At 34.8% G+C, this 60948-nt stretch overlaps 2 protein-coding genes across 2 annotated transcripts; one reads left to right on the top strand and one right to left on the bottom strand.

Moving 5' to 3' along the window:
- Window positions 1–2536: 2536 nt before the first annotated feature.
- On the top strand, window positions 2537–2953 carry LOC127138096 (uncharacterized). The gene has a single exon (XM_051064498.1). It carries the CDS (start codon window positions 2537–2539, stop codon window positions 2951–2953), a length of 417 nt encoding a protein of 138 aa, XP_050920455.1.
- A 14610-nt stretch (window positions 2954–17563) lies between these two features.
- Window positions 17564–22695, bottom strand: LOC127138094 (uncharacterized). The gene is made up of 4 exons (XM_051064497.1): window positions 22569–22695; window positions 18041–18805; window positions 17784–17956; window positions 17564–17668 (listed from the first exon to the last, which is right to left on the bottom strand). Exons 1-4 carry the CDS (start codon window positions 22693–22695, stop codon window positions 17564–17566), a joined length of 1170 nt encoding a protein of 389 aa, XP_050920454.1.
- Window positions 22696–60948: the final 38253 nt, after the last annotated feature.

The following is a 60948-nucleotide window of genomic DNA, read 5'->3' as shown; positions in this document are numbered from 1 at the left end:
ACCTCAGCGGTATCTTCGACATCAGCGTCTCCTCCCCGTTGGGTTCCCGTTGATAGTAGTATAGAGAGTGAAGGGCAGCCCGGGTAATCGGCATCACCACGTACCACCGGCTTTTGAAATGGCGAACAGAGTCCTCGTACGTCTTGAACAGACGCACGGGCTGCTTGAAAGAAACCCAACTGTGGCGACCATGGGAACCGGACCTCTGGAGATGGAAAACGTGGAAGAAGAGAGCCGGGTGCAACCAATGCCGAGGAACTGGCAAACTAACTCGAATGCCCGCATAAATGCGAGGGCATTAGGATGTAGTTGGGACGGCGCCAGCCGGAGCCACTTGAAGATCGACATCTGGAAGGAGTTGAAGGGCAGTCTAATCCCCGCCTCGCGAAAAGCAAATTCATACATGGTGAACTGCTTCCCCGGGAAATGGTGACAAATGCGGTCTTCTTCCTTGGGGGCGCAGCAATACCAGTTTGGTGGATCCTCCCGGCTTATGGTCTCGACCATAGCGTGAGCAGTGATGGCCTCGTCACAGAAGTCGGATTCCTCCTCCAAGGGCTCGTCCGCAACCCAGGAGAAGTCGACCTGCCCGGAAGAGGAGGCGTGTTCGGTACCATCTCGGACACTCCCATCCCCGACAGGGAGACGAGCGATTGTCGCGTCTTCGGTGGAGGACCCAGAATCTCCTTCCTCGGTCGTAAGCGCCCGGTAGCACCTGAAACGCAGACAGAAAGAGTGAATTCGACGTCATATCAAATCCACCCTTCCACCGCAGGTCAAGTGAAAGGGCGTAGCGGCGACGGACACTAACCGCGCTCAACTCGGTGGCGCGCGCATTCTATGGAGACCGGGCACAAACTTCATACAGCCTATGCAAGTATTGCCCGGCATATGAAGTTTGTGCCCGGTACAGTAGGATCCCAACCCTATTTTCTACCATCTAATATACACCTACAATCCACTACACTGTTCCCAAGTTAAACCTAACCACATTTCTACAACATTATCATGCGTTTGACAGAAAACAACAAGGAAAAAGAATGGGTCACAGTGGAAAATCATACCTGACATAGTTAAGTTGAAAAGGTACGGTGGTGTCCGAACAGAAGACGGTGGTTCAGATAGGAAGACGGGCGGAGACGGCGGTCCAGACGGTCGAGCAAGCAAACGAGAGAGAAGGTGGAGATCTCCGGTGAACGTATGAGCGAGAAAAAGGTAGAAATGAAGTTACTCAACCCCTTTTTATAGGGCTTGGCACGTGGACCAACACGCTAGGTCATCATTGCCTAGCCTGCCTACGCCGTCTTTGCGCGCGAAACGAAGCGACGCCACTAATCGTGAGACACGTCTATCAAAGACAAGAAGCTGAAACGACCCGAGCACATGTCCGTCTCCTCGACTCACCAAGACGCCTCCTCCCCGCGCCATACCCGCGTTTACTACAAGGAAGGTGCAGATCAACCGATCACCTCCATCCCCGACATTCCCGGAGAAATGTCAGTCATGAATAGGCTGTTACGACCTCACCTGTCTAACGATCAAGCTTCCCCATCGTCTCGGGGAACCCTTAGTTGAAACATAAGTCATCTCTCTGGCTCAGAGACTCGACTTGGGGGCTCCTGTTCTGGACTGGGCCACGACACTTAGCACGGCACGGCCCAATGCTCGCCAAGCCCACGTCCAAACGACCGTATCCAAGCGACCACGAGGACACGTCAGGTGAACGACCGTCCGCCCGGAGAATGTCTCCCCGGCCCCTTAAATACGTGTCGGACAACGAGCGGGTCCTCCTCATATGATCTCCATCCACTCATCGTCAACCCACGCCGCGGGCACCTAAGTTGTGTCGGGCAGAGCCATAACGGCATCCCACTCACCACGTCACCCAACTCCCCTATATTGTCTCCTTAGGGATAGGGGCAGTTGGACCAGGGGGCAGACCTTGGTCTAGGTCTTAACGCTTCTTACGCGTCCCCTGGCAGCTCCTCCTTGGGCCTAGCTAATCCAGCCCATTAGGAGCCTTGGCCCAGCGCTGGGGGCTCAATATAAATACCCCTTTCATGGCAAAGGGGCAGGTATTCTAACTCACACTCTGATAATCTCATTCTGTACCTTTTCTGACTTAAGCGTTGGAGCACCTTGCAGGTACACCCCCCTCTCATTTCATTCTCCGGCCCATTCACCAAGACCTTGGAAGGCCCTCCTGATCAGGTGAGATCAGGAAATATTTTAGACTTGCTTCCGCGTCATAAATTTTTCTAAATCAAATTTTTGAATAAAATTTTAATTTGGGATTTATTCACCCCCTTTAGATCTAGGCCTATCGTCTAACAAGTGGTATCACGAGCTCCGATTGTTTCCGGTCTTAAGATTTGCTTATTAGATAATGTCTACCGAACCTAAAGGAGCGTATAATAGAGTACATATTTTCACCGGCGAAAATTATGGCTATTGGAAAGCTTGTATGCATATTCATACCAACTCCGTTGATAAGGGTGTATGGGACGTCATCACCAATGGTCCTAATCAAATTACAATGACCAATGGTGAAGGCGTAATCATACCAAAATCGGAAAATCAATGGAATGATAATGATAAGAAGTTGTGGTCTCATGGTTGGAAAGCACAAAATATTCTCAGATCTGCATTAGGTGTTGATGAGTATTATTGTGTCTCTCATTGTGAAACCGCCAAGGCTATGTATGACCTATTAGAAGTTGCCCATAAGGGAACTAATGAAGTCAAACAAGCTAGGATCAATACTTTGAACCAAGAGTTTGAACTTTTTTGTATGAAGCATGATGAAACCCTTGCCGACATGCAAAAGAGATTCACATATCTTATTAATAGAGTGAATGCTATAGGTAATTCTATCTCCAATGTTATTGCTACTAATAAGGTTTTAAGATGTCTTAACAGGGAGTGGCAACCCAAGGTCCCTGCTATCAAATAGGCGAATGATCTTAAAGCACTTGATCTTACTACTTTGTTTGGTAAATTGGAAGAACATGAGCAAGAACTCACTTGCTTGAAAAGCATGAAAAAGAATATGAATAGATGATGAAGAAAGAGAAAGGTAAAGACAAGATGGAAGAGAAGAAGTTTATTGCTCTAAACACTTCTAGTTTTAAGTCCTCAAAGAATGAGTCTAGTAAGTGTAAAGAAAGGGATGACAAGAACTCTGATGATGATGATGTTGGACTATTTGTCAAGAGATACCAAAGGTATATTCGAAAGAATAAAGTCAAGTACTCTGAAGGGTCTTTGAATCTATAAATTGTATGATTGATTCAATATAATATAGAATTGCATGTTTGTGATTATTTTATTAAAAAGTATCAATCCCTGAATGTTTGACCAAATTGGGTTTTCCCAAAACCCTTTTGGTCAATTCTATATGATAATATCCCACAAGTGTTTATAGGGATAATGATATGAATATAAGTTTTTTTTAGTGTCGAAGGTTGAACCGATTGGTTGTTTTATGATATGTGTTCAAATGGAATAATCCAATTTGATCACTTTTGGGTGAATCGATAATAGTAACGATATATGTATTTGAATCGATAAAATAATTTTTGGGAAAATGTTTTTAAATTACTTTAACAACTATTAATTTTTTTAATAAAATATAAACTTTTATGATTGGATGATAAGTTTTATGAACTGAATAATTTTTCCAGAAAAATAAAATTATAATTTGGTCGATTAGTGATTCGACCTATGTTCAAATGGGATAATCCCATTTGGTGAATCTTTGTCCTTTTTGATCGTTCTGTTAACCGTAATCCCTTTTTTATTAAAAAATAACTTAATCGATAACTTTTTCCATAAAAACTCTAAAATTAATCTTTTGGAGAAAATCATAACTTTTGTGAATTTGTCATTGGGAACTATATGCTGTAAGAATTCGACTTTGGTAGGTGGAAACTTGGAAATTTTGAGGTAGGAGAGTTGGTTGCACGTATCGAAGGAGAAATCACACTTCAGAACGGTTCAGCATAATTTTGCACAAGTTTGGTGTCCGATGTCAGAATAAATCATATTATATCTTTTCAGAAAGGGAATCGTCCCAGAAAACAGCATTTTCTTATTTTCTGAAATTTTAGAAATTTATGTTTTATTTGTTTTTTTTATATTTATTTATTTTATTTAGGATTAAAAGCCCACAAGACTCATTAGAGTTTCTTTGTTTTATGTATTTAAAGATCTTTGGCAATGCCATGAGGATTAACCTTTTAATTATAATAAAATTTAGAGTTTTGTATACTCATTATGGTGAATAACAATAATTTTTATAAATAAAGCTAAAACTAACAAAAGCTTTGTTCTTAGTTGAAATAAGTTTTTTTGTTGGAAAACTAATGATGTTAGTTTTGATAACCTTAATTTTTTCATAATAAAAATAAATTAAGTATAAACCTTATATTTAATTTAATTAAATCATTTTGAAGAATTAACGATGTTACGATGTTATTCTGGAGGACTATGACTGACACTTGAGTTCATACTTGGAACTTGTTATGGTGATAATGATGTCAATTTTTGGTGAATATACAACCTTTGATGATGTCTAGGTGATTTTCTATGGATGTCGGTTTGAATCCTTATAACATGTCATGCATTCATACTATTTCGGAGTTAGGTGGGACTTCGGTCTATTTTTGGGTGACCTCAGACCATATGATGGGGATCGTTAGTCTATTTAAGGGATAAGATGTATGTCTCAGATCCTATGGTGGGGATCATCGGTTCAGTTGAGGGGTCAGAGACTTTTTACGATGGTGGACGATATCGGTAAAATACCTATGATGTTCACAAAACTTTGGTACCACATGCATTTAGGTGATGAAGTTGGTGAACATTAGTCTTACATACATTGATGTGTCTTGTGATGAATGGTTATTTCAATGTTGTGTTTTGTGTTTGTTATTGCGTGATTATCATTCATGTTTTGAGTGAATTATCGTTTCTCCATTATCATACTAGTTGCCGAAACTTTCACCATTACTATATGCAAGTATATTCTCACCCCTTTATTGTTTGCTTGGTTTTGTGGTATGCTTTGCACATGTGATTAGCAGGACTGAGGTTCGTTGTTGCAGTGAGATGGTTGTTGCCTCTCAGCAGACTTTTATCTTCTATATATTCTAGTTTTCGAATAAGAATGCTCTGATATGTAACACTGGGATAAGGGCGTTCGTTTACATTACTTTGATTTATTTGTAATAAACTATTATGAGATTTTGATTATGATGTATTGTTTCAGTTCTATTCAGACTTATTTTATTGTGTTTCTATATAAATTTCCATTGTGCAACATCTGTTGTTTTATGATTTATGAAGTATTTATGATAGAGTAAGATCCTTTTCCTATTATTTTTATTTAAAATCTATTATCCGGGGTTTAGGGTGTTACATAGTGGTATCAGAGCATAGTCGATCTAATCGACTAGTATTTCGTTAATTATTTACTTCCTTTTGTGTGACGAGTTTAGTTAAACTCTGTCAACATATTATTTCTTCTAACAATTACTTGCTTGAATATAGAGATATGGCTAGAAGGAACGACCGTGCTATCGTTGATACATTGGAAGCTTTGGCCCATGCAATGGGGCAACATAATCAACAAGCTGATGGAGGTGATCGTGGTTTGGACAGGTTTCTGAGAAAAAAAAACCTCAAACTTTTAAGGGAAAACATGATCTAGAGGGTTCTCAAGCATGGTTGCAAGATTCTGCTAATCAATTGGAGGAATTAATGAAGAATGAAGCACAAGTTTTCGTGATGTTTGCATCCATGAAGGCTGAAAGTAAAGCAAAGATAGATGAACTTCCAGTGATGTATCATTTTCCAAAGGTGTTTCTAGATGATATTAATGATCTGCCACCAAAAAAAGAAGTGGAATTCAACATTGATTTGATACCAGGAACTTGATTGGTATCTGTGGCTCCATATAGAATATCTCTAGCAGAGTTAGCTGAATTGGAGAAGCAATTGGAAGATTTACTTGATAAGAAGTTCATCAGGCCGAGTGTATCACTTTGGGGAGCTCCAGTCTTGTTAGTAAAAAAAAAGGATGGCAGTATGAGATTGTGTATAGATTACCGTCGAATCAACAAGGTTACTGTAAAGAATAAATATCCTTTTCCCAGAATTGATGATCTTATGGACCAACTGGTTGGAGCATGTGTATTCAGCAAGATAGACTTGAGATCAGGGTACCATCAGATTAGAGTGAAGAACAAAGATATTGCCAAGACTGCTTTTAGAACTCGGTATGGTCACTATGAGTACTCGGTAATGCTGTTCAGAGTTTCTAATGCACCTGGTGTATTCCTGGAGTATATGAACAGGACATTTCAACCGTATTTGAATAAGTTCGTTGTAGTTTTCATTAATGACATACTTATCTATTCTAAATCAGATGAAGAGAATGTAGAACACCTCCATATTGTGCTTCAAGTTTTAAAAGAGAGGAAATTATATACCAAACTATCTAAATATAAGTTTTGGTTGCATGAAGTCAGTTTTCTGGGGCATGTAATTTCTAGTGGTGGTATAGTAGCGGATCCTTCGAAGGTAGATGCAGTGTTACAGTGAGAATCCCCCGAAGACAGTTACTGAGATCTGGAGTTTCCTTGGACTAGTTGGTTACTATTAGAGGCTTATTGAGGGTTTCTCAAAATTGGCCATACCTTTAAGTCGGTTGACTCGAAAGAGTCAAGCTTTTGTATGGGATCTACAATGTGAAAAGAGCTTCCAACCATTGAAAAGTAAGTTGACAATTGCACCAGTTTTGATTCTACCAAATTCGAATGAACCTTTTGTTGTGTATTATGATGCATCTAAGATGAGTTTTGATTCTACCAAATCTGAATGAACCTTTTGTTGTGTATTCACAAAATCAATTAAATCATGAAGAATATTAATAATGATCCAAAAAATAATTACCAACGCGCAACACAAATGGTAATAAGTTTCAACGCGCGAGATTAGATCATTTCAAATGGATCAAGTGGCTCAGATGAATGCCAACTCACCACCGGAGCCAAAGCTTCGGTCTCCTTCTCCGGTGAGCTTCACCAGACTGGTTCATCCACAACCATCACCAAAATTAAAAATAAGGACATGAATTTAAAGTAAAAATGCCCCTGAGCTCGAATCTGGCCTTAATCTATCCTAACTCCAAGTATATTGAGAGATACAAGGAGTTGAAATTTGAGGTGCACGATCTGAGTTGCTTCGATTTGACCTTAAAGCAACTCAATCTTGTTGCCTATATTGGTAGGACTTCATACAACCAAGGATCCAAGAGGATTATGGAGAATTGAGTGAGAATCGAAGAGATGAAAATTTCTGGAAAATACCTTCAATGCAGGTCTGTGCTTGATTGATCTTGCTCTTGCTTGCTCTTGATCTTGTTCAGGACACTTGAAGGAGTATAATTGAATGGATGAAAAGCTCAGGACTCTTGGAGTTTCGAATATTAAAACAGTGAGATTCAAACTCAATTTCCAAAGGAAATTATCAAGGTTATCCTTTGAAATGAGAGGGTTTGAAGGTATGGATTCAAAGCTGGCGCGCAGGGTCCTTGTTTCTGAGCATAAAGGGAAATGAAATCAAAAATAACAATGTACATTGCATGAGCGCATGGGTGTGTACAAGCCCATGAAATCACTTCTTCTGATCCATAATTGAGTACAAGCAATGCTGAGATCATGTTGGAATGTTAGGCAATGATATATGGAAGTTTCAAGTTCAATCTTGCCAAATGATGATCCAATGTTCAAGCCATGTGCAACCCATTCAAATCTTGTCCAAAATGGATGAAACTGGACTTGTTGGAAAGTTTAGGCCAAGAGGAACAACTTTCGTGTTGGACACTTTTTGATTTGAAGCTTGGATCATGACGAATTTTGAGGTGGAAGTTGGGAAAATCAAACATATCAAAAAAAATTCTAAGTGTCAAGCCATATGTTCACTTATTCCACCTTGGCTAACTTTTTATGCGAGCTTCAAATGAGAAAGGTTCCTTCATAAAAGTTGTAAATATCTAGAAGTAATTCAAAATGCTCACTAATTTGACCTAATTTGGATTTAATATGAAGAAGTTATGCATTTTTGAAGTTGAGGAAAATCACTTGTTCAATGGCATTGGTCCAAAATGACCTATAATGTATCCTCATATCACATGCACATAAAAGTTGAATTAGCTCTTCCTCCAAACATCAAAGTGGAAGTAGACAATAGATGTAACACCCTTCTACCCGAACGACATATTTAATTATATTATCAGAGTACAACATGTAGAAGAGTTTACATTCCTTACAACATAACACTTATTTCATTTCAACATAACATATATTATTTAATACTTAAAACTTCGCAGCGGACAACAGCACAATATCATCATTCATCACATAACAATTCATAAAATATTTCATCATTATCTCAACAAAACATCTCAACATGTTAGTCATCATAAACAACATAAATGATAACCAATTATCTATCGAATCCCATAACCCCGGTGTCACATGACCAGAGCATTTGACTCGACTCTGTAGAATAACGCTACACTTATTCTTCAAACCTCAACAATAGCTACTCCTCTTTATCTGCACATTGCTCATCATAGATGAACATAAACACATGCAGAAGGGGTGAGAATTACATTATTAAATAATAATATAACGACAGAATTATAAACATAAATATATTTCACATATGCCAACACAGCTCATCATATTCATCATAATCACATACTCATGAACATCAACAAAACAACATATCAAATGCAATGCACACACCCATGCATGACTCAACACGACTCGGTATACCCATTTTGTGACCTACTACAGGATCACCACTCCCAGATTCATCACCATAGAATCCGAGTTCCCCACAAGGAACCAAGCCTCTCAAAAGCCCGGAGTCAACAACATCATTGGAACTCAGTCCGTTCATCACTAGGCATCGGCCTTTCATGAATGCATGCACACCAAACATGCATCATAATCAACATAGCAACAACAGCATCATATGGTCATGTTATCATCATCATTAATAGCATGACATACAACTCAACAACATTACTCATCATAATTAACTACAGTAGGCCACTCACCAATTGTGCTCACAACATAAAAATTAACAATTTTTCCACACTGCAACAGTGTTAACCGGTTAACGCCCTGGGTTAACCGGTTAACGCAGGAAAAATACATTTTCTGGCAAAACGCAACAGTGTTAACCGGTTAACACCCTGGGTTAACCGGTTAACGCAGGCAAAACAGCACATTTTCACAAAATAAACAGTGTTAACCGGTTAACGCCCTGGGTTAACCGGTTAACGCAGACAAAACAGCAGTCCCTGCGCTAACACAAGGCAGAATGCAGAGTTCTCCGCATTTTCCGCCGTTGGAGGACTTCCGGACCTCCGATTCAACTCCCGTAAAAAGCTATACGTTCGGAAATTCACAACTAACCCAAACACATATTCAATTACAGCCTAAACACAGTTTCATCCAACGTGATTTTCCATCAAAACCCCAAACTTTCCCAATCTCCCTAAAATCCCCAAAATCCATCAACAATCCAACATATATCATGAATTTGCTCGCATATTATCGTTTAAAATGGTTCAGACCCCTTACCTCTTTGGATTGAAGGAAGCTCTGAGCAATCTTTGGCCTTTTCCTCTTCCTTCTCTTTCTCTTCAGCGTTTCTCCCCCTTTCTCTGGTTCTGAGGCAAAAACACGTGAAAACAACCTGAGTTCTCACTTTGGCCTCTTTTATCCAATTTCCACTTTTACCCTTCCACTCTTCATATTCCAATTATTTTATTTATTTAATTATTATTAAAATAAATAACATTTATAATAATAATAATAATCCAATAATTCAACTTTATTTAATTAAATTAATAAAATAATATTAACTCAATTAAATAATTCTCTTATTTTAATCGGGGTGTTACAACTCTCCCCCACTTTAGAAGTTTTCGTCCTCGAAAACATACCTCAAGCAAATAGAGCCGGATACGACTCCTTCATCTGATCTTCACGCTCCCAAGTCAAGCTCTCACCAGCTGGACCTCCCCAAACAACTTTCACTAGAGCAATCTTCTTACCTCTTAGGGTCTTCTCTTCTCGGTCATCTATCCGAATTGGCAACACCTCAACGGTCAAATTATCCTTCACCTGGATATCATCCAACTGAACAACATGCGAAGGATCCGCAATATATTTTCTCAACTGAGACACATGAAACACATCATGCAGATTAGAAAGCGGCGGCGGTAAAGCTATCCGATACGCCACTTCCCCAACCCTCTTCAAAATCTGATACGGACCCACAAACCTCGGAGTAAGCTTTTTAGACTTTAAAGCTCTACCCACACCTGTCGTCGGAGTAACTCTCAAGAACACGTGATCTCCCTCTTGGAACTCAAGTGCCTTTCTCCTGTTATCATGATAACTCTTCTGACGACTCTGAGCAATTCTCATCTTCTCCTGAATTATCTTAACCCTTTCAGTCGTCTGCTGCACAATCTCAGGTCCGAGTACAACACTCTCACCTGATTCATACCAACACAATGGAGTTCTACACCTCCTACCATACAATGCTTCATATGGAGCCATACCGATACTAGCATGAAAACTATTATTATAAGTAAACTCCACCAACGGCAAATAACTATCCCAAGAACCACTCTGCTCCAACACACAAGCTCTCAACAAATCCTCCAAGGATTGGATAGTTCTTTCGGTCTGACCATCAGTCTGAGGATGATAAGCTGAACTCAACCTCAACTTAGTTCCCAATGCTTTCTGTAAACTGTCCCAAAATCTAGAAGTAAATCTGGGATCTCTATCAGACACAATACTGGATGGAATACCATGCAGTCTCACTATCTCCTCAATATACAACTCTGCCAACTTCTCTAAAGAGTGATTAATCTTCATCGGCAAGAAATGCGCCGACTTAGTCAATCGATCCACAATCACCCAAATAGAATCATTACCTTTCACTGTCCTCGGCAATCCCGTCACAAAATCCATGGAAATGCTATCCCACTTCCATTCAGGAATCTTCAAAGGTTGCATCATACCTGCCGGTCTCTGATGTTCAATCTTTGACTTCTGACAAGTTAAACAGGCATACACAAACTTAGCAACATCTCTTTTCATACCAGCCCACCAAAACAATTTCTTCAAGTCTTGATACATTTTAGTTGCACCTGGATGGATGCTCAATCCACTCCTATGGCCCTCTTCAAGAATACTCTTTTTCAATTCAGACACCTCAGGAACACAAACTCTACCTTTAAATCGCAGGATGCCATTCTCATCAATCTCAAAATTACCACCATTACCCTGGTTAACCATGGTAATATGATCAACTAGAGCGACATCAACTTGCTGGCCATTCCGAATATCTTCCAGAATTCCACTAGTCAACTTCAGCATACCCAACTTTACACTGTCAGCGGAAACTTCACAACCCAAACTCATATCACGGAACTGTTCAATTAACTCAAGCTCCCGAACCATCATCATAGACATATGTAGAGACTTCCTACTTAGCGCATCTGCAACTACATTAGCCTTACCGGGGTGATAACTCAATTCAAAGTCAAAATCTTTCAGTAATTCTAACCACCTTCTCTGCCTCATATTTAACTCTTTCTGATCAAACAGATACTTCAGACTCTTGTGATCACTGAACACTTCGAATCTGGAACCATACAGATAATGCCTCCACATTTTCAACACAAATACAACAGCTGCAAGTTCTAGATCATGCGTAGGATAATTCCTCTCATGAACTTTCAACTGTCTAGAAGCATAAGCTACAACTTTACCGTTCTGCATCAAAACACCACCAAGACCCATCAAAGAAGCATCACAATAAACAACGAAGGACTCACCAGGATTAGGCAAGATCAACACTGGAGCACTGGTCAACCGCCTCTTCAACTCAACAAAACTCGCTTCACAAGCTGCATCCCACACATATACTTGACCCTTCTTAGTCAACTGCGTCAACGGCAATGCCAACTTAGAGAAGCCCTCAATAAATCTGCGATAATAACCAGCTAACCCCAGAAAACTGCGTATCTCAGTAGCAGACTTCGGAGTCTCCCACTGTAATACAGCGACAACTTTAGCAGGATCAACAGAAATCCCACCACTCGAAATCACATGGCCAAGGAAACTCACTTCTTTCAACCAGAACTCACATTTAGATAACTTTGCATATAATTTCTTCTCTCTTAACACCTGCAAAACAATCCTCAGATGTCCTGCATGCTCTTCTTCCGTCTTAGAATATATCAATATATCATCTATGAACACCACAACAAAATTATCAAGGTACGGATGAAATATACGATTCATATATTCCATAAACACACCTGGAGCATTAGACACACCGAACGGCATCACAGTGTATTCATAATGACCATACCTCGTACGGAAAGCAGTCTTCGCAATATCATCTGACTTCACTCGGATCTGATGATAACCCGACCGCAAATCAATCTTACTGAAAACATGAGCTCCAACCAACTGGTCCATCAAATCATCAATCCTCGGCAATGGATACCGATTCTTGATAGTCACCTTATTCAACTGCCGATAATCGACACACAACCTCATCGTACCTTCTTTCTTCTTCACTAACAATACTGGTGCACCCCAAGGAGAAACACTTGGACGCACAAACTTCTTCTCAAGCAATTCTTCAAGTTGCTTCTTCAATTCAACTAATTCAGTTGCCGACATTCTATAAGGAGACATCGACACTGGACTCGTACCTGGTACTAAGTCAATGGCAAATTCGACTTCACGTTCTGGAGGTAATTCACTTACATCCTCCGGAAACACATCCTGAAATTCACAGACAACAGGAAAATCTACACTCACCACTTTCCTATCCGCTTGCAGAGACGCAAATAAAGCGAATATCTGAGCTTCATCTTTCACAGATTCCCCACCTGCCTAGCAGATAGAAATCTTGCCTCATCATTCTCACCAACTTCAGAAAACCGCACCGTCTTACTATAGCAGTTGATAAACACGCCATAGAATTCTAGCCAATTCATTCCCAGAATAATATCAATTTGGTGCAAGGGTAAGCACACCAAATCAACCACGAACTCTCTCTCAAAGATCGTCAAATGACAACCTCGACAGACAACAGAAGTCTCCACAGAACCATTAGCAGGAGTATCTATCACCATACTCCCGCCTAGGGACGACATAATCACACCAATCCTAGTCGCACACTCATACGAAATAAACGAATGAGTAGCACCAGTGTCAACAATAGCAATCAATTCAACATTATTAATCAAGCAAGTACCTTTAATCAGATTATCTTCTTTAGGAGCTTCAGCCCCACTCAGAGCAAACACCCTACCAGTAGTATGGGCTGCAGTAGCCGCCTTCTTCGGTTTCGAGCACTGCGAACTGATATGGCCTTTCTCGCCACAATTAAAACATGTCGGACCAGCATCCTTACATTCAGTAACTCTATGTCCAGCCTGACCGCATCGGAAACATCTCAACACTTTCTTGGTACAACTATCAGCACGGTGGCCTGGCTCGCCACACTTGAAACATTTACCAGCTATGGGAGATCCTCCCCCACTTGGCTTCTTCTCATCTGCCACTTTCTGCTTACCTTTACCATTTGGAGATGCATAAGGACTACCACGATCCTTATTTTCTTCTCACTAAGACTCTTGTAATGAGCAGTTCTAGCCTTGCTATCTTCATCAAATATCCTGCACTTATTAACCAGTGTAGGAAATCTACGAATCTCCTGATAACCAATGCCTTGTTTGATCTCGGGACGTAACCCGTTCTCAAACTTGACACACTTGGATTCCTCAGCATCAGCATTATTATAATGAGGACAATACTGCACCAGCTCCTCAAACTTCGAAGCGTAATCAGCAACAGACATGTTACCCTGCTTCAGTTCTAGAAATTCCATCTCCTTCTTACATCGCACATCAGCAGGAAAATATTTCTCCAGAAAGGCCGTCTTGAACCTTTCCCAAGTCATCTCAGCACCTGGTACTGCAATTCTCTGGCGAGTGTTATCCCACCAGTTTTCAGCCTCTTCAGATAACATATGCGTACCAAACTGCACCTTCTGTGCTTCAGTACACGTCATCACCCGGAAAATCTTCTCAATTTCCTTCAGCCAAATCTGAGCACCATCTGGATCATAGCGCCCTTTGAATGTAGGAGGGTTATTCTTCAGAAACCTTCCCAAATTCCTAAACTCGTCGACCGACGGATTCTGCTGCGCCTGCATAGCCTGCGCCATAGCAGCCAAAGCCTCAGCAATCGCACGGTCATTTTCTCCAGCCATACTCTGCACAACACCACTACAACCGTTAAATATCGACAGTGTCATTTACACTAATCGACCAACAGGGAAAACATCACATTATGACTCGACTGGACTGACAATGCTCTGATACCACTAATGTAACACCCTTCTACCCGAACGACATATTTAATTATATTATCAGAGTACAACATGTAGAAGAGTTTACATTCCTTACAACATAACACTTATTTCATTTCAACATAACATATATTATTTAATACTTAAAACTTCGCAGCGGACAACAGCACAATATCATCATTCATCACATAACAATTCATAAAATATTTCATCATTATCTCAACAAAACATCTCAACATGTTAGTCATCATAAACAACGTAAATGATAACCAATTATCTATCGAATCCCATAACCCCGGTGTCACATGACCAGAGCATTTGACTCGACTCTGTAGAATAACGCTACACTTATTCTTCAAACCTCAACAATAGCTACTCCTCTTTATCTGCACATTGCTCATCATAGATGAACATAAACACATGCAGAAGGGGTGAGAATTACATTATTAAATAATAATATAACGACAGAATTATAAACATAAATATATTTCACATATGCCAACACAGCTCATCATATTCATCATAATCACATACTCATGAACATCAACAAAACAACATATCAAATGCAATGCACACACCCATGCATGACTCAACACGACTCGGTATACCCATTTTGTGACCAACTACAGGATCACCACTCCCAGATTCATCACCATAGAATCCGAGTTCCCCACAAGGAACCAAGCCTCTCAAAAGCCCGGAGTCAACAACATCATTGGAACTCAGTCCGTTCATCACTAGGCATCGGCCTTTCATGAATGCATGCACACCAAACATGCATCATAATCAACATAGCAACAACAGCATCATATGGTCATGTTATCATCATCATTAATAGCATGACATACAACTCAACAACATTACTCATCATAATTAACTACAGTAGGCCACTCACCAATTGTGTTCACAACATAAAAATTAACAATTTTTCCACACTGCAACAGTGTTAACCGGTTAACGCCCTGGGTTAACCGGTTAACGCAGGAAAAATACATTTTCTGGCAAAACGCAACAGTGTTAACCGGTTAACACCCTGGGTTAACCGGTTAACGCAGGCAAAACAGCACATTTTCACAAAATATAACAGTGTTAACCGGTTAACGCCCTGGGTTAACCGGTTAACGCAGACAAAACAGCAGTCCCTGCGCTAACACAAGGCAGAATGCAGAGTTCTCCGCATTTTCCGCCGTTGGAGGACTTCCGGACCTCCGATTCAACTCCCGTAAAAAGCTATACGTTCGGAAATTCACAACTAACCCAAACACATATTCAATTACAGCCTAAACACAGTTTCATCCAACGTGATTTTCCATCAAAACCCCAAACTTTCCCAATCTCCCTAAAATCCCCAAAATCCATCAACAATCCAACATATATCATGAATTTGCTCGCATATTATCGTTTAAAATGGTTCAGACCCCTTACCTCTTTGGATTGAAGGAAGCTCTGAGCAATCTTTGGCCTTTTCCTCTTCCTTCTCTTTCTCTTCAGCGTTTCTCCCCCTTTCTCTGGTTCTGAGGCAAAAACACGTGAAAACAACCTGAGTTCTCACTTTGGCCTCTTTTATCCAATTTCCACTTTTACCCTTCCACTCTTCATATTCCAATTATTTTATTTATTTAATTATTATTAAAATAAATAACATTTATAATAATAATAATAATAATCCAATAATTCAACTTTATTTAATTAAATTAATAAAATAATATTAACTCAATTAAATAATTCTCTTATTTTAATCGGGGTGTTACAATAGACATCTTTAATTTTATTGTGCAACTTGTAAATCTTTCATCTCATAAAAATTGAGCAAGTTATGGTCTTGAGAAGTTGACCTCCAAATTAGGGTTTAGACAAATTGACCTATAATCTTTCACCATCAAAAATGACTTTCCAAGCAAAACTAGCTCTAGAACTCAACATTAAAGTTCTTTGGAATGTCATTTAGAGTAACATTTCTCTTGGAATCATTTTAATATGACAAAAAATGTAGGAGATAGGGTCTAGGGAACCCAGTTTTGATCAATGAATTCTTTTGGTCAACCACCATCAACCAACTTGCTAACTTGCAATTATCTTAACCTTTGGAACTAACGGGAGATCATATATGCATAATATGATGAATTTTGAAGTATATTTTAAATTATTTGATCAATTGTTGAAGAAGCTTGTTGAAGAAGTTACATAAGATACCCAGATGAACTAGGGTTTCCAAAGCAAACCAATTCCAAACTCTTGATGAATTCTTGATCAAAATAATATGTGAAGATCATAGGGATCCGTATATGATATCTAGAGCCATAGTAGACCACTTCTTGATTTATCTCTTTGCATTGAGAGTCTTAAACCCTAGATACGAGCTCGATGAATCAAAGGTGAGCATGTACACTACCTACAAAAGAGTTAGACAAAGTGCAAAGACATATTTTTGGTATTTTGGTTAGTAAAAATTGATAAAATATTAAGTATGATAGAATCACATGATGCTTGGTGATCTCTCCCAATGTAAACCCAATGAATAAGGGGTAAGGAGGATGCCAAGATGTGATCCCAATGCCAATGCATGTGATGAGATAGCATGAGGGATCTTAGGATCAAAATTGGGGTCTTACAACAACCTCCTCCAATTCACACAATCATTCTTTAAGAGCAAATAGGTTGCATCGCCTTCTTGGTTTTCCAAAGCTGCAAACCTCCTATTAGCTTCTCCCAACTGGTACTCGAGGCGGAGACAGTTCCTTTCAGCTTCCTCTTTCTGAAGGACCTCGCTATACAACTTATCTTTTCACTTCTTGAGAGTGTCCTTAAGTTCACGGACCTTGGCTTCAAAGTCGAGCTTAACTTCCCTCTTTTCCACAAGAGAGTTATTCAGCATCTTTCATAACTCATGAATTTTGTATTAAGCTTTCTTGAGCTCTTCCTTTCTGGTTTGGACTACCGATGTAAAACCTATAAGGATATGATCAAGATCATATTTTTGGTCTTCCAATAACCTGACTCTCTTATTACTATCTTCAAGTTCCTTGGCTGTCCCCTTACGTTCATCCTTCAACTTTTGATTTTCCAAAGCAATTTAATTCATCTTAATCCGCAACTCAATATTCTCCAATTCGAGCTCCTTAACCTTAGCATTGAGTTTCTCAACATCCTCAGGAAGTATAGGTTTTAGCTCAGGAACCTTAGGGAAAACTAAGCATCAAAGATGAATGGTAAATGGATTACTTCAACTCTCTATTTCACCCATTTAGTGTAAGGTTCTTTGACAAGGGTATTCATTTTTCCGAATTCTTTACCTTTCTAACAATCTTCAACCAAGTCTTTCGGATTGTTCTCACATCAGGATTACTTACTTGGATGTCAAAGAGCACAAATAGTTGTAAGTCTTTGGCTTCAGGAGGACCATTCATGGAGTAGTTGTGTTGCATCTGAGATAACATAGGGTTGTAATTGATACAACCCTTAGTTGCTAATAGCATAACATTAGGGAATTACCCACAGTTGAGAATGATGTCTGGGCTTTCCCATTCTTTGACATACCATCTGATGGAACTTGCGGTGAGAGAAGCTAGTCTTTGAGGATATTTAAGCTCTTTTGCTATGAAATGACCTTTTTCGGGCATATGTTGCATAAACCAAGTATAAAGCAAAGGAGCACAACACAATAAAGTTTCACCCCTCTTTTCATGTCGAGCGTGAAAAACATGGTAAATGTCAGCTAGGAGAAACGACACATGATTGCCAGAGAGAAATACTTCTACGACTACATGATCCATAAATTTTTCAATGTTTGGGAAGAGCATAATCCCATGGATCAATAGATCCAACACATCATAGAATGCTTTCCAATTTCTTGCTTTCTTAAATTTCAGAGCTAATTCTTCCAAGAACCTCATGGCAAAACCTTTAAAACACCCTTTCTCGATCCAATTAGCTAGAACAGTTGGGACATCTGTCCCTAGGACTAACATTATCTTCTTTGGTCCCACTTCCTCTTCAAGCTTTGGAGATGGATTGAAATCCTTCAACTTTAGACCCATAATTCTCTCAACTTCTTCCAATGTATGAGCTAGTTGAAAATCAGAAAATGTGAAACAACGTAGAGGCAAATCATAATATTGTGCCAGAGAGCTGATAATCCCATAGTCAATTTTCTTAAACAGAAGGTTCAAAATTTTCCCATAGTCTTTTTCAAAGTCACTACGCTTATTTAGAGTCAATTCAGAGATCAATCCTTGCAAACTGTCAAGCTTAGGTTCCTTGTACTTAAGTGAGAAAGTTTTTCTTCTTGGAGTTATCATTTTCAAGTTCTCAATTCCTGAAACAAATATGAGACAACTAAGAGTTTGCGTTTTATGATGTAGATGTAATGCATACAGATGAATGTGATGCATTTTTTTTGCATAAGTTCATAGGTTTGAGGTATGGATAAATCTGATTGCTTCATATAGAACAAGGTTTTCACCAGGTATGGTCTAGGTTTACAAAAAGTTCCTAGAGTCATGGATCCATTAGACTGTTTGCTACCTGCAGCAACTTACTTGTCAGACATCAACTTCATTCAAAGAATCTACTCTAAGTGGGTTTCTTGCATAGATCCAACGATAAATTCATCATTCCTAGTTGGCCAAAAGGATTAAGGTTCTACAAAAGGTCCTTAGAGTCATGGATCCTAATGAAAATATCGAAGCTTACGACAACATACTTGTCGGGAGACGACATTCTCCAAAGGATCTACTCTAATTGAGGTTCTCGTACCGACCCAACGAGAAATTCATCTCATGGACCCGCACTTACTCAACCTCGTCCTATCTTATATTTTCATTCGAGACTCGGGTAGAGAGTCTTTCCCATAAGGTTTGCAATCAGAGTATCCAAGTACCAAAGCATAATGGAACCAATACAATAGATTATATCAATATGAAAATAAAGATAACAAAAACAATAAAGAAAAGCCACACAAGTAAACAAACAAAGGCACACAAATGACCTAACTAGGCTTGACTCACTTAGGGAAACCGACGTCCCCAGCAGAGTCTCCATCTGTCGTACCTCAAAAAATGAGAACACGACTTAGTGAAGCAAAATCACACACTCGCATGATCGACTGAACAGAGTCGCCACCGAACTTTATTTATTCCTAAAAAGGAAAGGGTAAAATTGATAAAACCCCTAAAATAAAGGATAAGATATGGTCACCGTAACCAAATCAGGATTCAGGAGTCGATTACGCAAGGAAAAAGTATTAGCACCTCTCACGTTTGTTGTACTCAATGGGAACCATTAGGTTAGTTGTGCGCGTCAGTGTTAACTTAGAAATGTTAGACTTCCCGAGTTATTAAGAGGGAAAGAAAGAATGGGATCAAAAGAAAAGATAAAATATTTTTTGATTTTTTATTAATGTGTCTGACATACTTTACAGATCCTGCTCCTATGTATCTCCGGGTGCAAAGAGAACTCAAGGATTACGTAGTTCTGGGTAGAAAATGTTTATTTGTTGGTTGATTTTAGCGAAAGTTATTTTGTGTCAATCGGAAAAAATAGTACTTACCCAAAACATGTGAGAAACAGAAGTTTTCATCACATTGAATGGATTTACGAATCAACATTCATAAGAAAATGCATATTATCTTAACTTAATGGTTGTGGATAAAGCATTGTTTTGCATCATCTTAAGATAAAATGTCTTTCGTTTTTGAAAAAGTTTTAAAGATCGCACGACGGGGAGAAACAAAGTTTGATTGGTTAAAAGTCTTTTTGAGTTGGAAAGACGAGTATTTATAACTTGCAAGTTTTTACAACTTGGGTCTAATACTCAGGACTACGACTGAACCTTAGATAATCTTTTTCTTTCAATTTTATTATGAAAAGAGTTTGAATATTTATAAGTGTTTTGAAAGGAAGACGAACGCTTATGGTTTGCAAACTCTTATAACTTGTGCCTAACATTCGAGACTATGACTTGACCTTTCACCCAGGTAGTCTTTTTCTTCTAATTTTAATAAGAAAAGGTTTGAAAAATGATTGAATGTGAAAGTGAAATTGAGTTGAAATGGTTGATGGTTTGACTTGAGAAAAATGACTTGACATTGGATCAAACGCCTATTATTATTATTATTATTTTTTCGAAAAATGGTTGATTTTATTTGTTTTGTCTATTATCTATTTAATTATTTTATTCTAACTTAATGGAAAATAAAAACAATAAATATAATTAAACAATTACAAACAAAATATGGGGATACACTTGACAATTGGGGATATGATAAAGAAAATAATAATAATAATAATAATAATAGCAAATAATATTAAAAGTGAAAATAAACACACAACATAAATAAACAATAACCAAAATAAGAGAAAATCAAATGTAAACACAAAGATAAAAAAAAATTATTCTCTTTTGTTATTTTATTATCATCATTTTTAAAAAATTAATTTGTTTTAATAAAAAAAAAGGCAAAAGATGTGGCACTCAAATAAAATAAATACTAACACAAATATTCTTTTGTAATTTTTATTTTGAAAAAAAATAATTATTCTTCCTTTTTTTTTTTGAAAAAATGAAAAAGAAAGATAGAAAAGAGAAAAAGAAAGAAAAAAAAGAGAAAAAGAAAGTTACCATTTAAAAAAAAAATTATTTGCTCATCTTTTATTTATTTATTTTAAAATTTATCTTTAATAAAAGAAAGAAACAAATATTTTAAATTTGTAATTAAATAAAATATCTAAAAAATAGTTATATAAAAAAAACAAAAAAGGGTAATTTATTTTTATTTTTTAGACATCTTTTTTTTACACAAAATATTTTTTAGATATTAGGATATTTTATGATTTTTTTTTGAAATTTTAATAAAAGAAATTATAAATCTAAGTGCACATTAAATAATTCTAAATATGAAGATAAATATTAAATAATGTAAAAACAACTTTCTTCTTTTTTTAAAGCTTAATAAAAACTTAAAATAATAATAAAAAAAGAAGAAGACAAAATTAAAGTAAACAAAGAAAGCAAATACTCCGAGATTTGTTTCCTTTCTTCCTATTTTTTATTTATTATTATTTTAAACACAATTAAAATAAATTAATGATCACAATATCCACACTTATTACTATTTATTTTTTTATTTTTAAACATTAAGAAAAAAATGATTGATTTTTTAAATAAATTTTTTAATAAAATAAATCTAGGCAATCACTTAAATAAAAAACTTAAATATAAAAATAATGAAATTAAATACAAATATCTCCCTCCTTTTTTAGATACATATTATTTATTTTTTAAATAAAAACTTAATCTTCTTTTTTAAAACTTTGCTATTTTATTAAGGGTAAAATTATTATTATTATTATTATTTTTAGACGTTAGGATATTTTTTTAATTATAAAATAAATTTAAACATAAACAAATCTAAATCTAAGGATAAAAATATATAAATACCTCTATTTTTCGGATCAAAAAACTTAATCCTTTTTTTAATTAATAATAAAAGAAAAGAGAAAGAAAAAAATTTGCTTATATTTTATTTATCTATTTTTATATTATTTTTAGAACCTAAAAAAAGATAAAAAAAATAGGCAAAATCAAAATAAAAACATAAAAAAATAAAATGATGTGCAAACCAGAATCTGTATTAGCCTTTCAAGTTCAAGCCCATTAAATCTAAGGGAGAAAACCCTAATTTCCGAAGGGAATAAAGGGAGAGGCGGTTGCCTATTTTTTAAAGGGGGCAGAACTGACTTCAAAGAAGAAAAAAAAGAGACACTCAACGAAAGATAAGTGGCAATCTTTTTTATAAAAAAAGAAAAAATGAAAAAAAAAGAGAGGGGCAGAAAAAAATCATACGTGCATTGATCTATTTTTTCAACAGAACCCAAAATTTAATTTGCAATTTTCAAAATAAATGATTTTCTCTTTTTGAAATAACTACAAATAAATGTATGTAAACGCAGATGAAGACCAAAACAAAATCTTCCCCAAAATTCTCTTGGTGCACCAACAGGACCTTATGGTCTCTCATCTTTTCAATAGTCATCATTTCCAGGACCACACACAACCAACAATGCCTAGAGCGCCATACCAGCAACCCTTGACCGCTCCTCATTCAGATCAACGATATCATAATCAACATCAAAACCATCATAAACCCCAGAACAAACAATTTGGGAAGAAGGAATGTTCCACTCGATCCAATTCCAATGACACATAGTCAACTTTTTCCAGATCGTATTTAAAACTCGTTGGTGGAGCCCAAATCTCTCAAGTCGTTTCCACAACCATACTCACATGGGTATGATCCTGATATGCAATGTGGATATCATGCCAGATCAATAGGGCACTCGACTGAAGACTGGAAAATCATTTCAAGGCCCACTTCCTGTCTGGAAATTCATTTACAGATACCAGTTCGCATCAGTTCGCATTTGATAGACAACTTTCTAAACCAGATCCTGTCTGGTCAACTATTTTGATACTAGTTCCCGTCTGATAGTCATTCTTTCATAACCAGTTCTTATACCAGAGATTAGAGGATGACTCATCCTCATTCAAATTCATGTTAGTCATGTGATGAGGGGAACAATAAACATATCATAAATGTAATGGATTTAATCTTAATGTTTAGATTCACTGAGTGCAGAGTACTCACATGTTCCAAAAAAATTCACCATATAATCAACATGTGCGCCACTTTCTTCTTCTTCATCGCCAACATCATCAACCGATATCATTGAAGTTGGTAGCTCAACTTGTTCAAAAATTTGAGATTGATAAATTTTTTGAGATTGATCTAATATTTTATATTGATCAAATATTTGGGATTGTTCAAACACTTGGGATTGTTGATATTGATGGAGTAAATTATACAACTCAATATAGATGAACCCTAAATGTTCATGGCTAATAAACATGCTTTCAATATTTTCATCATCTCGAACCTTTAGCTGGTAAAATTTGACGTGATTGGTTTAAAAAAACGAGATTTAGATATATAATTTGTGAGACTGGACCATACATTAACCTTATCTCTGTTCTCTATTTGAAATGCAAGAAATTTGATTTTCTATTTATTATAAATCGGATAACATCGATATTTCAGAAACCAAATTCTAATACATCAGAGACATATGTATATTTGTAGTGAAGTCGGTGTTTTGAGCTGATATATTGTAAAATATGTTTCCTAGTCCCAGCTAGATGAATTGGCGCATCAAGCCAAAATACAATAGAGGGGCCAATAGGTCAACATGGCTTATATGCGCCTTTACAAAAGCCTGCACCAAGGCACCAATCAAACTTACTTAGCCTATATACCACTAAATTATTTATATATATATATATATATATATATATATATATATATAATATATATATATATATATATATATATATATATATATATATATATATATACTAAAGTAATTTATTTTTCTACAACAGTTTATTTGGAGGCCATATATGAGTTTACAAGATCATCATGAATCAAATTAAAAAGATGTTGCGTTTGGACTGCAACAACGTGGATTATCATGTTCACTATTGTGGAGATGCACCATATTGATAATGTGAAACTTCAAATCGACATGCATCAAGAAATCTCAAGTCCATCGAGGTGCTTCAGAAAACTTCACAATATTAAAGTCTAAAACCAATGGACCTACGAAGATTGGACAAACAACGCCAAAGTCAAGTATCATCAATGGAAGTGTCATCGTAACCTAGTCTTAACTGACGCTATAATGCCAACCGAATCTAAACCAACTCTTAATTACATGTATTGGTATAGATCAGTTACAACTGAGTTTCTATTCGAACTCGAGTATTTAGTATATCCACGCCAACATGCTTCATCATCCAACATTTAACCTCCTACCCAATACACTTACACTTAACCTCCAACCGCACAAAATTACCAACCAACAAACACCTCAACCCATGACCAATACATGTCACTCACACAACCACAAAACCAAAGACATATGCCATACCAACAACAACCACAACATTTTTATTAATATCAACATCAACAAACTCAACCAACTAACCCGTCATACACTTGCCAAAACTCCTAACAATCAAAGAAAACATACATAGACTACCAAACACCACAACAATAATTTCCCTTTTTCCCCACCCAAACATTCACACAAATGTCACCATTCAACCAACTTGACTATTGTCCGACCGTAACCTCATCAACACAAACAACACAATCTAACTATGAAAACATGAGCAACGAACGCAGTTATGGCGACACCTACCTATCTACACACAACTTATGAGAATGACATGAATTGCTTAGGACTGATGATCAAATTTCGGGACTTCGTATCAAGCACTTAAGGTGAATCCAATGAGACCTATACGCGAGATACGACATTGGGTGTGCAGAATCATGACCACTTTAGATTAATGAGGTTATAACCAATAATCTAAACACATATTTCTAAAATATGTAATCCACATTTAATTATATAACATTAATATTTAATTTTTAAATTTTTTTATTAATTAATAATTTGTTATATATGTTATAATAATTAATTTTAAAAATTAAAATATTAATAATTAAAAAATAAAATATATGTCATTTATAACCAATTGCGCTTGTTCCCTATTAAAAGGTGGAAACGCCAATTTACCACTTTAGATTAATGAGGTTATTAATTAATAATTTTTTTTTATATCGATTGAAAAGTTAATATGTTATAGGATATAATATATAAAATATATTGATAATAATATATATAAAGAGTGAATTTATTTTACTAAATCAAACTAAAAATATTATTTTCTTTTATAATTAGATTTGAGAATAATTAAAAAAAGATAGAGTGTGGATAATATATATATATATAGAATATAATATATTATAATATATAGATATATAGATATATATATATATATATATTATATATATATATATATATAATATATATAGATATATATATATATTATATATATATATAGATATATATATAGATATATATATAGATATATATTATATATATATATAGATATATTATATTATATATATATATATATATATATATATATTATATATATATATATATATAGAATATATATATATATATATATATATATATATATATATATTATATATATATATATATATACGAAGCCAAAATTTTAAGTAGTGAGGGCATCATATATTAATATGAATATGTAACCTATGATATATTTATCATTTATTTTTTTAAAGCAGAAATATTATCGTATTTAATTTTTATAAGATATTTTTTGATAAAATATTTAATAACTTTCTCAATTTTTTTATTTGTATAATTTTTGAAATTTTATTATCAATAAAAATATTTATCTATTTATATCTATATATAAGTAATTAATGATGAACAGTTGTTTGGAATCTTTTGTAATGATATTTTAGTGTTAAAATTAAAATGTATAAAACAATTTTTAATTTTAATAAAAATATTATGAAAAATTGTTTTAAAATTAAGCACAAAATAAATTTGATTATATTTTAGTTAAATATATTTTAGTTTTAAAATACACATTTAAAATCAAAAACTCACAAATATCTTAAAGAGGACCATAAATAACAATATATTCATAATAAAAATATCTTTTAATTAATTAATATATTATGCTATTTTAGACAAATATTTTTTATTAATTACAAAATAAATGTATAAAGATGATATTTAATTTTTTAAAAATATAGTGGGGGCACATGCCCATTCCCACCCACTCGCCTCCGTCAATACATGAGAGATATAAAGAAACGGTCATGGTTTCTTTTCCTCTCTAAAAATAGCAAATACATACCTATCTTTGTATCTTCTTTAAATTGGGAAAAGGATTGGTGAGAGCAGTTAATTAAGAAGAAGATGGTACGGTACTTGTTACATACAAGATAGTGATAGTTCACAAAAGCAGATCAAAATCCATATACGGACCTTAAAGTTGGAGTAGTGATGTGTAGAAATACTTAAGAGCTGCTTTTATGATAAGAATCTTAGAACATACGACAAGTATGCATGAGTCATTTCCACCGACTTTTCAAGAATTCAATTCCACACAGCATCACCGTATGAGAATACCATATATATTTTAAATTTTTGTGAGAGTTTGTCGAAGTCCTTTCAATATTTTTTTTTGATAAGCACTTGTATTAATACGCACAAGGGGTGCAACCCAATACAAAGGGAAAAGTTACAATCCAATGAAACTTGCAGGATTATCAAACCATAATTCTCTATTAATATCTATACTCCCCTTAGACAAAATAGAAATCCAATCCCACCCAACAGATTTAATAATCAATAAAATCTCTACCACATTCCAAATGGAATGTTTAAAAACCAAATTATTTCTCGCATTCCAAATGCTCCAACAAACCAAAGACCAAATAAACGCGAAAAGAGACGACTTCACTCTTCCATCCAAAGAATTAGATAAAAATAACAACACATCTTCTCCGGTAACAATAGTATCAATATCCGAAAAATCCAATATATCATCAAAATCCACTCCAAACCATGAGAACACTTCCTTCCAATGGTTTTAACTTTACAACACTTAAGAAAAATGTGACCAACAAATTCCTCTTCTAACTCACATAAGGGACAAAAAGAACCCTCCACACCTAAAATCACACCTCTATGCGAAAGTTCTTTTCTCGTCGGTAAGGCTCCCAAGATCCATCTCCACCCAAACAACTTGACTTTACACGGAATAATAGCTTTCCATAATCTTTTAAGTTCACAACGTCTAAAATCACTCCCAATATGGTTAACCGCATTCAATGAGTACAAACGTTTAAAAGCATTCCTAACCGAAAAGCCCTCCACATCTCTCCACCAAATTAATTTATCAACCTCATTCATACACAATTTTACATCCTTTAAGATCTCTGTTAACTCCTTCCAATCCTCCAATAATTCACCTACTAATAAGGTAGAATCAACACCCACCTTCCAACTCCAACCCTCATTCTCCCATAAACCACAATTAATCACAAGAGCATTAGGAAAAGAACAAACCTCAAATAAACGAGGAAAAAGAAGTTTAAGAGAAATATTTCCCAACCAACAATGCTTCCAAGCAAGAAGAGAATTGCCTCTTCCCAATTTACAAGAAATTGAATCACAAAACCAATCATGACCGCCAAAAGGAGTACCACAAACTAACCGAATATCTCTCCACCATAAAGAGTAATTAGACAAAACCGGCTTCGACACCACATCACAAAGAGATTGCAATCCACTACCATATTTCTTTTTTTCGTTTGCCTTCGGGTTTAAGAAAATTTTTTGCAGAAAGAAATATTACCTGCTAATATTTTTTGAAAAAAATTATTGTAAAATAAAATTCACAGGTTACGTATTTTATACAGAAATTTTACTTAAATTCATAGGTAAACAGAAAATACGGAAAAAAAAGTATAGGCGAATAATCACACAAAAAATTGAAAGTGTAATATTTTGGACATAATTTTTTAAAATGTAGCATTTCAAAAAATAATATATATATATATATATATATATATATATATATATATATATATATATATATATATATATATATGTCAAATATATATATAATATATATATATATTATATATATTATATATATATGTTGTGTGTGTGTGTCAAATATTTCCATCTCAATAAGGATAGTTTGTAGCATCGATTTATTGTTGTAAATTATTAAAATTAGTAATACTAAGTGTGTTTTAAAATGACAAGTAAATATGCAAGTAAAGATTAGTTTTGAATTTAGAAATAGACAACATTTGTGTTGTAGTGAGTTTAAATTCAAGTGTTGTAATATATTTGAATTCGAAAATAAACAATACTTCGTGAAGTGTTGCAGAATAAAAGTATTTAACTTTTGAAGAATACTAGTAAAGGACCCGTGCGTTCGCACGGGTCGCGCAAGTGCAATAATTTATTTTAAAAAAATTAAAATATAATATAATTTTTTGTTTATATATATATATTATATATTATATATATATGGTTGGATCAACGTACACAAATTTATTGCATAAGAGTTTTTTTTAATGTAATGGATGTTAAATGATCAATAAATGAGTTCAAAAAATTTCCACAAATAACTTTTTCCAGTTTGGGACATAATAAAGTAAAACATTATTAATTTATAGTAATATAATTTGCTTAATTTTTTTGTATACTATATTAAGGAAATAATCAAAAAATATAATATAAAAATATTTTTACAATTTATTGGTATATTGATATATAATAAACATTCCATTGTTAATGTTATGAATAAACATTCTATTTATCATTGAGATTTTGCTGTAAGTTAAATTTTGTGCTTCAGGATACTTGCAATTTGCTTCGAACCATGATGTAAACATCGATTCAGTTACACTTGGTTTTTCCAGAACTGTATTGATACGATCAAAATCAGTGTAATATACCGAATTTTGACCTTTACAATGAAAGTACAGTCTCTCAACAGCTGATTTTCTACCATGGATTGGAAAGGAGAATATCCTCAAAGATGCTTCACTCGGTGAAACGTACCTACAAATAATATAATGAAAGGCAATGGATTTAAAATTAATAGAATGATTATTGTAGACAGAATATATAAATTTTATTATAACACATATAGTCAAAACAGTGTACATATAAAATTTTCTACACCATGCATGTAAATAAAAATTGCACACTTTTAGTTGAAATAGATAAATTGTATGACATCATATTTCAAGTGATATATTAGAAATGTACCTACAATCAATATACTGTTTGATCTCATCAATATTCTGCGGCTGGTTGGAAGTTCCATCATCATTCAGTACAATGGCAGCGGTGATTCTGTCGTAACCTTTGTTGATGTACTTGAATAAGTACTTAATCGATGTACTTTGATTGCACCATTCCATGTTTATGTGAGCTTGGTACTTTGTCAACAACTTTGCATTATATGGAACAACATTCCGGTTATCGACTTGAATTCCATTCTTAAGAACTGTATGTCCATTGTCCCTTCTTCTATATACCGGAAACCCATCTTGATCAACAATTGTTTCGGGCTGAAACTGTTTTGGAAAATATTTAGAACATTTTCCATCTTTCATGCACGGTGAAGATCGATTTGCAAATCCACACGGGCCATGAATCATGTGAGTTTTAACCAAATTACACAACTCTTCATTGGTATCTTGGTCAGGTATTTCAGTTGAAATAATGCGATCAATATCACTTGGAGTTGGATATTTGTTAGATGGATGGAGGAAAATTAAGATGTGAGCATGTGGTAATCCTCTCTTTTGAAACTCAATTGTATACATATCTATAAAAATAAATATATAAAATATATACAATAGTCAGCACACGAATGATAAATTTGAAAATAACAATACGATTAATTGAATATGGAATAAGTTACTCACATGCAAGAACTTTCCCCAATAGACTTTTCTTTGTGAGATCAGACAAAACCTCATCAAATTTCATTTTAAAGACTCTTGAAATGATGTCAGGACAATCTGATGCTTTTAGATGAACAGAACCAAGCAAACGCTGAATTTCAGGCCAGTTGGGGTTACATGTGAATGTAATGAAAAGATTTGGAAATCCGACATAGCTGCATATTGCCATTCCGTCAAAGTATAGTTGATCCATATATCTACGACTACCAACGTATGAAGAAGGTAGCACAACCCTCTTACCTGTGTTTGACCCGTGCGTTTCTCCATTTGAATTATATTCATTCAAATTGTGATACTTGCCAACCCTCAGTTTTGACTGATTATTTCGAAGCCACCTAAGTCTTTCTGATTCCATCATTGTAAAACCATCTACCAAAAATTGTTGATAAAGTCTCCTTGATCGCAACAATGTTTGTGCTTCATTAGATCTTGATTGAATTCTAAAGGCCAACCACTCTCTTATTGTAAGTCGATTTCGCTTTGTTGCTTCTTCCCAAGGAATATCTTTATTGTTCTGTTCTGACTGTGTTATGTCTGTGAAGTGGCGAATATTTGTCCCTTTATCACGGTGCCTCACATTAGGTCTATATCCATCCTCACCATATGGAAATAATAATGGGTACTGATATCTTAAATAACTGGTATGATACTCATCTATCCTTTGAAGTTCGCCACATTGTTTTTGCACTATAATGTCTCTTTTTTCTGCAGTGTCGACATCTCCAACAATTAAAGCAGCTACTTCGGATACAGTTGGTTGATTATATATCCTTCCATCATTTCTTCGTTCAGATATTAAATGAAGTTTTAAATCAGAAACACCTTCTTCACAAAGTCTGTCCCTTGCCATGCGAAATGATTGTGCATGAACATTATGTTCATATAACATTTCAGATAGTTTTCTCACAATATTAACATCAACTCCACTTTTTGACCTATAATGAAAAGAGTTGAAACAGTTTATTGCAAGTTTCTTAAATAAATAAATTTAAAGTTTGAAAAATAATAGATATCTAACCTGAATCCATGCATTCTGTTTTCAATTTCATTCTCAGTGCCATAAACATATAGTTGTGCAAATCGTGGATTTTGACCTGGCATCGGTAACATGCTTCCTATTCGGTGACATGATTGACCTTGGATACGAAAATTGGGAGGGCATCTACCGTTGTTAAATCGATTGTCCACTTTCGCACCGGGAGATGTAAATGCAAACATAACGTTGTACATTCGAATTTGTTGTTGGAAATTTTTTGATTCACATGATTCGTTGTCAAACAACAGATGTTGTAGAACTTTAGGAGCGGGTTTTAACAAAGGTAACTGAACTTTTCCTGATCCACAACACATGGAAAATTTAGGATTGGACGCATGACGACATTTGTTTTTCCTTTCCGAATACCACATATTTGCACCACAATATTGACATTCAATGACAGGATCCCCTATATCATAATACCCTCCTGATCATCAATAGTATTTAATTCATATGTTAAATGAGTTGTATTTCATAATAATAAAATATTATTTATAGTAAATCATTTTAAAATACCTGATGTAATTTCAAAAGTTTCCATAGCATCTGTTCCATTAGACATTTCATCTTCATCAAAACTTGAATTTGTTGCTGAACTGTAACCTTTTGACATAACATTTATTGTGTTAAGAATATTGTAATATTCTATGACATATCATAAACAAATTAACTCAAATGAAAAATAATTAAGAATATACCGTCAGATTCATCATTCATATTATCGTCTCCACTATCAGATGCAAAAAGCTCATTGAGTTGCAATTCTGGTATTGGATCTTGGTTTGATGTTGTTGCAGCAAATGTATTGTCAAACCTCTTAGATAAGTTAACTCATAATTTGGTAATGTTTCTGCTTGATATCCTTTTTGATCTGATATTATTATTGGTACTTGGCTTAGTCTTTAAGGACGAATGAAGTTGACGACTTACTTCAACGTTGGCTATACCACGACCGTCATTTAGTATGTTTGGCGAAAGTTCTGATAGTGGTATCCTCAAAGTTGTTGAGTCATTGCCGCGTCTTTTATCAAATGTACCGTTTTCTTTTAGAGCAGTTTTCAACCTCTTAGATTTCTTGTCATCAATAACACTCTTTCTATAAATTCTGGCTTTTGCAGCATTCTTCCTCCTCAAAATAGTTTTAAAATGTAATTCTTCATCTACCATTTTGAATATTCTCTATTATAGTACTCACTCAGGCTCTATAATTCAAAATGATCATACTTGATCATACATCTGAAAAAATTACACATATATAACAGATATTATATATCTTCATCATTATAAAATAACTTTTATATATTAAAAGTAGATAATTCAGAATCTCAAATATTTCAATCCGCCATTAAGAAAGGTTTCACAAAAAATTCATTCTATACTAATAGAAAAAATTAATTATTAAGGCATCACAAAATTCATCACATATTAATAAAAAAATTAACATGTCAAGTGGTTTCATCTTTTTTGCACTGACTCATCCTGCCAAAACACCTACTTAACAATCTCTTTCATATTTCGCATTATATTTTTATTAAATGTTTTAGAAAAATCATTGACAATCATCATTGAATTCATTTTATATGGGTGATTTTTGTAAGGATCAACTTCTTACACCATAACCATACAAAACATAATTAAACAATAAAAAAAACGTAAAACATAAATACACTATTCTTTTGCAAAAATAAATGAATAAATAAAAGTTATAAAATATTTTCAAAAACAAAGCTCAAAAGCATAACCTTTATGAAACAAAATCATTCATCTTCCAATACTATAATTCAGAATCTCAAATATTTCAATCCGCCATTAAGAAAGGTTTCAAAAAAAATCCGTTCTATACTAATAGAAAAAATTAATTATTAAGGTATCACAAAAAATTCATCATATATTAATAAAAAAATTAACCTATAATATTGTTTCATCTTTTTTTTTGCACATATTCATCCTCATCCTGCCAAAGCAACTACTTAACCATCTCTTTCATATTTCATATGATATTTTTATTAAATTTTTTAGAGAAATCATTGAGAATCATCCTGGGTTCTTTTTATATGGGTGCTTTTTGTAAGGATCAATTTCTTAAACCACAGTCATACAAAACATAATTAAACAATAAAAAAAATCACAAAACATAAATACACTATTCTTTTGCAAAAATAAATGAATTAATAAAAGTTATAAAATATTTTCAAACACAAAGCTCAAAAGCATAACCTTTATGAAACAAAATCATTCATCTTCTAATACTATAATTCAGAATTTCAAATATTTCAATCCGCCATTAAGAAAGGTTTCACAAAAAATCCATTCTATACTAATAGAAAAAAATTAATTATTAAGGGATCATAAAAATTTATCATATATTAATAAAAAATTAACCTGTAATATGGTTTCATCTTTTTTTTTGCACATATTCATCCTCATCCTGCCAAAGCAACTACTTAACAATCTCTTTCATATTTCATATGATATTTTTATTAAATTTTTTAGAAAAATCATTGACAATCATCATGAATTAATTTTATATGGGTGCTTTTTGTAAGGATCAACTTTTTAAACCACAGCCATACAAAACATAATTAAACAATAAAATAAAATCATAAAACAAAAATACACTATTCTTTTGCAATAATAAATGAATTAATAAAAGTTATAAAATATTTTCAAAAACAAAGCTCAAAAGCATAACGTTTATGAAACAAAATCATTCATCTTCTAATACTATAATTCAGAATCTCAAATATTTCAATCCGTCATTAAGAAAGGTTTCACAAAAAATTCATTCTATACTAATAGAAAAAAGTAATTATTAAGGTATCACAAATTTTTTATCATATATTAATAAAAATATTAACCTATAATATGGTTTCATCTTTTTTTTTGCACATATTCATCTTCATCCTGTCAAAGCAACTACTTAACAATCTCTTCTATATTTCATATGATATTTTTATTAAATTTTTTAGAGAAATCATTGACAATCATCATGAGTTCATTTTATATGGGTGATTTTTGTAAGGATCAACTTCTTAAACCACAGTCATACAAAATATAATTAAACAATAAATAAAAAAAATCATAAAATATAAATACACTATTCTTTTGCAAAAATAATTGAATTAATATAAGTTAGAAAATATTTTCAAAAACATAGCTCGTGTAATTCCTTACACAAAATAGTTTCACTCAAATAAAAATATATTTTTATATTACAATTATGTCTCTCCAACACACAAATATGCTAAAAAACATAACCTTTATGAAACAAAATCATTCATTTTCTAATACTATAATTCATAATCTCAAATATTTCAATCCACCATTAAGAAAGGTTTCACAAAAAATTCAAATAGAAATATTGTAATGTTACATAAATTATATTTGTAAAAAATATATATCTTCTAAAAAAAAGGAAGGTATTCATGTACGAACAAAATAATTAGAATTGAAAAGGAAGAAATTCCTATAATCTTAATCAATAGAAACTAAAAGCAACACGTTAATCAAAATCCATTCGCAAATATATATATATATATATATATATATTATATATATATTATATATATATATATATATATTATATATATATATATATATAATATATATATATATATATATATATATATATATATATATATATATATATATATATATATATATATATATAAAATTTAATTTCGACTTTGTAAAAAAGATGAGATTGATAGACAAAAAAAAAATAAAAAATCTTACCTTTTCTCCTTTACAACTCTGACACACAAATACGCTGATGGATGAACAAATCAACTGAAATTGAAATTGAAACGAAAGGATTGTAATCAACCTAAAATGATTTGTAAAGCTATATACTATTCAATTTTTGATTTTATAAAAGATGATGAGATAAGTGGATGAAGAAAATAAAACACATACATTTTCTCCTTTTGAATTTGAAACTCCGCCACACCAATGCATTGGCAGATGAAAATTTATTATTATGGGAGAATCAAGGAGATTTAGGGTTAATGAAAATAGTGAAATACATTGAAAGAGTAAAAGAAACCGTAAAAAATGTCTTTGGAAAGATGAAATTGTGTTTATTGGTATTTGTAATTGAAAGGGATACAATTGTGTTTATTGGGTTCATAATAATTAATATATTTTCCTTTAAAATAGAGATACAATGTAATAATTATTAACATTGGATTAACAAATACCAATAATGCAAAAAGACAATTAGAGACTTGAATAACCATGTTTTATTAATTTTAATTAGGTTATGACGTAAATTTGGTAGTAATTAACTTTTACATATTAAAAGTAGATTACGGTAGGCGAAACAATGTAATTTTAGGTTAAAGTAAGTAATTTTTGACAAAAATTTGTAATTCTTGATAAAAAGAAATTGTTTCACCAAAGGTCGCAACTTTGTGAAACAACACCAATATGACATATAAATAATTCATTATGAATTCAGAAAAAACATAACAAAAAACATACAACCTCTTCACTAAAATTCCATGTACTCTTTCTTATATTTGAGTTTTCATCGGTCTTGTGTAAACTCGTGTATATGCTGAATTATCTTGGGTATTTCTGCGTTTCAACTCTAAGACATTTGAGAGTGTTTGAAATACTTATAAGGAAATTGATTTTGTTCACGATTCTAGCCTCGATCCATTCGATTTAAATTACTTTTCTAACAATCTTATAAGTATTGTAAATAATGGCAACCGAGACTTTTGTTTCAAGTATCAAAGTGACAAATCAAGAACACTAAAAGAAAGAGTACAAGAAGAAACCATCATTATCATTCTGGTATAATATATGAATCATTCAAACATATGAATTACAAATGTTACTGTTCGAGACAAAAGTATTTTGAAAAACTTTTAAAATACTCTTATTTGTAGAAATCAAATTTAATACAAAATGTATGCACATATTTCATACAATTAAAAATTTCAAAAATTATACTCATATTCATCTATAAAGTTCTCAAATTATCTTGCATAAAAATCTTTGAAGCAAAGGCTTAAAAACTTATTTTTTAAAATGCTGTCAGGATTTTTTAATCCAAATATGGTTAACTGACTTAACAAAAATTATTGCTGCTGTAGAAATAGTCAACACAAGAAAAATTCAACACAAGCCATAATAGGAAAATAAGGGAACGACTTATATTTTATTGTAACATGATTCATTCATTTATTAGTATGTAAGACACTATAAATTATCATATGTTTAGTGTAACAATCATCAAGCAACATTGTAACAACAACATATATATATATATATTATATATATATATATATATATATATATATATATATAATTATATATATATATATATATATATAAACAAAGTTACTACTTTCTCAATATAATCAATCTTTATTCTTTAGACATATATTCCTTCATACAAGTTATTATTCTACCTATATTATTTCGTGTTCAACCTTAGTGAGGGTGATATTTCATATCGTTATTAGAAGCCAAATTTCCGCTGCGACTCCAACAATTGGTATCAGAGCCAATTGTAAAATAGTAGAGTGGTAAAACTTTATTATTTTTTGGTTATCAAAGATAATGACTTCTACTAGTGGAACCGTCAAGGTTGGTAAATATGAAATTGAGAAGTTCAATGGGAAAAATGATTTTTCCTATTGGAGGATGCAGATGAAAAATCTGCTTATTTCACAAAAGTTGCACAAAGCATTAGCGGGAAAAGAAAAGAAACCGGAGAGTATGAAGGATGAGGATTGGGAGGAGTTAGATCTTGAAGCACGGGCGACCATAATCTTATGCCTTGAGAGGGATGTTGCATTCTTGGTTAATGAAGAAGCAATGACTGCTGGCATGTGGTCAAAGTTAGAGAGTAATTTCATGACAAAAACTCTAACAAATCGGATCTACTTAAAGTCCAAATTGTATACTTGCAAGATGGAGGAAGACACCTCAATCCGGGAGTATGTCAACAAGTTTGATAGGATTATATCAGACTTGAAGGATGTAGAAGTGAAGATTGATGAAGAAGACCAAGCATTGTTGTTACTGCTTTCATTACCAGAGTCCTATGAAAATCTAGTCCAAACATTGATGCTTGTGGGTGATACTCTAACCATGGATGAAACTAGAACATCACTTTTGGCAGATGATCTTCGTAAGGTTGCTACAAGTGGGATGTCTAGTAGCAGTGGAAAAGAACAAGCTCAGGGATTATTTGTTACTAGAGGGAGGACAAATGAAAGAGGACAATGCAGGGGAAGGAAGTCTAGATCAAAATCTAGAGCTCCTGTGGATAAGGCGTGCTTTAAATGTGGTGAGCTTGGGCACTTTAAAGAAAATTGTCCAAATAAGAGGGTATTATTTAAGAAGTACACCAATAACGAAAACTACTCCAGAGGTAAACAAGATTTGCAGGAGGCGAGTTATGTCTCTAATGGCGAGGATGGTTGCTTCTCAGTTTCAGACCAAGACCATGATATCTCCGGGAGATGGATGCTTGATTCAGGAGCTTCACACCATATGTGCCCAAATAGGAAGTGGTTTACTACCTACCAAAGCACAGATGGTGGTACAGTTTTAATGGGAAATAACCATGCCTGTAAAATTATGGGGTATGGTACATACGAATCAAGATGCATGATGGAGCGGTAAGGACTCTGATGAACGTGAGACATGTCCCTAATTTGCGGAAAAACCTTATTTCTCTTGGTGTATTAGAGGAAAATGGTTGCAAAATAATCTTGGAAAATGGAGGCTTAAAGGTTGTTCGTGGCTCTTTGGTTGTGATGAAGGGGGTTCATCACAGGAATCTGTATCCTCTTATTGGGGAAACTGTCACAGGTGATTTGGCAGTTGGAATCAGTGGAAGTAAAAATCAAACTGAATGTACCAGGATGTGGCATATGCGCCTTGGGCATATGTCTGAAAAGGGTCTATCACTGCTTGGTGAGAAAGGTTTGCTGAAGAACATGGAAAAGCCATGCATGGAATTTTGTGAACATTCTGTGTATGGCAAAGCACATAGGTTGCGGTTTTCTACAAGCAAGCATAAAAGTAGGGGAATGTTAGACTACGTGCATACTGACGTTTGGGGTCCGACTCCGATTACTTCTAAGGGTGGTTCTAGGTACTTTGTTACATACGTTGATGATCATTTGAGATATGCTTGGATTTATTTCCTTAAGTATAAGAATGAGGTATTTGATACTTTCAAGTGTTGGAAAGCAATGGTTGAGAACAGAACGGGTAGAAAGCTGAAAACTCTGCGATCGGATAATGGTACAGAGTATACGGATGGAGCTTTCAAGAGGTTCTGTGATCAGGAAAGCATTGTTAGACACTGGACGGTAAGAGGCACACCGCAACAGAATGGAGTAGCGGAAAGACTGAATCGTACACTTCTTGTGAAAGCAAGGTGTATGCGCTCTAATTCTGGGTTAGGTCGAGAATGGTGGGCAGAGTCGGTAGCTACAACTTGTTATGTTGTAAACAGATCCCCACATTCTAGTTTAGGTGGAGACACACCCTATAGGGTGTGGTCAGGTGAGCATGCTGATTATGAAAGACTAAAAATATTCGGATGCACGACTTATTATCACGTCAAGGAAAACAAATTTGATAATAGAGCCAAGAAAGCTATCTTTCTAGGATATGCAACAGGGGTCAAAGGCTACCGCCTTTGGAGTGTAGAAGATTCTAAGTTTGTGATTAGCTGGGATGTTACCTTTGATGAAAAATCTATCGTGCCTAAAGATGGTGATGTGACGATATCAAATAAGCAAGTTATTGAGATAGAATCTGAAGACCAACCAGATTCTAGTCGTGGTCAGGTGGAGAACCCTATCGCCAGTGAAGACGAGCAAGAGGATGAACATGATTATGAGGAGGTTCAGCAGGAAAATACACATGTATTACAACAACAACAGCAGGAATCTTTGGATACCACTAGGCCAAAGAGAAATTATAAAACAGTTCAGAAGTTTGGGTCAGACAAACCTCTAAGGCATTATGGGCAGGTTAACTTGGTTGAATATGCACTCTCGGTTGAAGATGATGAGCCGATCACCTTCAAGCAAGCTATCAAAGGCAAAGATAGAGAGAGTTGGTTGGTTGCTATGGAGGAAGAGATGCAATCTCTTCACAAGAACAAGACATGGGAGGTGGTCCCATTGCCTGTAGGAAAGTCTGCTATTGGTTGTAAATGGGTGTATAAAAGAAAAGAAAATCATACTAAGTCATGCGGTACAAGATATAAGGCTAGACTAGTGGCCAAGGGGTTTGCACAAAAGGAAGGAGTTGATTACAATGAGATATTTTCTCCGGAGGTGAAACATACTTCTATCCGGGTGCTATTAAGTTTAGTAGCTCATGGTGATCTTGAGCTGGAACAACTAGACGTGAAGACAACTTTCTTGCATGGAGACTTAGATGAGGAAATATATATGTATCAACCTGAGGGTTACAAGGTTGAGGGTAAAGAGAGTCAGGTATGTCGTTTGAGAAAATCACTTTATGGATTGAAACAATCTCCGAGACAGTGGTACAAGCGATTTGATTCTTTTATGATAAAACAAGGTTTCTCTAGAAGCAACTATGACAGTTGTGTCTATATTCAGAAGCTTCATGGAGGTGATTCTATCTATCTATTATTGTATGTCGATGACATGCTTATTGCTTCAAAAAGCAAGGTGGAGATAGATAAGTTGAAGTTTAAACTTGGTAAAGAGTTTGAGACGAAGAACATGGGTGCTGCAAATAAAATACTGGGTATGGAGATTAGAAGAGAGCGGACAAACCGAAAACTGTTCTTGAGTCAAAAAGGCTATTTAGAGCGGGTTGTTGAAAGGTTTGGAATGAAAGGTGCTAAGTCGGTGGTTACTCCATTAGCTCCACATTTTAGGCTTTCTGGTAATCAATCTCCCACTACAGCAGAAGATAAGGCATACATGGAAAATTTACCTTGTGCTAGTGCAGTTGGCAGTTTGATGTACGCTATGGTGTGTACACGTCCAGATATTTCACAAGCGTAAGTGTTGTCAGTAGGTTCATGGCAAATCCGGGAAAGGCACACTGGGAAGCGGTGAAGTGGATTTTGAGGTACTTAAAGGGTACCATTAACAATGGTTTGTGTTTTGGTGAAGATACATGTCAAATAAGCGGGTTCGTTGATTCAGATTATGCTGATGATCTAGATAGACGGCGATCTACTATTGGTTATGTGTTCAAAATACACGGTGCTCCAGTTAGTTGGCGATCGATGTTACAGTCTACAGTGGCACTCTCTACTACGGAAGTCGAGTACATGGCAGTAGCAGAAGGAGTAAAGGAAACATTGTGGCTGAGGGGTCTTCTAGGTGATTTGGGTGTTGAGCAAGAACGCGTGAGACTGATGTGTGATAGTCAAAGTGCAATCCATTTGGCTAAGAATCAGGTCCATCATGCTCGAACCAAGCATATAGATGTCAGGTATCATTTTGTACGGGATGTCGTAGAGGAAGGTCATATTTCTCTTACGAAAGTACACACTGATGAAAATCCTGCAGACATGTTGACCAAGGTTGTGACAGGCAGCAAGTTTCAACACTGCTTGAACTTGCTAAACATTATTCCATTTTCGTCCAAAATTTAAGGATTTTTTTAAAATTATGAACGAGGTGGAGAATTGTAGAAATAGTCAACACAAGAAAAATTCAACACAAGCCATAATAGGAAAATAAGGGAACGACTTATATTTTATTGTAACATGATTCATTCATTTATTAGTATGTAAGACACTATAAATTGTCATATGTTTAGTGTAACAATCATCAAGCAACATTGTAACAACAACATATATATATATATATATATATATATATATATATATATATATATATATATATATATATATATTATAATATATATATAATAATATATATATTATATATTATATATATATATATATAAACAAAGTTACTACTTTCTCAATATAATCAATCTTTATTCTTTAGACATATATTCCTTCATACAAGTTATTATTCTAGCTATATTATTTCGTGTTCAACTTTAGTGAGGGTGATATTTCATATCGTTATTAGAAGCCAAATTTCCGTTGCGACTCCAACAGCTGCTTCAAAATTTAAAATATTGTTTGAAATTCAAAATTCGTCATGCACTTGTTAAGTCAGTTGTCCGTTGTAACACCTCAAAATTTGCCCTCTTCTCTTGGGATTAGCTTAACATATTGCATATCATTTTTAGGTCATTAGTCATTGCATATTGCATATCATGTGGTTACATTGTGCAAGTCATCCTCCTAAGTCTTGATCAGAAGATGAAGAGGTCATGTGCAAGCTAGGGTTTCATTGGACTGGTCATTAATCATCTGAGGATGTGGAGGTCCAAATTAGGGTTTTGTGATTCTCAAGGAGATTGGTCTTGATCTTGATTGAAGTGATACATCATCATCATCAAGTGTTGAAGTCTCTTCCTTGAGATTAGGGTTTTGACCACTGGTCAACCCTAATCAGTTGCATTGGGCCAATCAGGGCATAGCAAGGAGATGGGGTCTATGATGGAGATGGGGATCATTTCATGGTTATATGGAGCTTATTGAGGCTAGGGTTTCATCCTTGGGCCATTTCATCAGGGAATTGGGGCTCAGATTGATCAGTGCATTGCCAAATTCATCTATCAGTTGAAAAAGTCAACTGTGGTCAACTGTGCTTGATTTTATGGATTTGGAGATGGGAGAGAGTTGGATACACTTCATTCATGTTGGAACAAGTGTTATTTGACATGTCAAAGCTCAAGAATGAAGAAAATAAAGTCAGGAGGAAAATTGCCAAAAATAGAAAGTGACTTGTAATGGAAGTTTCCAAAAATGGAAAGTTTTTCACCACAAGACCACGTGTCCAAAAAAGCTTCAAATGGAAATTTGTTCAACATGAAAGTTGTAGATCTTGGTCTCACCTTTCTAAAAAGTCCAAGAACTTGAAATTCCCATGTATGGTTGGCAAGTTATGGTCCATTCAATTTCAAAAATGACCCATAATCAAAGTGGCATAACTTCCACATGGAGTGTCCAAATTGAGTGATCTTTTTATGTGCAAACTCCATTTGACATGTAATTTCATGGTGCATAATTGGAATTCATCAAAAATGGTCAATGCAAAAAGTCAATTTTCAAGTGTACAATTAAAAATCCAAGGGCAAAATGGTCCAAGTTGAGAAATAATGGGAATTTTGGCATGGGGATTTTTGCAACACCTCACAAATGCAAATTAGAAATGGTTTGAATGGTCACAAGTGCCCAAGGTTCAATATTTGACCAAGTCATTTTTGAATTGCATTTGAAATTGCACAAAGTGGCATAGCATAGTGAAAATGAAAATTACAATGCCAATGGATGTGGGACCAATGCCAACTCATCACAAATGGCATTTTGAGAGTGTGTGAGCTGTCATACAGCTGTCATGGGCCCCAGGGTGAAAAGTCCATTTTGCCCTTGTTTAGTAAAATGCATTTTTGCTAATCACATTTCATTTTGGTTAATTCATGATTAAGAGTGTGATTAAGTGGAAGTATAAGAGCCTAATCATAACTAACTTTGGATCAGAATCACAAATCACAAGAAACTCTAACAACTTTTCCCTCCAATTCTCCACATTCATCAAGAACCTTCAAGAACCAAATTCAACCAAACTCCTTCAATTCTTCATCAATTCGAGTGATTCTTCTTGCTTTGAGCTCTATGAACATGGATCTTCAACTGTTTTTAGGAATCCTCACCATAACCTTGCAAATTCGTGACTGTTGCAAAGGAGCTCAACAATGGCATTTTGCAATTTCTCACAATTGGAGCATTCTTGAGCCGATCTATCTTCTCCAATTACCTTGCTGAACTTCAATCTTCATCTGTTTTGAAGAAATACGCGCCAAAGCTCAAAGATCCATCACTGCCATCTCACAAGGTGCAAAATTCGAATCTCATGATTTCTTAAATTATTATATGCGTTTGAAAGATCGTTGCATGTAGATCGTCGTCATGTGCTTAGTTTTGATTATGATTAACTGTAGAGAGAGATATGGTGATTTTTAGATTTGAATGCAAAACTTTAATCGCTCGATCCGTCTAGTATGGTTAGAATTAGGAGATTTCGTTTGTATATTCGTGATCTACACACTTAGACCTTTCCATTCATATGCCGTTTGTGAGTTTTGGTTAAGATTTGAGCGAAACCGCATTGGAAGGTTGAAGAACATGAACGCGTGTTGATGATGAAGAATTCTGGAAAAAGTTCTTGTTTGATCCGTTTCATTGCCAAGCCTTTTTGAAAACATGTTTCCCTCCAAGCGCAACCAATCAGCGCGTGACAACAATTAAATGAAACGGTACCGTTTTGGTCCCTGGGAGCGTTATTTACGAAATTGCCACAGCCTTAATTTAATTCATAATTCATTTTAAATAATCATTCAATAATTTAACAAAACTTTAAAAAATCATAAAAAATTCATTTCTAATCCAAAATTAGTGAGGCTTTTTTTGATAGATCCCAAATTTTGTCTAGAATTTTGTAGGCATGATACCATAAGTTGTGCATGGAGAAATTTTGACCTTGCCTATTGATCTTTGACTTGTGTGCATATTTTGTATGTTTTGCCATTTTTAACATGAAATGCTCATACTTGTAAAGAAATGAATGAAAATTTTTGTGCTTATTCTGGACATGTTGATGGTGATTTCCATGTAAAGTTTGTGAATTATGGATACTTGGTTGATTAGATATGAATTTTTGGATTAAGGTGTGACAATTTGTGTCACACCTAGCTAGGTCAACTTTCTGATTTTATTTGCATGACCTAGGATTGTTTGATTGAGCCAATTTTTTGCATGAATGATCAGTGATGTGTCAAGATAACATGTGATTTTTGCTGGAATTTTTGATGTCATTTTCTAATTGATTGATAATTTTCTTCTCTGTATGCTCATTTGGTAACATTGTGTGATACATGTTGGCATTTTGATTGTGAAATTCTCATAGTGTACTGGATGAAGATGAAATTTGATATGTTGATTGTAGACACATTGTGGGACATCATGCTTTTAGTCCCATTCATTTCTTAATTGTTGTCACTGTTTTATGAATTATTGAAATGGATGCTTGCTTGGATGTCTTGAATTGGCTTACCTAATTGTGTCTGGACTTTTTGATTTTCATTGACCTACTTTCTTTTGTCCAATTGAGCTGAAAATTGACATGCTACTTGTTGATTGTGTCCTGTTTAGGTGTGAATTATTTGAGGATTTTTGGAATTGTTTTGGTATGCCTTTGATTGAAGTCATTCTGTTTGGACTTTTGGTGTTGTATTTGACCTAGTTTGTGGTATATTGTGCATGAATTGATATTGGTGAAGGATATGAGCATGAGACCAATTACATTTGCTTTCTATTTGTTTGAATGTGATTTTGGATTGGTTTTGCTTGCTGTTTAGATTTTTTTTATCCCTTTGGACCCTAGGCTTGGCCTAGTGGTCTAGTTTCTCACATTTGGTGTGGATTTTCAGGATGAAATGCACAATGCTTAAGGAGATTGCTTCAAGGCAATTTGAATTGAGTTTGGTTGGTGTTTATGAACTAACATGACTTTGTTTTGTAGGGATTGATGCTTGAGCTTAGGCTTATAGCTTGCACTTGTGTGCATTGACTTGTGTTGTCTGTATAGATTAACTTTTGCTGTTTATTATTGGTTTGTCTGAGTACTGATGATACTTGATTGATTTCAGGTACATTTAGTCGCTTACAGTTCTTTAAGAACTTGCTTGCTGCTGCTTGGTTTTTAAACCATTTGAGGTAGGACTTCTATACTTCATGTAGTCTGGAAGACCTGGCCTGTTACCTGGCCAGGCAACTGTCTGAAGTCCTCCTTAAGAGGCGATGTTTGTGGTTGTTTACATTTGTGCCAAGCAGGTGAAGACCTCTATGAGGCAATTGGCGGAATCCAAGGGATATGCAATCTATCCCCCGCTATTCTGTGAGTCGTCCCTCTGCTCACACCACTGTGTTGATGCATTGGGACACAAACCCAAGATCTTGTACTTTGTACAGTTGTGTCAGAGTCTTGAGCGTAGAAGGGTCCTTCCATTCTGGACCCACGCTCCTTTGTCTGAAGCTCTCCCTGGACAGGGATAAGAGCTGTGAAGTCTAATCTTCACTCACCTTTCATCTGGCTTCACCTTAGCCCCTCAATGGCAAGGTTAAGAGCCGACACTACCCTTGTACAGATGACTTGCTTAGGCAGTCAAACCCTTTGTTTGAGCCTCACTTGACTGGATATAGTGTGTGCTTTGTGAATATTTGCTTGAAATGTTTATTTTATTTTGTTGATGCTTGCATGCTTGCTTTCTTCCTGGATAGGATTAGCTTGCTGTTGCGCAAGTAGGTAGAAACCACAACGTAGGGTAATGATGCATGATAACACTAGGCTCGAGTACAGCTCCCTGGTAGTGTGTCTTCCCCTTGGTTTCTGGCTAGAGTTTCTTCCCCTTTGGGGGGAACTACGTCGCCCTGATCCTCATACCAGATGAGGTACGTAGGCAGGAGACCGTGCGAGGTCTCTCCGGGCACCCTTTTCTTTTTTGCGTGTGTTTTGTTTGCCAGCTATCAGGCTCGAGTTCCCGACTCCCTGTTAGTCTGTGTGTTCAGTTTCTTCTGACGTCTCAGCGTCTTATTGGTGTTTTGTTTGACAGCTATCAGGCTCGAGTTCCCGACTCCCTGTTAGTCTGTGTGTTCAGTTTCTTCTGACGTCTCAGCGTCTTATTGGTGTTTTGTTTGACAGCTATCAGGCTCGAGTTCCCGACTCCCTGTTAGTCTGTGTGTTCAGTTTCTTTTGACGTCTCAGCGTCTCTTCTTGCTTGCTTGATGACTTTTAGGTCCGAGTTCCCGACTCCCTATTAGTTTGTGTGTTCCTTTTCCCTTTCAGGGGAACTACATCGCCCTGATCCTCGTTCCAGACGAGGTATGTAGGCAGGAGGTCGTGCGAGACCTCTCCGGGCACTTTTTTTCCTTTTTGTGTGTGTTTGTCTGACAATTGCTAGGCGAGTTCCTGACTCCTTAGCCATTTGTTGTTTGTTTGTTCTTGTTGTGTGCTTGGAAGCCGGTATAAGTCCATCAAGTGGCATCTAGGTTCCAGTGTGCGTGTGTTTGGTTCGGATGCTGATGTAAGTCCAGTGATTGGCATTCAGGCTCCATGTTTGCTTGTGTTTGCTTGTTTGGCGTGCGTGAGCCGAACTACGGCAGCTCTGATTCTCGTTCCAGACGAGATACGTAGGCATAGGATGCGACGTCCTATCGAGCTCTCTTCCTCTTAACCCCACCTATGTTGTCTTCGGTGCGTGTGTGTGTGGTGTTTTAGCAACCTTTTCTTTCTTTTAGAACGTGGATCCCGTCGAGTACGACGGACGTGAGGGGTGCTAATACCTTCCCCTTGCGTAACCGACTCCCTTACCCTTTCTCTTTGGTCGCGAGACCATGCTTTTCCAGGTTTCTCTGAGCGTTTCCTTTCCCTATTTTGGGATAAATAACGCGCAGTGGCGGCTCTGTGTTGTTTTTGTTTTAGCCCGCCGGTTGTTTTTCGCGGATGCGACATCCGTCTAAACGACTTAACATGGTCTGAACATAATTCAAAATTATGTCTTTTCATGAACCATTGTCATTCTAAACTTTTGCAAACTCTTCACGAAAATATCTTAAACTTTTGCATCAATTCATATAGGTTTCTTAGAATGTATTTAAGGAAAAATACATTAGTTTTCAAATTACTTCTTTTCGTTGTTAATTTTTCACATCAATTCAAATGATTTTCTAAGTGTTCATTATTTTTTCAAAAAATGTTGAAACTTTGTGCATAACTTTAAAATCATTTAAAAAGTTTCATAATATATTAAGAGCACTTAAGGTTTATATATATTGTTTGTTTAATTTTATATTGAAGGGGAAGAATTATTATTTATTCTTGGATGTTTGTCGAATATTTGGTGATAATATTGACCTTTAAAAATGAGGGTTGAGTGTTTTTATTTAAACTCTTAATGAAGTTCAATATCGAAGATATGTGTCTCATGAAAAATGATACAATATGAAATCCAATTATTAAAGTTGTTTATCACATAATTTTTGATAATTGATAGAATACGAAATGTTTGGTCAAGCTTGCTCTGTTGAGAAGAATCTACTATCAATCATTCAAAATACTATCGCATAATTTTTTAAATTTATCATTTTAATTTTTTCAATTTACACTAACATTTGAACCTATAGGTAATCAATAAATGTCACAAATAAATCTCAACAAAATTTCTATTTGCATGTCAAATGTCAATCAACCATCGACCATCTCAAATAAAAGTTTTTCCCCTTCCCACCAAAATCAAATCAATTTTCATTACTTTCACTTTATATTTCTCTTCCTATCACTTCTTTCATTCTCTTTTTATAAAGCTAAGACTTAACTAGTCGTTTTGATCCCTATAAGTTAGTGAGTTTTTGATTTTGGTCTCTATAAGTTAGCGAGTTTTTGATTTTTGATTTTGTAATTTTTTTTTGGGTCTGAGTCCTTATATCTCACTTTTGGGTTGATTTTATTCCCTAAAAGTAAAATCTATAGGAAACCTGCGGAGTTTGACTTTAGGGACTAAAACCAACCTAAAAAGTAAGATATATGGTCTCAGACAAAATAAATAAATTACAGGAACCAAAACCAAAAACTCGTTAACTTACAGAGACCAACAGACTATTTTAACCTAAAGATAATTATTGTTTAGTTTACAAATAAGTAAATCAGTTTAAATTTTGCATGTGTATCTAAATACATTTTATATCGTATCAAATAATTTTTTTTATCTCATGGGTCATTATCGGCTCAATTTCTATTTTATTTTAATTAACAATTTGTCTTAACTTAAAAGACAAAATCCTTATTTCAAAATATCAAAATATATTTTTTTTTCTTCCTTTTTATCATAAGCCTTTTTCTTCTTCTTTTTGCATGGCTATTTAACAGAATTAAGTTTATATAATTATTTTTTATTTTATAATTAAGTAACTCATTTAAATTTACATATATAAATAAATATATTTTATATTGTATCAAATAAATTTTATATTTTACAGGTCACTATCAACACAATATATTTTTTATTTTAATCAATAATTATATTAATTTAAAAAATAAAATCTTTATTTTGATATATTAAATATTCATTTTTCTTTCCTCTCGTTTTTATTATATATTTTAATACATTTGAGTTTATATAATTATTATTTATTTTAAAATTAATAACTAATTTCAAATTTAGATACATATCTAAATAAATTATATATCACATCAAATAAATTTATCTGTATGACCGCAGGGGTATCTAGCTAATTATAAATTATAAGAGTAATCTCTTTTATTATTATTTTCTTTGTTCCTACACTTTATATATATTATTGTCGCACTACACCAGATTTTTTGATCTCCGTGGAGCACCGTGTCTTATCTTGATTTTGTCTAATTCTACTTAATCTTTCTTATCAATTCAAAGCTTCATATACCTGTAATATTCAACATATTTATAATGTGATCAACAAGTCTTCTTTTGTGTAAGTCCTAAACAATTAGGTATGCGACATTCCAATTAGCCAATTGCATAGATCCACGGTCAAGGGAGATCAAATAGTGATCATTATTTTTGAGGAGGAATATATTGCTGGTTTTGAACAAAGCAAAAACAATCCGCATGATTGTATGGTATAAAAAAAGGAACTAATTCATTGAAGGTGGAAGAGAGTGGCTTCATTTGCCTTGCTTTTGATGCAATCAATATTTTGCATCAAAGAACTTTTGGTGATAATTTGACTCTTGAAATTGATTTTTTACATCAAAGAACTTTTGGAAATCATCACTAAAGTGCTTGCTAAAGATTATCTCAAATTATGCATAATATCATTCTCCTCGTCAAAGAGGTTTCATTAAAAGTATGTATATTGGTGACTGCCTTTGCCTTACGTTTGAAGCAACCAATATTTTACATCAAAAAACTTTTGGTGATAATTTGGCTCTCGAGATTGATATTAGGAAATATTTTGAAACAATTGATTGGTTCTTTTTTGATAGGGTCCTTAAAGGTTTTGGTTTCAATTCTCAATTTTGTAATTGGATTCAAACTATTTTGCACCCGGCTAAGCTGTTTATATTTGTTAATAATAAGGATGTTGGTTTCTTTAAGGGTCAAAGAGGTATGAAGTAGGGTGACCCCCTCTAACCTTTGTTGTTTTATATATTTGTGGAAGCTCTCAGCAGAGGCATCACTCATTTGGTTAATATTGGTATGTTATCTCTAATAAATGGTGCTAGAAATATGTCGGTTCCCTCTCATGTTATGTATGTTGATGGCCTGATGATATTTTACAAAGGTATTTTGTCCAATGTTAAACAACTCGAGGATATTTTTGACATATATAGTTTAACATTTGGCCAATTCATCAATTCTTCCAAATCCACTATTTATTTTGGTAGGATGTCTAGCAGAAAACAAAATGATCTTCTTGTTTTTGTCATTGATAATCCATCCTTCATGTATCTCGGTATTCCTATTTTTAGAGGCAAGCCTAAAATATCTTATCTTTAGGTAATTGCAGATAGGATCAAGTGTAAGCTCTCTACTTAGAAGACCTATTTATTTTCCATGGCAGTAGGGTGAAGCTTGTTAAAAATATAATTCATAACATGTTATTGTATATTTTTCACACCTATCAATGAACTACTAGTTTACCATGTGATATGAACAAATGGATAATAAATTTTATCTGGCTAGGAGATATTAAGATGATAACATTGATTACTCTACCATGGCATAAAATTTTTAAACCTATAGATGCAAGAGAGCTATGTTTAGGATCTATTAAAAATATCAACAAAAAGCTGACATCCTTCGTTTGACATGGAACTACCTCACTTCTTATCAACATTGGAATATTCTGTTGAGAGCTCACACCAAAAGAGGAAGTAGTCACATTAATTATCACATTGACTCCTATATTTGATCTTATATTAAATCTCATTTACATATTAGTCAAGATAACCCTAAAAGGAAAATTGGTAATGTTGACAAATTAATTTCTAGACTAACTACTGTCTTAATGAAAGTCTGGTAAACATTCTCCAAATCGATCCTCATATTAGCCCAAAATCCAAGGTTAGACATTTCATTCATGTCAAGCATTGGTGTATCTCTCCTTGTATGAATCAAGTTTTTCCTAATTTGAATACTTTGTTGTAAAAGGTTCATATCCCTAAGTATGACAATGATTATTATTTTCTACGGGCTTCTTCTAAATCTAGCTACCTCACCTTCAAGGATGCTCATTTGCATTTTTCTCATATTGGACAATAAAGTATGTGGGATAAGCATATTGGCATCAACACATCCTCCTTCAAAATCTCTTGTACTTTTGAATCTTTTTTGAAATTTTTTACCTATTGATAAAAATCTTATGGCAAGGGTCTACAAATTTCCTACAAAATGTTATTATGTGTTACTAAATATGATGCTAGTCGTCATATTTTTCCTGATTTCATGTTTGTTAAGCAGCTATGACATTGGTTTTGTTCTATTATGAAAATGCAAGTCAACTAAGATATTGATATCATTCTTAATTTATGTAATTGTGGTTGGTCTCAATAATGTAAAGAGATTGTGCTTGCAGACATCATTAATATTATTAATATTATTTGTTATTGTAAGAATCAATCTCATATTAATAATATGAGGATCAAGTTCCAAACAGTCATGAATCACATTTTTGATATAATTGGAAATTTCACTAGGGCTCTATTTTGAGTTCTATGTAGGAATTTAGAATCCTAAAAATATTGTATGCCAAGATTCATCCTCCCAAAAGCTCCATTGATCAAATAAATGTATTAACACATTTATAATATATATGTTGTTACTTTAGGATTAACTGGTTTATGAAAAATAACATGGAGTTTGTTCAAGCTGTTTCTGGTGCAGAAGGGACACATGTGGAACTCGATGTTCTAACATGTGTATTGCAATATGTGGTCTTTGTCAACAGACATATGATATTGTAGTTTTCGTTTATACTTCTCAGATCCAAGATTCACTCTACATAGAAGATTTATATTTTATGAAGAAAAGTTAATCTAGATGTTCTAGTACAACATATGGAACACGGTGTTCCAGCATGTGTGCAGTGTAACATCCGACCCTAGTCAATAGGCCATGGTGGACGTTGTTAGGTGCGAAATTTCTGATTGTTTTCAATCAGATTTGTTTCTATATTTTAGCAATGCATTTATATGGATTTTTTTGTTAAAGACTGGATGAGATCAAATCAGTTTAAATTGGATATTTAAATTTGAATTTGAATCATAATAAATAATATATTTTGGAGATTTTTGTAGAAGAACAAATCACAACCAAATCTTCTATAATTCTGGATGAAATCAGAACTGCCGAATCCCATTGGAAAAAGTCCAAAATTGAATTGATATTTAAAAATACTCAAACCTCATGTTTGAGGAGTGCATGTTTTGAAGATTCCTTGTGTTAGGGTTTATCTTTTAACTCTTTGTCTGTGTTACTTTTGTGCACCACTCTAGCGCCTCTACTCATATCTTAAGGCATAGAGTTTGGTTTGTTAGTTGAGTTGTAAAGATTTTTTCCAAGACACTAATTCTATAAGCTTAAGAATAAAGTGGTTGCGTTGATTGTATATCACGATATTGCTTCAGTCATATGGCAGAGTGTTGATATTGTTTAGTTGAGTTGTATTCAACATTCTAAAAGTGTTTATTGAAGTTTGTCACTTGGGTTTAGTGATTGAGAGAAAATGAGAGGGGTTATAATATTTAAGGGGAGTCCTAAATAGAAAGTCATTTGGATTAGAAAAAGGCATTAGACATCATGGGGTTGATGTTCATAGAAGACTAATTGTACTAATTTGAAGTAGTGAATTTCTTTTGTTGGGTAGAATGCCCCTTAGACGTAGGTGTGGTTACACTGAAATAGGTTACCAATCTCTTATTTCATTTTATTGATGTCTATATTATGTTATTGTTGTTGTTATATTGATATCATACTGGTTTAATAAGTTGGGCCAGTTATCCCAATATTGTGTCCAACATCTGTCCCCTCAGGAACAAAATTTTAATTGGTATCAGAGCAGTCACCTTGTTCTGTTTGGGGTGAGCTCTAGGGAAGATATTTTCTGTTTAAATGGATATGAGTAAGGATGGAGGGTCAATCAACATACCACCTATCTTGGATGACACAAATTATGATTATTGGAAAGCAAAGATGGTTTCTTTTCTCAAATCCATGGACGAGAAAACATGGAAGGTAATGTAAAAGGCTAGAAACACCATGTGAATATTTCTTAAGATGGTATGTCAAGCTTAAAGCTAGAAGCTGAGTGGACTAATGCAAAAGATAATTAAGCTCTTGGAAACTCCAAGGATTCAATTTTATTTTCAATGGTGTTGACAAGAACATGTTTAGATTGATCAACACATATATTGAAGCCAAAGATGCATGAGAGATTCTCCAAACTGCTCATGAAGGCACATCCAAGGTTATGATGTCAAGGCTGCAACTCCTCACTACAAAGTTTCAGAATATTATAATTAATGAAGATAAATCTATTTATGACTTTAACATCATATTATGCGACATTGCCAATTCTTCCTTTACATTGGGCGAAAACATGTATGAACAAAAGCTTGCTAGAAAAACCCTAAGATCTCTTCACAATAAGTTTGATATGAAGGTCACAACTATTGAAGAAGTATAAGAACTTGGCAACATCAAAGTTGATGAACTCATTGGTTCCTTGAAAACCTTTGAGATGACATTGAATGATAGATCTGAAAAAAAATAACAAAAGTATAGCTTTTATGTCCAACACTGAAGAGGATGAAGATCAAGGTGGATAAATTTTTCCAGAGGCTATAGCTCTTGTTAGGAGAAAGCTTAAAAACTCATTAAACAAATTGGGAAGAAGCTGGAGGACAAATATCCTAGACAAGGTGTCAAACATAAGTCCCCTGAAAACAGATGCAAAGAAATGCATAGTGATGAATGTGAAGGGTTTGGACATATTCAAACTAAATGTCATACTTTTCTAAAGAAACAGAAAAATGGATTGTCAATCACTTGGTGTGAATCTTATGATGATAGTGAATAAGAAATAGCTAATAAAGTGATGGCTTTCACTATAAAATATAACTCTTGTAGTGAGTCTAATGATGAAGATATCTTAGCAGAAGAGCTAGCTGAAACTTATAGAGAGTTACTCACTGAAGGAACAGAATCTTGCTTGAGAGAAGAGAGAAAAAAGAAGACCATAAGTGCTCTGCTCAAGGAAAAGGAGAAGCTTGGCTCAACCATTGTAGACCTAGAAGAGGAAGTCACATTGTTAAATTCTAAACTTGACAATATGAAAAAAAATTGTACATATGTTGAACAAAAGTCGTGATATGTTAGATGAGATCTTGGAGGTTGGTGAGGAGAAGTCTATAAGATTTGACTACAATTCCATGAACATCAAGGTCAAAGCTCCTACTAAGAAGTTTGTTGCCGCTGAAAAGAAATCTGAGTTTCTAATGATGGATCACATGTCCCAGCATCCTACTCAACATATTCCCCCTTACAATAAAGGAAATAAGAAATCATGTTGGAGGTGTCACCAGTGTGGAAGATATGGCCATATAAGACCTTTTTGTATAATATAGGGAATTAGCTAAAATATTGCTTGAGATTGCTAGCATTCCACATCCTTAGGATTTACTCTCCATGCAGAGTCTCTATAGTGTACTCTTTATTCCCCGTACTAGGCCTAATATTATATGGTACTTCTAATTGGCTATGAGCTTCCCATCTTTGGCATTCTTTCCATAAACATCACCCTGCATGAATGCCAAATCTTTAGAATGGAACTCCTAATGTCGGACTCGTTTGTTATATTGGGTAATCATTGTGTGTTTCAAAATTGAGCTTATGAGGGCGATAGATGTTCTTTTTCTTCCAAAATTGTGATCTTCTCCCGTATGACTTGTGCATAGTTTTCCTCTGATAAGGGGTATGTCGTCCTCCAACTCAATTCCCATATCTTGACCGGGATGACAACTTTAGTCCTGTACATTAGCTAGAATGGTGTCTCACTAGTTTTTGAAGGCCAAAACAACATGTAGGAATTCCTCTACCCAGTTCCCCATATCTTCTTTGAGACTTCTCTTAAACTCCCTTAACATAACTATGTTTTCTATTTCTTCTTGCTCATTTCTATGGGGATACTTAACGGATGCGTAATGTTGCTTGACTTTCAGATTCTCCATTTACTTATTCAAATTCTTGTTCGTGAGTTGTGTCCCATTGTCTCTTAAGATAGCTCAGAGGATTTTCGTACCTGGCCAAAACGATAATTTTAAATAATTTCAGTATGTTAGTTGTGGTGATCTTGGTTAAGGCTCATGCCTCAACCCACTTTGTAAAAATAATTAAATGTTATGATCAAGAATTTTAATTTGCTCTGAGAAAGAGGGAATGAACCGAGGATGTACGTTCCCCATTCTGAGAAAGACCATGGTGATGTCAATACATGCAATTCATATGTGGGAGCGTTGTGGACATCCTTATGATTCTAACATTTCTCGCATTTCTTCATGTAATCCTTGACCTCATTGACCTCTTGGATGTCCAATAATATTTTCCCCCAAGGATCTTCTTCTCTAGGCCCTATCTAAAGGAGAATAGCGATCCAAAACGCAACGGAAATTAAAATTTTTCTCCTTTAGTGATCCTTATGAATGGGCATGATCAGTGATAGAATCGTTATCTCTTGTGGCGATTGAAACCTTTGATGTAGATCTAAGGAGCGATCACGAACGTTGAATTGCGATAACGCCTTTACTCAGTCTACACGAACGGATTCCTTCAATCTCAGTGTTAGCTGTTACGAATGAAGGCTTTGAGTGAGAGAGAGAGAGAGAGAGAGAGAGAGAGAGAGAGAGAGAGAGAGAAACTAAATTTCAACTGAACAAATGCTTCTGCACAAGGGTTCTATTTATAGAACCACTTGTGTGGGCTGTAAGTTAAAAAGCTCACTTAAGTGTATGTGACCCATATCTTATGATATACCAAAATCACTTAAGCACGTGGTACCTTACCATATTTCGTATTCTACTTAAGTGCATTGTACCTTACGATGTTCTATAATTCACTTAAGTGCACTGTATCTTACGGTGTTCCTTATTTACTCTATCTCTCATCAATCTGTCCTTTTGTGTGTGACCCTGTAGGTTCTCGCGACATTGGTAATTATATTAAATCACGTATTTAACATAATAAACAGTGAGCAGTATCTAGAAACATATCACTGCTACCCAAGACACGAAAATGTCATGTGATCTGACAAATCCTTTTGTGATAATACTTATGTGTACAATTACCCTTTTTCCCCTATGTCTATATTGAACACAAGGCATAAACTGTGTCATCCTTGTCCAGTTCAATATTGGGCCCGTAGACATTTATCTTGTTATGCAGGATGGGCAAATTCCATCTAGGTCACTCATGTCCCTCAACATGCTTCGTGGAGTACCCATAAACTGTCTTTATGGTCATCCAGTTATGGATAACATTTGATCAGCAATAAAGCACTCGACTCGACATCTAGGGTCCATAGTCGTTTCAGGTTAAAGGGTGGTATACACCACTATCACCATGAGAATAACTTATGACACTTTGCATAACATTCTATATGGTATTCTCATAGCGGGTAAATCCAGTATAAATATTACTCTTAATATTTATAACTATGTTTAAGACTTGATAACTCCTTATCCATGATCCATGAGATGTGATCATCAGTCTATATACATAACAGTCTTAATGCTTTAATGTTATCCCACTTCATAATAAAACTCAACTACGGATACTTTAAGAATAATGTCCTTATGTTTAATGGGATCTCATGATTAAGTCACACTTGATACATTAAACAAACTATCTATTCTAGGAACTTTATTAAACAAACATAATAAAGAAAAAGCCTTTTATTATTAATAAATAATTCGATACAAGTGTCAAAAGTATTGACCTCTAGGGCTTACACCAACACTATCCTCCCAAGTGTTTCCCAAAAATCCCCTAAATATGCTTCAACAAGAGTGTACGCAGATTCATCTCCTTCAAGGAATTTCATTAGGGGGTTGATAAGCCTCTCATATACAATACTCCTCTTGTTAAGGAATATGAACAAGCCCTTATTTTCACCAACGTTGCTTCGACAAGATATGTACTAAGTGTACCATGCTTAATGCATGTCGTGATGGACATGGCCCACGAAGAATGAGAGGTGTCTTCTACCCTTGCCTCATCACCTCGATATTTCTTATGCCTTCATTTCTTAGGGTTTCTTGGATGAAGGAGTAGTTAATGGCATAGGTTCTGTTATTGGCGAGTTTAGAAATGATGTTTGGTCTAGTATTATGCTCTTTTGGTACATGCAAGATTTCATGAGACTTGAACTTTGTTAATTTTTCTCTAGTGAGGTTAACATACTGCTGCAACAATGAGTCTTTATCTTGAGCCTCCCCTTTCACCTGTGATACAATAAGCTATGGATTTTTACATAACTTAATTTTTAATGCCTCCACCTGGTGATAAAGTGAGACCGGTAATGAAATTTTCATATTCGGCTTGATTACTAATAGTGGAGAATTCAAAATGTAGGGACACTTCAATCAACAATCTGATTTATTTCTCCAACGTAAGATCAACCCTACTTCCTCGATTGTTCAATGACCCGTCCTTGAACATGACCCAAGTGTGAGTCAGATCGGGTATGCCTATAGTCATCTCTACTATGAAATCCATAAATTATTGGGCTTTCAACTCTTTCTTGGTCTTTTGAAGATTTATTTCAAAGGAAGATCATTGCAAATGATGATTGCAAGGGGTAATTAGTAGAATTACAACTACCTTGATGTGCTTACCAACGCCAATGTTGCTTTCTCTATATTCTGGTAGTGTGTTTCAGATCCACCTAGTTCCTTGGAAATAAAGTATGCCTACCTATGAGTGGAGTATACTTCTCGGATTAGGACGAAACAAACTAATTCAAATGAGACGATCAGATAAAGGAACAAAACCTCCCTTGTGATTGGTCTGGAAAAAATCGACGGGGTTGGCAAGCGTGATTTTAGAGATATGAACACTTTTTTCATTGTGCGGTCCACTCGAAGTGGGCTTCTTTCTTTACTGATTTGTGAAACATAAATACTGTAAGAACAAAAATTGTTCTACAACAGATTCCTTGATTTTGATGATAACAAAGGATGAAACCAAAAATGGCACCCTAACGAAAAGTTTCTAAGTGTGCAGGGTTCTAAAGAAAGAAGGAAGAAATCTGATGATGTCATCAGATACAAAACCAGATCAGATACAAATTATCAAATGATCAGAAGCATCTGAAGTGGAAACACGTTCAAGAAAGTCTAACTCTGAGCAATACATCAGAAGCATCTGAACAAGAATACGCTCTAGAAGTTCTGACTCTGAACAACGATTGTCTAACTCCAGAAACTCTCAGCGCTATCTGAAGAAATCCATCAGAACTCAAAAGAGATCTACATCAGAAGCAAGATTCCAAGATTCTCAGATACTTGAAGACTCTGAGCATGGTATTGCTAATCATGAAAGAGTAACGTTAAAGTCAAGTAAAGATTTGCAAATGGTTTTCCTAATTAAGAAAGAGACGTTAATCTCCAATTTCAATAAAGAAGATACTACTTGTGGTAAGTAGTCATTTCAAGGAGAGAAAGTTATCCTGCAGAAGCTATTTAAGTGATGGCGTAAATTCATTTTAATATCCACCAGTTTCAATTACTACCTCACTTCTATATATAAAGGACTGCAAATCAACATTCAGTACATACAAGTATTAGCCAACAAGCCAAAATTATACTGAAACATCAACACTCAAGAAAAACACTCTTGCTCTCTAAGATCTTCACGAAGCTTTTGCTTATTACGTGAAAAACTCTTGTTCTTACTATTGTAATATCTGCTTTCTTAGAAGCATTCTAGATTACATTAATCTTTCATTTATTTGTTTGTTGATTTCCTCAAGTGACTCTGTGTAGTCTGTATACTTGAGAGGACTAAGAGATTTTTCTCTTAGACGTTGTTTGTAATCTTTCAAGATTAGTGGATTAAGTCCTTGTTGAAGGCGAAATCACCTTGGTCGGGTGGACTGGAGTAGCTTTGTGTTATAAGCGAACCAGTATAAAATCATTGTGTGTTTTTCATTTTGAAAAAGCGCTTATTTTTCCAAACAATTCAAACCCCCCCTTTCTTGTTTTTCTCACCTTCAATTGGTATCAGAGCTCCGGCTCTGTTATTGATTTTCTAATCAAACACTTAACAGTGTAGAGAGATCCAGTACGAGAAAAACCATGGCCCACTCAAATGAAAGAGATAGTTACAATGCTAAGCCTCCTATTTTTGATGGAGAGAAATTTGATTACTGGAAAGATAGAATCGAAAGTTTCTTTCTTGGTTATGACGCTGACCTCTGGGACATTGTCACAGATGGATACACACCTCCAGTCTCAGAAAATGGAGCTGAAGTTCCCATAAATAAGATGTCAGAAGATCAGAAACGTATCTTCAAAAATCACCACAAGGCCAGAACAATACTTCTAAATGCTATATCATACAACGAATATGAAAAGATCACCAACAGAGAGACAGCCAAAGATATACTTGACTCTCTGAAGATGACTCATGAAGGAAACTCCCAAGTCAAAGAGACGAAGGCTCTGGCGCTTATCCAGAAATATGAAGCCTTCAAAATGGAAGATGACGAAGCTATAGAGGCTATGTTTTCTAGATTCCAAACTCTTATTGCAGGTCTCAAGGTGCTAGACAAAGGATACACAACTGCAGATCATGTTAAGAAGATAGTCAGAAGTCTGCCAAAGAAATGGAGACCTATGGTTACTGCTCTGAAGCTGTCAAAGGATCTGAACAATATCAGCCTTGAAGAACTTGTCAGTTCTCTCAGAAGCCATGAGATAGAACTAGAGGAAGATGAGCCTCAGAAAAGGAACAAGTCCGTAGCGCTAAAGTCCAGATCTGAAAGACGGAAACCTGACAGAACCAAAGCTCTCCAGGCAGAAACTGAAGACACTGACGACTCTGAACCAGAAGACTCTGATGATGAAGAAGAGTTGTCCCTACTAACCAGAAGAGTTAAGCAACTCTGGAAAAAGAGGAACAACAACTTCAGAAGGCCAAGACCCAGAGGGGATCGATCTGAATCAACTTCAAAAGGTAAATCTAACAAAGATATTACCTGTTATGAATGTAAAGAAACAGGTCATTACAGAAATGAATGCCCCAAGCTAAAGAAAGACAACCCTAGAAAAGAAAGCTTCAAGAAGAATACCTTCAGGACAAAGAAAGGACTGATGGCTACCTGGGATGATAGTGAATCTGGATCATCAGAATCTGACTCTGATGAACAGGCCAATGTGGCACTTATGGCTACCACATCCAGGAGTAGCTCAGATGAAGAATCTGAAGAGGTATTTTCTGAACTTTCCCGATCTGATCTAGAATCTTGTTTGTCAGAAACTCTTAGCTCATATCAGAAATTAAAACAAAAGTTTAAAAACATTAAAGGCTGTCTTAAAGCAAAATTTGAAGATTGTGGCGAGCTTGAGATGACAATTCTAGCACAAGAAGATACAATTAAATTGTTAACATTAGAAAAGATGGAGCAAAAAGAAAAAGCTTAGAATTAGAAGAAGCGTTATCTCAAACTCCACAAACTTCAAATGCAATAATTTATAAATACGAAGAAGCCTTTCAAGAATTTCTGAAAAATGGGATAGATAGGAGTATTATGGCATCCATGATTTATGGAGTTAGTCAGAACAATAAAAAGGGAATTGGGTATGATTCTAAGGAAGATAAAACTTCTACCAGTAACCAACTTAGGTCTCCCTTTTCATATCATTACACACACACACAAGAACAAAAATTTAAAAATGCTAGAAAACCCAAAGTTATAAGAAACTCTGGGAAAACTAATCTGAAAGGACCCAAGAGATTCTGGGTACCAAAAGATAAGATTGTGTATGTTGCAGATATCCTATGCAGCAAAGTTCAGACACCAGTCATGGTACCTGGACTCTGGATGCTCGCGACACATGACGGGAAGAAAGTCTATGTTCCAAAGTCTGGAACTTAAAGATGCTGGATTTGTAGGCTTCGGAGGAGATCAGAAAGGAAGGATCAGAGGCTCCGGAACTATTGGTAATGGTACTCTTCCCTCTATATCTGATGTTCTTTATGTAGAAGGATTAATGCATAACTTGTTATCCATAAGTCAATTAAGTGATAACGGTTATGATGTAATCTTCAATCAAAAAACATGTAAAGCCATTAATCAGAACGATGGCTCTGTCCTTTTCACAGGCAAGAGGAAAAACAACATTTACAAAATAAATCTTTCTGATTTAAAAGATCAAAATGTTAAATGTCTAATGTCAGTTCACGAAGAGCAATGGGTATGGCATAGACGCTTGGGCCACATTAGCATGAGGAAACTTTCTCAGCTAACTAAACTCGAGTTAGTCAGAGGCCTACCTAAACTGAAGTTTTCTTCAGATGCTCTGTGTGAGGCTTGTCAGAAAGGAAATTTTCAAAAACATCTTTTAAAAAGAAAAATGTTGTTTCTACCTCTAAGCCTCTGGAACTTCTTCACATTGACTTATTTGGTCCTGTGAAAACAGCATCAGTTAATGGAAAGAAGTATGGACTAGTCATTGTTGATGATTACAGTCGCTGGACATGGGTAAAATTCCTAAAGCACAAGAGTGAGTCTCACTCTGTATTCACCAGTTTCTGTTCCAAAGTGCAAAAAGA

Source organism: Lathyrus oleraceus, chromosome 4, assembly GCF_024323335.1.
Source record: "Lathyrus oleraceus cultivar Zhongwan6 chromosome 4, CAAS_Psat_ZW6_1.0, whole genome shotgun sequence".
Classification (NCBI taxonomy): Eukaryota; Viridiplantae; Streptophyta; class Magnoliopsida; order Fabales; family Fabaceae; genus Lathyrus; species Lathyrus oleraceus.
This window is presented reverse-complemented; position numbering and strand designations above follow the sequence as displayed.

Coding starts and splice junctions, on each gene's coding strand:
- LOC127138096 (XM_051064498.1), top strand. CDS start 2,537: ATGACCAATGGTGAAGGCGTAATCATACCAAAATCGGAAAATCAATGG.
- LOC127138094 (XM_051064497.1), bottom strand. CDS start 22,695: ATGTGTCATTGGAATTGGATCGAGTGGAACATTCCTTCTTCCCAAATT. Junction 17,957..18,040: donor ACTAGCTTCTCTCACCGCAA/GTTCCATCAGAT, acceptor TTATGCTATTAG/CAACTAAGGGTTGTATCAAT. Junction 17,669..17,783: donor GGTTGAAGATTGTTAGAAAG/GTAAAGAATTCG, acceptor GTTTTCCCTAAG/GTTCCTGAGCTAAAACCTAT.